The sequence below is a fragment of the Staurois parvus genome, unplaced genomic scaffold (assembly GCF_062004578.1).
Source record: "Staurois parvus isolate SC_StPar_1 unplaced genomic scaffold, SC_StPar_1.0 ptg002421l, whole genome shotgun sequence".
Lineage (NCBI taxonomy): Eukaryota > Metazoa > Chordata > Amphibia > Anura > Ranidae > Staurois > Staurois parvus.
Window position 1 is genome coordinate 240564 of NW_028320217.1, and position 72089 is coordinate 312652.

The 72089-nt window shown below is 46.2% G+C and overlaps 2 protein-coding genes across 3 annotated transcripts in view; both read left to right on the plus strand.

The window, feature by feature from the left end:
- Positions 1-1128: 1128 nt before the first annotated feature.
- Positions 1129-38326, plus strand: LOC149430902 (astacin-like metalloendopeptidase). The gene is made up of 13 exons (XM_089665943.1): positions 1129-1198; positions 4141-4152; positions 7766-7846; positions 8849-8983; positions 12399-12516; positions 15127-15305; positions 18452-18533; positions 19643-19770; positions 21158-21273; positions 30594-30819; positions 31775-31893; positions 34222-34460; positions 38251-38326. Exons 1-13 carry the CDS (start codon positions 1129-1131, stop codon positions 38324-38326), a joined length of 1581 nt encoding a protein of 526 aa, XP_089522069.1.
- A 32756-nt stretch (positions 38327-71082) lies between these two features.
- Positions 71083-72089, plus strand: part of LOC149430903 (uncharacterized) — a 15231-nt gene continuing 14224 nt past the window's right edge. The window contains exons 1-2 of one of the 2 annotated variants that reach the window (XM_089665942.1): positions 71083-71578; positions 71618-72064. In XM_089665942.1, coding sequence (XP_089522068.1) covers positions 71260-71578; positions 71618-72064 — 766 coding nt within the window. In that variant the 5' untranslated portion in view covers positions 71083-71259. Of the gene's footprint in view, positions 72065-72089 lie in introns of both variants that reach the window. The other variant, XM_089665941.1, reaches the window with a different exon arrangement.

Genomic DNA, 72089 nt, shown 5'->3' on the forward strand with positions numbered 1-72089 from the left:
TGCGACGTGTTTGCTAAAAAATAATTTCAATGTGTGAATAATTGGTTTACATGAAAGTTATAGCGTTTACAAATGGCAGTATATATATACTGGGATTTTTTTTTTACTAGTAATGGCGGTGATCAGCGACTTATAGCGGGACTGCGGCAGGCATTCTGACACTGGGGGGAACTGACTTGGTGTCATTGACATCCCCAGTGACACCAATATAGTGATTAGTGCTAAAAAAACAGCACTGACACTGTACTAATGACACTGGGCAGGAAGGGGTTAATGTGAGGGGCGATCAAAGGGTTAACTGTGTGTGGGGAGTGTTTTACTAAGGGGCAGGGGGGGGGGGGGGTGCTTCACTGTAAGCACACTCATCAGCATGGATGTGCTGTGGCAGATGTCGCTGTAGACCGGAACTTAGGCTCTGTCACCTCGTGTAGATGAAATAAGTGAAGTTCTCGCTCAACAAAAGTGTTAAGGTGGTCAAAAAACACATTATTATAATAAGTGTGGAAAGTCCGCATCTGGCTCCCCTAAGGAAGTCCTTCTGGCCATCAGCACATCACAGATGATGGCCCCGGATGGATATCTAGCAGAATGAGGCATTCCTTCCATGTCTATTACCATGAAGGTCCTTGTTCAGAGAAGAAGAAGAAGAAGAAGAAGAAGAAGAAGAAGAAGAAGAAGAAGAAGAAGAAGAAGAAGAAGAAGAAGAAGAAGAAGAAGAAGAAGAAGAAGAAGAAGAAGAAGAAGAAGAAGAAGAGAAGAAGAAGAAGAAGAAGAAGAAGAAGAAGAAGAAGAAGAAGAAGAAGAAGAAGAAGAAGAAGAAGAAGAAGAAGAAGAAGTTAAGGATACAGTTACTATTTTAGCTGAAATTTTTTATCATTTGGAAATTTGGAGACCATCACAGCCTGGACTCTTCAGGTGTCTGAAAAACTGGCCAACTGTAAGTGAGACAGAGATGTTTGTTTAAGCCAAGGTCTTCCAGGTATATCTGAAGCACAGGCTGGACATTTGGGAACGAATTGGATTAATCTTATCAATGAGGGGACCTTGGTAGTTGGCAGGATATCCAGTCCCTGCTATAAAAGAACAGACGGAGGAGGAAGTACTGACGTTCAGATCCTGTGAGCAGCAATGGAGGACAGCCTCCATATCTGGCTCCTCTGGTTGACCATTGCATCATTGACATTTTCTCTGCCGGTAAGTTCCAGGAATTGCCAATGCATTCGCTTAACAGTAAAGAATACCCAGGGGCGGACTGACCGTTTGGAAACTCAGGCACTGCCCGAGGGCCTGGAGTCAGTAGGAGGCCCCATGAAATGTCCCTGGTACCTTTTTCATAGGCTTTTTTGAGTTTGGGGAAGGACACAGGGGCCCCATGATCCCCTATTGCCCGGGGGCCCCATGAGTTGTCAGTCCGCCCCGGGAATACTATATCTAAAGCCCTGGTGCCCAATGTGCAGCCTGGGGCAGGGGTGTATTTAGGTTTCATGCTGCCCTAGGCAGCACAAAAATCGGCTACCCCACCACCCCCATGGAGAGACCCTGAGACCGACCAACACCCCCCTTCCCCACGAAGAGAGCCTGACATTGACCAACAACACCACAGCCCCCCACCCAAGAAAGCCTTCCACTACCACCACCCCCCATACAACCCCCCCCCCCCCACCCCCACCTGGCAATAGAGAAGACACTCACCTTTACAGCTCCGGAGATCCCCAGGAACAGGAATCAGCCTCTGCATACACCATCAAGCCGCCCGCAGCCTCTCTCAGATCCCAACTGGTCCCCATGCTGTGTGTGTCCCTTCTTTCCCCCTGAAAAATGCTGCTGCCCCAATGTAAAATGCTGCCCTAGGCAAATGTCTTGTTTGCCTTGTAAATATGCCCCTGGCCTGGAGGCCACATGCAGTTCCTCAGCACTCAGGACCCTTGAAGATAGTAGACTGTAGACTTCCTTTCACACCTTGTTGTGTCTACGGAAAAGGAAGTAAAGGTAAATCTCCCCAATGGGCAATATCGGGACAGGGTCATCCAGTGTCCAGGGCAAGGATCCAGAATTGCCCCCCCCCCCCCGTTAATACATTCTGTGTCTCTTCTTTGCCGCCCTCCTGATTCTCTGCACCCGGGGCAGCTGTCTCTTCTCCCCACCCCTTGTCCATGCCCTGCCAATGGGACTCAAAATCAGAAAAACTGATATGGGGTTTTAACCAATTCCTAATTTTAACCCAAAAAATTTCTTTACAATGACTTTGAGAGACAAGGTTGGGGATTGGTGACTGAAGGGAATATTGGGAGGGGTTATGCAAATGTACAAATGCCTTGGTGAGTGGATGTCAGTGTGGAGGAGGGGACGTTCTTTGGCAGACTATATTTGCATGCAGACCACCCTATTTGACGCCCATAGGTGATGCTAAACCTTCATGATTGGAAGAACTTAAATCAAATGAATGAAAGAGGGAGCAAGGACAATCAGGCTGGGAAAGAAAGAGCTAAATGATGCTGGATGTCCTGCTGACAGAAAATGAGAGGGCTGAAACTGACTCGCCGTATCTTCCAATGCACGCTGAGTGCAGTGAAATCAGAGTAAGTCATTTCAGTCCAGGAGAGGAGCCGCTACAACTGTGCAAGACTGTAGTAGATAAGACTGCATTTTCGGATTTTTAGGTAACAGGTTCTCTTTCATTTAAATATTTTACAATGTATGCAGTATGCTTTCTGTAGATATGTGTTTATGTCTTTTTTTTTTCTTTTTCCAGCTATCAGGAGACGTGGCCCATGATGGTATGTAGATTATTTTGTTTCCTGTACAAAATGTTATGTCTAACTTCAGAAAAAAAAGCCCAATCCAGAAGCTTGTGATAGGAAACCTGCGCTGAGAGAAAAGGTTCTTCTGAAAATGCCAGTTGCCTGGCTGTAATGTTGAGTTAGCAGCTTTAGTACTTTTTGGGGCCCTAACCTGAAACAAATATGTAGTTCAGGAATTCTGATTTTGCTTGCTGCATGCTTTTTCTGGGTCAGAGACCTAAAATGTACTGATAGAGAAGACAGGCAGCAGTTTCAGGAGATTTTTTTTGGGGAGGGGACAAATAACATGCTTTCATGGCCATACTGATTTTCCTTGGAGCTTGAGTGCACAATATGGGAGATACATAGAAATGGGAAGGGGGAACCAGGAGTGGGATCAGGGACAACGGGAGGAGAAAAAAATGCAGCAGGGTTCAGGATGCTGGGCAAGAGCAAGATCAGGAGCAGGATAGATGGCACTCAACGTCGGACAGCAAGCAAAGCAAAACACTGACGCGAAGCGTGCCAGCAGAAAAAAGACTAAATACTTTCCCAACAGCCAACATCAGGTGGAGAATGATTACTAGAAACTGCTTGCTTCCGGGAGACAACTGCTGGTGAACACCAGAATTGCAACCTCCTTCTCTGGGAAGCCCAGTGCTATCAGCATGTGATCCAGGTCAACTCCAAGATCTTGGAGTTTCAGTGCAATGTAGACCCCTTCGATTATCGTCCCACTGATTCTCATATTGGTTCCTGCATGTGTCTGCTATTTTCATTTTCATCAGTCATATGGTATTTAAAGCTCAACTCTAGGTCACCCTCACCCTCCAAAATTGTCCCCTCCACCCTTGTGGGCTTCCCACACCCCCCCTCCCTCCCTTTAAGAAGGTGGGCCCATAATGCCCTGCACTCACAGTATGTCCTCAATCTGTGACACTGGGCACCATTCAACTAGGAAGACTGAGGACATCTTGTGGCAGAGTAGCGGTACTACAAGGGATGAGCATTGCAGTCAAACGCTGCCTGCGGGACCTTTTGAAGAATTTGATCAGTTTTGGGCTGTATGCTCTTTCTTTATTTATTACGTTTTGGGATCATTTATTAATGTATTTCTTTTGTTAAATATGGAATATTGGGGTAGAGCAAGATCAGGAGCAGGATAAATGGCACTCAATATCTGACAGCAAGCAAAGCAAAACACTGACGCAAAGTGTGCTAGTAGAAGAGAGACCAAATACTCTCCCAACAGCAAACATCAGGTGGGGAATGATTACTAGAAACTGCTTGCTTCAGGGAGACAACTGCTGGTGAACACCAGAATCACAACCTCCTGCTCTGGGAAGCCCAGTGCTATCAGCAGGTGATCCAGGTCAACTCCAAGATCTTGGAGAAATGTAGACCCCTTCTACTATCATCCCACTGATTCTTATATTTGTTCCTGCATATCTCTGCTATTTTCATTTTTATCAGGCATGCTGTATTTAAAGCCCAACTCTAGGTCACCCTCCCCCTCCAAAATTGTCCCCTCCACCCTTGTGGCCTTCCCTCCCCAAAGGAGGGTGAGCCCATAATGCCCTGCACTCACAGTATGTCCTCAGTCTGTGACACTGGGCACCATTCAACTAGGAAGACTGAGGACATCTTGTGGCAGAGTAGAGGTACTACAAGGGACGAGCATTGCAGTCAAACACTGCCTGCGGGATCTTTTGAACAATTCGATCAATGTTGGGCTTTTAAGGAAATATATAGAGTGCTGTATGTTTTTTCTTTATTTATTACGTTTTGGGATCATTTATTAATGTATTTCTTTTGTTAAATATAGAATATTGCTTATAACTAAGCCATATTTACAATCCAAAGGATTTTCTATGCTCAGAAATGTATTCTTTTGTTATTGTAGCATATTCAAAACACAGCTGCATGAGTCAGAGAGGGGAACTTTCAATCAGACGCGGTTATAAAGTGAGAAGTCAATGCTGGGCTTTCTTATTTGAAAGCCCAGTATAGTGTCATGGAAGCACTGGTATACTTTGAAAAGGCTTTAGTCAAGTCAGAACATCTGTCAGGAATCAACAACAGAGACTGTCACGTTTCACATGCCTGTCATATGCCTTTAAGTGTTCTTTGTATTTTGTCTCTGCTCCTCCCTTTCCTCTGGTATAGTTCATGCTGTATAGATAGCCCCACCCCTTTTCCCAGTAATGCATTTCAGCTTCAAGCCTCATGTCTTATTGAAGCAGATCACATTATGATCTTTTGACCTATCCGATGTTCATTGTTGTAAGATTCTCTCAGTTTATGGAATAAACTTCACAAGATCTACAAAGTGTCATCTAGATAGAGTCACTGCCTGTGTTATTCAACTAAGATTGGAGTTATCGCTATCTCATCACAACTGTAAGTTACTGAGATCACACTATCAATGCTTAGATTGGAGAGACACAGCAGAGACGGCCAGATCTTCATGGCGACACTTAGAAACTGAAACCAGACTATATATAGTAAAGTAAATTTATTAATAGTAAAACAAAAGACATCCACACACAGTAAACAGGAAACATAAAAATACAAGTGAACCACAATGATGAAACCAACATGCCTAACCAAGTAACAGGAACTAACTACAAACAAACTATATACAATATGTACAAAAATGGGGGAAACGGATAAACAGGGTAAACTGGAGATGCAGAGAACAAATGGGAAGGGGGAACCAGGAGTGGGATCAGGGACAAGGAGAGAAGAGAAAATGCAACAGGGTTGAGGATGCTGTGCAAGAGCAAGATCAGGAGAAGGATAAATGGCACTCAGTATCTGGCAGCAAGCAAACCAAAACACTGACACGAAGCATACTAGCAGTAGGGAGACTAAATACCTTCCCAACAGCCAACATCAGGTGGAGAATGATTACTAGAAACTGCTTGCTTCATGGAGACAACTGCTGGTGAACACCAGAATTACAATCTCCTGCTCTGGGAAGCCCATTGCTATCAGCAGGTGATCCAGGTCCTGACAACACCAGCAAATGTGCATGATGTTAAGTTATTTCCACTTGGTGATCCTTCGTTTTAAATGTGAGCCTCGAAGTCTCTGTACTGAGCTTGAAATCTTTGATTACCATTACTGAAAATCAGTGCGGCTTTTGTTTTAGCTGAAATAACAAAGTCTCCAATGACAGCAGGGTTCAGGATACGGGGCAAGAGCAAGATCAGGAGCAGGATAAATGGCAGCAAGCAAAGCAAAACACTGACGCGAAGCATGCTAGCAGGAGAGAAACTAAAGCCGGCCATACACTGGTCGAATTCCGAAATACTTTTCTTTCGAAAATCTTTTCTGAGAATTTTTGTTCGAGTTTCTCACTATTAGTGGGCCACAGCAACCTCCGATTTGCAAGCGACCATCGAATTTGAGTGATCGAGCACGTTGAAAATTTTTTGAAAAGCGAATGAATTTTTAATCAACGATGGGAGAATTGTGTAAGAAATGTAACTGAAAAACAAATGAGCGTGAGCTGTGACCTGGAATGAAAAGAAAATTCTTGGCCATGAAAATTCTTTTCTGTAGCAACATGAGGTGAAATGAAAGGCTTGTTTGGTCACATTTCGAAATCAACGGTGGCACCATCGGATTACAAAACGCAGAAAATTTCCAATTTTCTAAGGGTGATTGTAACCGTATTAGTGCATTTGCGACAGAAACAACTGAGTACTGACGAGATACTTTTTTTATTTGCACTAACATACAATTTTGAGGACAAGCTTTCGGGGTATGTCCCCTTCTTCAAGGTCCAGGCAGTAGTACTTCACAAAGTTTTAGCAGAATGTTAAAAGAGATGTTGAAAGGGGGAGAAAAAAAAAACCAAAAACACACACAAACAAATGTACACAGCAATGGTTATAAAACTAGGGTTAGACTAGAGATAAGACACAGCAAAAACAGTTTTACGACCCCCTCTGTGAGTGTTGTTCCCACCCCCCCAGTCTTTGCTTTTGCTGTGTCTTATCTCTAGTCTAATCCTAGTTTTATAACCATTGCTGCTTACATTTGTTTGTGTGTGTTTCTTTCTGTTTTTTTTTTCTCCCCCTTTCAACATCTCTTTTAACATTCTGCTAAAACTTTGTGAAGTAGTACTGCCTGGACCTTGAAGAAGGGGACATACCCCGAAAGCTTGTCCTCAAAATTGTGTCACTGCAAATAAAAAAAAGTATCACGTCAGTACTCAACTGTTTCAATTTTCTAAGGAAAATTTGTTCGGAATTCGACCCATGTATAACCTGCATAAATACCTTCCCAACAGCCAACATCAGGTTGCTAGAAACTGCTTACTTCGGGGAGGCGACCGCTGGTGAACACCAGAACTGCAACCTCCTGCTCTAGAGCCCAGTTCTATCAGCAGGTGATCCAGGTCCTGACAACACCAACAAATATGCATGATGTTAGGTTATTTCCAGTTGGTAATCCTTTGTTTTAGATGTGATCCTCAAAGTCTCTGTGGTGAATTTGAAATCTTTGATTACCATTACTGAAAATCAGTGAGGCTTTTTTTGCTCCAATGACATAGACAGGCAGCTTTGCAGCTGTGCAAGACTGGATCTGCCATATAACAAAAAACAAAGTACGGGAACCACTAAGCAGTTATTTGAGTTGATACCAAGCAATCAAATGTCATCATACCTACGGTCATGTCGGTGAATGATGAAGTGGTTCCCAAGGGCGGACTGACAACTCGTGGGGCCCTCGGGGAATAGGGGATCATGGGGCCCCTGTGTTCTCACCCACACTCAAACCACACCCAAAATAGCCTATGAAAGGTACAATGGGCATCTCATGGGGCCCCTTACTGACCCCGAGCCCTCGGGCAGTGCCCGAGTTTCCGAATGGTCAGCCCACCCCTGGGTTCTACTTTGCATGCTGGTTTTTTCACTTACCGAATTTGTTCAGATCACATTGTAGGTAAAACATTCAATGTTTATGTATAACAGATAACAGGTTTTCTCCACTGACCGCTCCCGAGGAGGACGACCCGGAGGATGTCTTCTCTCGAATCTTAAGGATCAACAGAGGTAAAATATTGGATAATCAGATTTCACAAATTCATAACGTTTTTGTAAGTGTTAGGACAAGATCCTTTAGCACCCTAGTCAAAAAGTCCAAAATGCATCATCCCCACTCCTCCCCCAAAAACTACCTAAGCACATAGGTTGCAGGTCCTGCACTTTTTGCTGCCCAAGTCACCATCCTGGGTTTGGGCAGATTTAGCTGTTCATGTATTCTCTCTGTCTATCACGGGCTCTGACATTTTAGAATGTAAAATAAAAATGATGTGATGCCACTCCCCCATTTTTTTGAAACTTCATTTTTAACAACTAGAGGGGTACCTCGGTTTACGAATTTTTCTCCGGGATGTTTTGTATTGCGAAAAATTTGTAAACTGAAACTGAAAATCATGCAAGCCACTAATCATTGGGATAGAAAATCCCAGCCCTGATCTTCTGGAAAATCCTCCAGGGGTTTGCAGTTGGCCACCTCCATGCTGTTGCATGACAGGTTTGCTTTAATATGCAAGCCACGAATCATTGGGATAGAAAATCCCAGCCCTGATCTTCTGGAAGATCCTCCAGGGGTTTGCAGTTGGCCACCTCCATGCTTTCGCATGACAAGTTTGCTTTAATATGCAAGCCACTAATCATTAGGGTAGAAAGTCCCAGCCCTGATCTTCTGGAAGGTCCTCCATGGGTTTGCAGTTTTCAAGGGGTGGTGTTGCAGAGAAAAACTGGCAGGAGGGTTATGGGAAAGTCTTGCTTAATATGTCTACAAGGGATCATGGGAAACATATTAAGTTTAGTTTTAAAGTAAATCCAGTAGACTTCCTTCCCCCCATTGCAGACTTTTCTGTACGGCATTTGTAGCTCAGTTAATGATCTTTGACATTCATGGACCTTGTGGAACCCCAACCCTCTGTATTTTTGCTCTAGACAGAGGTCTACTTTACCCGTGGGCTAAATGGTTGCACTGCCTCCCATCTAATCTGCTTCTCAAAACGAATTTGAACTTGTATATTTCAGACTCTGCTGTGAAGCTGTACCACGGGGACATTGTTCTGGACTCCACCTACAGTGCCATCTCGTGTTCCAACTGCCTGTGGACCAAATCAGCAGATGGAAAGGCCAGGGTGGCCTACACCCTCTCCTCCGAATACAGTGAGTGTGAGAGTCGGGGCAGGTGTCTGATTCATCTCCCAAGGCTGATCCTCTAAACCACACGGGAACTTGGCCCAGACATGGGAGCTTTTTGGCAGATGCAATAATTTCTGGACAAAGTTTGACTAAATCCAGATTATCAACCTGAACCGCTAAATTCCCACCTGAGGTTTTTCTATGGATAAAAGTAGATCTGACACCTAAAATTTAGTTTGTATCATAAGCAATTGCCTTTTTCTTTTTTTTTTCACCTTTTTTGCAACTTGATGCTGCTGACCTCCCCCGGTCTTCGGCCATCATCCTGTATCATAAATAAGTTATATCAATTATAAAATAATTGCTAAGAGAATTCATGGGAAAAGTTGCTTACGAGTGACGGTCCATGCAATCGTCAAGGGTGGGATACGATGCTGAATGCATAAGATAGACAGATAGAGAGAGAGATACAGTTGTGTCCAAAATTATTCAACCCCCAATGCTGTAAAGGGGTTTAGGGACTATAGTGTACATTTGGAATTGTATTCAGAATCAAATCCTACAAGGACGTTGTAACTACCCAAATGCAACTAAAATGACATCAATTGTTTATGTAATACAGTAGTAAATGGTTCTTATGTGGTTTCTTCATTGCCACAATTATTCAACCCCTTAAAGACTACCACTCTGAAGAACAGAGGTTCATACAGGTGCTTTCCATCAGGTATTGAAAACACCTGTGGATGTCACCGAGCAGCAATCAAGCATAATAAGCACCAATTAGGCAGCTTTAAAATGACTGTGATACTCAGCTCCTTCTAGACATTTACTGGTGTGGTTACAAACATGGTGAAGGCAAGAGAATGGTCCAGGAAGACAAGAGAAGAGGTGATTTCTCTTCACAGGAAGGGCAATGGCTATAAGAAGATTGCAAAGATGTTAAACATACCAAGAGACACCTTAGGAAGCATCATTCGCAAATTCAAGGCAAAGGGCACTGTTGAAACGCTACCTGGTCGTGGCAGAAAGAAGATGCTGACTTCGACTGCTGTGCGCTACCTGAAGCGTAGAGTGGAGAGAAGTCCCCGTGTGACTGCTGAGGAACTGAGAAAAGATTTGTCAGATGTGGGTACAGAAGTTTCAGCCCAGACAATAAGACGCACACTGCGTAATGAAGGCCTCCGTGCCAGAACTCCCAGGCGTACCCCCTTGCTGTCTCCAAAGAATAAGAAGAGTCGACTGCAGTATGCCAAAAGCCATGTGGACAAACCACAAAAGTTGTGGGATAGTGTTCTGTGGACTGATGAAACAAAATTAGAACTGTTTGGGCCCATGGATCAACGCTATGTTTGGAGGAGGAAGAACAAGGCCTATGATGAAAAGAACACCTTGCCTACTGTGAAGCATGGTGGAGGGTCAATCATGCTTTGGGGCTGTTTTGCTTCTGCAGGTACAGGGAAGCTTCAGCGTGTGCAAGGTACCATGAATTCTCTTCAGTACCAGGAGATATTGGATGGAAACGTGATGCAGTCCGTCACACACCTGAGGCTTGGGAGACGTTGGACCTTTCAACAGGACAATGATCCCAAGCATACCTCCAAGTCCACTAGAGCATGGTTGCAGAGGAAAGGCTGGAACATTTTGGAGTGGCCATCGCAGTCACCAGACTTAAATCCGATTGAGAACCTCTGGTGGGACTTAAAGAAAGCAGTTGCAGTGCGCAAGCCTAAGAATGTGACTGAACTGGAGGCCTTTGCCCATGAAGAATGGGCGAAGATACCCGTAGATCGCTGCAAGACACTTGTGTCAAGCTATGCTTCACGTTTAAAAGCTGTTATAACTGTAAAAGGATGCTGTACTAAGTACTAAGATTGAATGTCACTTGGGGGTTGAATAAAACTGATAATGCTGTGAGCACAGAAAAGACATTTGTGGTTATTTCATTATAACTGTTATGTTATATTTGTCTGACCTACAAGTGCCTCTTTAATGTAAATGTAAGCAAGATGACTGAATGATCAAAAGCAATGTCAAACTGGCCAAAACACTCAATTTCAGTGGGGGTTGAATAATTTTGGACACAACTGTAGATAGAGAGGGATAGAGAGAGAGAGAGATAGATAGACAGACTGCATGTTGAAATGCGTTTTTATTACAAAATATATGAACAATATTTTTAAAAATACTTTCAAATATACTGTATGCCCTTGAAAATACAAATCTACATTTTTGGAATGCATTTACATGTATATGTAAAAATATATTTTAAAATTACTTTTTTATATGTTAAAAAAAATTTGAAGAATATATTTATAACATATATATTTTTAAAAATATATATTTTTTAAATATATACGTCAGATTTTTTTAACATATAAAAAAGTCATTTTAACACACACATATATATATATATATTTTTTTAACCTTTGCATTTAACATATACTTTTACATATATTTTTAAATGCATTCCAAAAATGTAGATTTGTATTTTTAAAGACAAACAGTATATTTGAAATTGATTTTTAAAAATATCTTTCATATACAGTATTTTGTAATAAAAACACATTTCAACATGCAGTATATGTGTATATGTATGTATATATATATATATATATATATTGAAATATATTGAATATGGCCAAAATTGTAGCATTTCAAATATATGTCAATATATTTGGGAAGAATATTTTAAAAATATATTTCAAATCTATTTTTCTTCCATGTGGGTATTTTAATGAAAACGTTTTAAAACTGTAAATTTCTATGCTCAAAAAAGAAAGTCTTGCCCAGGGGCGGACTGACAACTCATTGGGCCCCCGGGCAATAGAGGATCATGGGGCCCCTGTGTCCTTGCCCAAACTCAAAAAAGCCTATGAAAAAGGTACCAGCGGCATCTCATGGGGCCCCCTACTGACCCCGGGCCCACGGGCAGTGCCCGAGTTTCCAAATGGTCAGTCCGCCCCTGGTCTTGCCTTTGGATATACAACCTTACTACCTCTGTAAAAAAATGGCAGCTCGATAGAGAGACGTTTGTAAATAGCTCCAATGACCACCAATGATTGTGGTATCGTTTTTTTTTTAAGGTAAAGATATTAAAGGTAAATGTAAGGAATTTAAAATATTAATCTTTTTTACTTTATATAGTAAAGCATAAAAAAGGGGTTTTTAATTACCACCGAAAAAGGCCATTCTCAAAAAAAAAAAGTATCTAAAATGAATTTGGGTCCAGTGTTGCATGACGGAGTCATTGTCAGGCAAACGATTAAATGGGCTGGTAATGAAGGGGTATATACAGGCTGGTGTTCAAGTGATTAAGGCAACACCAAACACACAGAACTATCTTAGAAACTTAAGAAAAGCATAAAAATATATTTTTATGAGCCTTTAATGCATCAGTTTGCTTATGGGATTGTCATAGGGAATTTATTTTTGCATTTAGGCAATGCCGAGAAGAGTTTAATTACGGAAGCCTTGGAGACCTTCAGTACGCTGACCTGCATCCAGTTTGTAGAACGCTCCACAGAACAAGACTATCTGAATATATTCTCAGGAAGTGGGTACGTTGCAGTGGAAGGCTTGAAGTAGAACTCCATATATTTATTGTATGCCCTCCGTTATGTCTTTATGGTATCCAGCCATTCTTTGTGCAGTAAAGTAGTCTTTCCAAGATAACATTCATATGAGGTGGCATCAAAAGGTTACGAGAAGTTTTGTAACACACCAACAGATGGCAGCACAAGGCTGCAGGCTCAGTCACAGGGAGCACCAACCTGCATAAGTCAGTGTGCCAAAAGACCATCCTGGGGAGCTGTGCAGCTGGAGCTATTTTTACCACGTGCGTTATTATGTCTCCTATTACATCATGGGCAGCAAGTCAGAACAAAGAGCAAACCTGAAATTCTGCGTGAAACTGGGAAAATCTGCCACAGAAACGTTTGACATGATTCGGCAAGTTTACGGCGATGCTGCAAAGAGCTATGCAAGGTGTTGTGAGTGGCACGGGCGCTTCAAGAGCGGAAGAACATCACTGGAAGACAATGAAAGATCAGGAAGACCTTCAACGAGCTCAACCCCCGAAAATGCCCTCTTCCCGAAGATGAAGATCCAGCTCAGGTCGCCGTTTTGACAACATTGTGGAGATCCAGCGATTTGCCCAGTTTCACGCAGAATTTCACATTTGCTCTTTCTTCTATCTTGCTGTCCATCAGAGGCGTCCCTATGGTTGGTGTCACCCGGTGCAGTAAAACGTGGTGTCACCCCTCCGGAGAGGAGTTGAACCTATATGGGGTTAACTGATCTTGCAACCCATAGCAACCTGCGGGATCACCTTCAGCGGTTTGCAGCCTGTAAGGGGTTAACTGTGGTAGCTCTGCACTAAAGTCGGAGATCGGCGATTGGCTTCTTCGGCCTGAAAGCGGCATGTGCACAGTTGCTTCAGGGGATACATATCTTCATGGGATGCTCATTTTACCACTACACCGGGGGCAGCTGTCACTGTGAATCCGGGATCACCCCAATAACTGGCCAGGACCTTCACAGAGCCCAGAAGCTCTGCTGGCATCCTGCTCCTGCACCCCCTGTGATGGTGTCACCCAGTGCGGCCCGCACCCCCCCCCAGGGACGCCACTTCTGTCCACGACGAAATAGCAGAAGTAGTCAGAATAGCACCAGTTGCACAGCTCCTGATGTGAACAGGACGATGTCTTTTGGCACACTGACTTATGAAAGTCGGTGCCCCATGTGACTGTGTATGTGGCCATTTTTTTTATATTTGTTAAGACCATACACATCAGTCTGTTCCCCAGTGGTGCTTGGGCTGGCTATAGCTTCATGCAGATTATCCAGAGCCCAGAAGCTCCCCTGTGATGGTTTCACACAGTCACCCGGTGAGCCCAGAAGCTCCCCTGTGATGGTGTCACCCGATCACCCGGTGCAGCCTGCACCCCCCTAGGGACGCCACTGCTGTCCATGGCGCAATAGCAGACGTAGTAACGCACGTGGTCAGAATAGCACCAGTTGCACAGCCCCCAGTGTGAACAGGACGATGTCTTTTGGCACACTGACTTATTAAAGTCAGTGCCCCCTGTGACTGTGCGTGCAGCCTTGTGTGGCCATTTTTTTTATACCACCTTGTATATTTGTTAAGACCATTCAAATTAATCTGTTCCCCAGTGGAGCTTAGGCTGGCTATAGCTTCATGCAGATTATCCAGAGCCCAGAAGGTCCCCTGTGATGGTGTCACCTGGTCACCCGGTGAGCCCAGAAGCTCCCCTGTGATGGTGTCACCCGGTGCAGCCTGCACCCCCCTAGGGACGCCACTGCTGTCCATGGTGAAATAGCAGACGTAGTAACGCACGTGGTCAGAATAGCACCAGTTGCACAGCCCCCCGATGTGAACAGGACAATGTCTTTTGGCACACTGACTTATGAAGGTCTGTGCCCCCTGTGACTGTGCGTGCAGCCTTGTGTGGCCATTTTTTTTTATACCACCTTGTATATTTGTTAAGACCATTCAAATTAATCTGTTCCCCAGTGGAGCTTAGGCTGGCTATAGCTTCATGCAAATTATCCGTATATATCTTACCTGTCCATTCTTTCCAAAAGAGAAGAGGAAAAGACACGAGCCTTGTGTGTTCTGCTTTAATCGGTCAAACGAGCAGCAAGAGAAATATCAGTAGCTCCTGGCAGTGCTGGGACAAGGCCACCCATTGCCCAGGGCCAGATGCCAACCTGCCAGCCATGTAACAGAAGGAAGGCACCCCCATCCATACAGTAAACCACTGCGTCCAGGGCGGTCGCCCCTTCCGCCCACCCCTTGTCTTGGTCCTGGGTCCAAGATACTGTCGGTATAATAACAAACCATTTGCTTAGTCACAAGAAATATGTTGTATGTGTTTGAGCCTTTGTATGTGTCTGTGTTTACACTCCCTAAACGTGGCACGTGGACATTTGTATGCAGGTTTCTAAACGTGGCACGTGGACATTTGTATGCAGGTTTCTAAACGTGGCACGTGGACATTTGTATGCAGGTTTCTGCAGTTGGTGCAAAACAAAAACCACAAAAACCACAAAAACCTTAGAAGGCACTAAAATAATAACATGTCTAATCTGGTAGAAAATAAATTATGTGGTCCATTGCAGCCAATAACCAACATTTCCTTTGTCAGGTGCTGGTCATATGTTGGGAAGATGGGAGGGTCCCAGGATGTTTCTCTGATGAAAGGAGGGTGTATGGTCAGGGGAGTGGTACAGCATGAGATCCAGCACTCTTTGGGCTTCTTCCACGAGCAGAGCCGCAGCGACCGTGACACGTTTGTAGACGTCCTGTGGCAGAACATCAACAAAGGTACTCCAAAATATGTGCTGCATACAATGAAAGAAAGCATAAAACATTTGTGGCATTTCAAATGCCACTATGAGCATTGACATACCGTACTTCCATAGATCCAGTCTGTCCAGTCATGTCAGGACCTGGATCACCTGCTGGTGGAACTGTGGTTCCCTGGGCGGAGGGTTGTAGTTCCAGTGTCCACCAACAGGTGTCTTCTAACAGCCAGCAGATCCCAGTGATCCGTCTCCTCCAGGGGCGGACTGACCATTTGGAAACTCGGGCACTGCCCGAGGGCCCGGGGTCAGTAGAGGACCCCATGAGATGCCCCTGGTACCTTTTTCATAGGCTTTTTTGAGTTTGGGCAAAGACACAGGGGCCCCATGATCCCCTATTGCCTGGGGGCCCCATGAGTTGTCAGTCCGCCCCTGGTCTCCACCTGCTGCTGACTGCTGGGAGAATATTTCCTCCTCTACTAGTGCCTCTCACTTCAGTGTTTTGCCTGCCAGTGCAGAGGAAAGCCTCCCTTACAACTCTGGCTCCGGGGCCCGGGGCCCTGGTGGAGTAACAGGGAGCAATGGAGCACAGAGGTTGCCCGGTAGGACTTCTGCAGATGGATGTTGACGCGCCTCCGGGATGCAGACTGGCAGGTGGCAGAAGTGCAGGAGCTGGATACCAGCAAGGAGTTCTGCTATAAGACGCTTATCGCCACCATTACCAGTAAAAAAAAAATACCGCCATTTGTAAACGCTATAACTTTCACATAAACTAATTCATTTGCACATATTGGGATTTTTTTTTTTAGCAAAGAATACATTTTGCCCTACATTTTATGCCAAAATTTGATTTTTTTTTATTGGACATTTTTAATAGCAAAAAGTAAAAAATATTGTTTTTTTCTCAAAATTTTGCACAAAAAATAAAGCACGCAGAGGCAATTATATACCACTGAACAAAAGCTCTATTTGTGGAAAAAAAAGGACGTAAATTTCATTTGGGTGCAGCATTGCATGACCTCACAAATGGCCTGGTCAGGAAGGGGGGCAAATGGTTAAATCCTCTGGAGGGCAAGTGGTTAAAGCCATCAGTCTTTGTGGATCAGTAGCAACAGCCCCCTGTGGACGAGGGACTCGCAGCCCCTCTGAAAAAATCAGCTCAATTGTGAACTACATGCAGAAATATCCCCTCTTCCCTGTATAACTGCTCCCAGCTCCACAGCCTGCAGACACTACCAGGGGCGGACTGACAACTCATGGGGCCTCCGGGCAATAGGGGATCATGGGGCCCCTGTGTCCTTGCCCAAACTCCAAAAAGCCTATGAAAAAGGTACCAGGGGCATCTCATGGAGCCCCCTACTGACCCCAGGCCCTGGGGCAATGCCCGAGTTTCCAAATGGTCAGTCCGCCCCTGGACACTACCAACCCTCCTGGCTGCTCTGAAGACAAGGATGAAGGATTGAGCCCAGTGAGTGCTGTGATCAGTCTAGTAGTCTATGTAGGTAGTAGCTGTCACTTCGCTGAAAGGATGCCAGGAACAGAGCAACCGGTGGTAGGCGGATGTCACAGATGGGCAGGCTAGTAGCAGGTAGAGGACATAGCAGGCAGGCTGATAGCAGACGGCTGTCACAAGGCGGACGTCACAGCAGGCAGGCTGGTAGTAGACAAGATGACAGCAGATAGATGGCACAGCAGGCAGGCTGGTAGCAGAGGGCTGGCAGCAGGCGAACGTCACAGCAGGCAGGCTGGTAGTAGACAGGCTGACAGCAGATAGAGGGCACAGCAGGCGGGCTGATAGCAGATAGCTGTCACAAGGCAGACGTCACAGCAGGCAGACTGGTAGTAGACAGGCTGAGAGCAGATAGATGGCATAGCAGGCAGACTAATAGCAGATGGCTGTCACAAGGCGGACGTCACAGCAGGCTGGCTGGTAGTAGACAGGCTGACAGCAGATAGATGGCACAGCAGGCCGGCTGACAGCAGACAACTGGCAGCAGGCAGATGCCACAGCAGGCAGGCTAGAAGTGGACAAGCTGGCAGCAGGCAGACATATCAGATGAGAGCATACTGGACTACGGAGCTGGAGCAGGCTGGATGAACAGGGTCAGGCAAACTGGGTCAGCAACAGACGGGTAGATCGGGTATAAACAGCAGGCAGGAGAGGAGTCAGGTCACAGGCCAATGTTAGCAATGGTGGAGGCAGATCAGGCAGAGAGAGTAAGCAGAGACAGAATCCAGAGAACAAGTCAAGGTCAGGGCAGGTAGCGACATTTGGAGTCAGGAGCAAGCTAAGTGGAGATCAGAGGTCAGGCACTAAAATCAGGATAAACATGCACAGAAGCTACAGGCCAAACAACAGTTAGCCAGTGCAGTGTTTAAATAGACTGTTTGGCACCAGTCTTGGTAACAGGCACGCATCCGTATGTGCGAGTGCGCATGCATGTACGCAAGTGCACACGCCTATGCTCATTCTTGTGCACATCTGCCAAGCTAGTTGCTGGTATGCGCATTCTTATGCGCCAGGATTCTTTATCTGCACTGGCCCACCACTCTACCAAGGTCTCCAAACCTGGCTTTGGTCAGACTTCCATAAACATGCATATTAGGTCTCCATCTCTTCCGCCTACTGGCTTCTGGAAAGTTCCAGTGGTCCTCCAGAACCAGATGGAGGCAATAGAGTCCCAACCTGTTAAGCCATCCATCTTGACCTGCAGTAACCTGACCTTAATCACAGACTCACACAGCTACCATAAGTCATACACAATAAATTTGCCTATGCTATTCTAGTAGCACACTATAGGGTACTGCATAGGTGTGGAAAAAAATCCCCCCAGTGGAGTCACAGACAATTTCTTTAATTTTTTTAACAAAAATCATAATTCCTCACCACTTTATAAAAAAAAATAAAAATTAGGTTTTTGAATACTCCAAACATTTGTAAAACCAGGAGAGCCCCCTGCTGGCTAGAAATGTAACTATGGAATAATTATATCCACTATTTTATTTTTAACTGACTAAATAAAAGAATATTTTTTTCCATTCTTGAACACAAATATAGAAAAAAATGTATAAAGAAATGATGTATTCCTTTCAATAGAAAGGATTGTGCTCGACAACTAGATCTTTGGAACATGTCCCTGAATAATTGTGCTGTGTCTTTCCATGTAGGTGACTGGCCTGAGTTTAATTCGGTTGACACAAACAATATGGATCTCCCATATGACTACTCTTCAGTCATGCACTATGGGAGGTAAGACTAAACGCATTTTTATTTGTGTCCTTCCCCCCTTAAGAAAGCTGTCTCCCCATATGGATGAAAAATATATTTGAAATATATTTTAAAAATATTCTTCCCAAATATATTGACATACATTTGAAATACTACAATTTTGGCCATATTCAATATATTTCAATAAACATATATATATATATATATATATATATATATATATATATATATATACTGCATGTTGAAATGCGTTTTTATTACAAACTATATGAAAAATATTTTTAAAAATACATTTCAAATATACTGTATGTCTTTTAAAATACAAATCTACATTTTTGGAATGCATTTACAAATATATGTAAAAATGTATGTTAAAATGACTTTTTTATACAGTTAGGTCCATAAATATTGGGACATCGACACAATTCTAACATTTTTGGCTCTATACACCACCACAATGGATTTGAAATGAAACGAACAAGATGTGCTTTAACTGCAGACTGTCAGCTTTAATTTGAGGGTATTTACATCCAAATCAGGTGAACGGTGTAGGAATTAAGCTAGACAGCTTTTGATAAGTCAGCACCATCACAGTGTTGACCAATCAGAAGCCATCTAGCCCATACTGTCATCCCTGCACTGAGAGGAGAGAAAGCTGCTTCACAGGTCTGGGGATTTGAAATCCCTTTGGCTTTCTCCCTCTCAGTGCAGAGATGACAGTAGGGGCTAGAAGGCTTTTGATTGGTCAGCACTGTTACAGGCTCCCCAAAGAATGTCAGATTGATTCAGGGGCGGACTGACAACTCATGGGGCCCCCGGGCAATAGGGGATCGTGGGGCCCCTGTGTCCTTGCCCAAACTCAAAAAAGCCTATGAAAAAGGTACCAGGGGCATCTCATGGGGCCCCCAATGACCCCGGGCCTTCAGGCAGTGCCCGAGTTTCCAAATGGTCAGTCCGCCCCTGGATTGATCAATCCTTCACATCCTGGATATTAATAATAGGAGATCAGAGCCTCGTATGAGTGTCAGCTGAAGATGTACAATCCTGACATATTTGTCCAAAGTACATCTTAGCAGGAGTTGGACTTCCACTCTCTCTATCAGTAAAGAGTACCTGTTGAATATTTGCAGGTACTCCTATTCCAATACATCGGGGGAGCCGAGCCTCATACCCAAACCAGACCAGTCTGTGGAAATCGGGCAGAGATATGGGCTGAGTTCCCTAGACATTTCCAAGCTTAAGAAGCTGTATGATTGCAGTAAGTATACCAAAAAGATCCAATTTTTTCTGCAGCTCACTTTGAGACTGTCCATAATCAACAGATAGAGTTATGGCCAAAAATATTGGCACCCCAGTATATCTGTCAGATAATGCACCACTTTGCTATTTAGACTTCCTGTTCTACTGTTTAGACAAGGTGGGTCTGCAGATGGGGAAGGGGGAGAGGGGTGCCGCAGCTGAAGGAGAGGTGTGAGGACTAAGTGGCCTGGTGGCCTTGTGTTTGATCCACATGTCCTAGACCTAAATGAGCATTTAACCCTCGCAGTACCTATTGCTGAGATAGGGGAGGACAGAGACGATCCTCTCTATGGCTGCATGGAAAAGCTCATAATCTGGCAGATTCATGTGGCCCCCGGGCACTAGGGGATCATGGGGCCCCTGTGTCCTTGCCCAAACTCAAAAAAACCTATGAAAAAGGTACCAGGGGCATCTCATGGGGCCCCCTACTGACCCCGGGCCATCGGGCAGTGGCCGAGTTTCAAAATGGTCAGTCCGCCCCTGGTGGGGACAGAGATGATCCTCTCTATGGCTGCATGGAAAAGCTCAGGATCTGGCAGAGGAGTCTTCATCTCTGCTGATTAGACTTCTTGTTCTACTGCTTAGACAAGGTGGGTCTGGAGCAGGGGCGGACTGACAACTCATGGGGCCCCCGGGCAATAGGGGATCATGGGGCCCCTGTATCCTCGCCCACACTCAAACCACACCTAAAAAAGCCTATGAAAGGTACCAGGGGCATCTCATGGGGCCCCCTACTGACCCTGGGCCCTCGGGCAGTGCCCGAGTTCCCAAATGGTCAGTCCGCCCCTGGTCTGGAGATGTGTGAAGGAGTAGAGGGGTGCCACAGCTACAGGAGAGGTGTGAGGACTAAGTGGCCAGGTGGCGTTGTGTTTGACCCACGTGCCCTAGACCTAAAGGAGCTTTTAACCCTCGCAGTACCAATTGCTGAGATGGAGGGAGGACAGAGACAATCCTCTCTATGGCTACATGGAAAAGCTCAGGATCTGGCAGAGGAGTCTTCGTCTCTGCTGATTTGACTTCCTGTTCTACTGCTTAGACAAGGTGGGTCTGAGATGGGGGAGGGGGAGAGGGGTGCCATAGCTGCAGGAGAGGTGTGAGGACTAAGTGTTTGACCCATGTTTCCTAGACCTAAATGAGCATTTAACCCTTGCAGTGCTGGGGCAGCCCCACTGCAAGGGAACATTGTCTTTTTCCTTGGAGATAGGCTTTGAAGATTTATGTTCTTATTTGAGCCATTTGTGGCGTTAAGTAAACCCGAATGTCAGAAAAAGTGTTCTTGTAATCCTTTTCCCTGTCTTCTGTAAGTCGCTGTGATTGCATAGGTCCCAATTGTGGTCTTGTTGCAGACGAATGCAGTTTTTTACTCACGGGGACCAATGGCTCTCTGGATTTTGATGCCTCCACGTCAACGTATTCTGATGCCACAAACTGCCTATGGCTTGTGAGAGTCAACAGGAATAAGGTAACGTGTCTGAAAAATGTAAGCATAGGTCCAAACAAAAAGCTAAATGAAGAGTAGAAATACATATCTGTGAGCTGACTTACCTGACCAAAAATATGTCATCTCAGAAACATTGCAGGAACATCTGCTAGACAGCGTAGAAAGCGCTTGGTAACCTCTACCTTTCTTTACTGCAGTTTAGCAATGCCGATTGGCCGCCAACACCCCCCCTAGACAGTAAGGATGCATCAGCACATGGATGAGGTCATCACGCCTATCAGCCACCTAGTGATAAATTAACAGTACTGTGCAAAGTAGTACTGGTGCATAACTCATGGTGCCGCCTTTACCTCCCTTTCAGTGCTGTCATGTAAAAATGCTGCATTCTTTTCTATGGCCACTAGATGGCAGCATAAAGCCAAATAAAAAGTTTTATTCCTCTACTGCAGTGGTCTCCAAACTGCGGCCCATGGGCCGAATGTGGCCCTTTGCCTGACTCTATCTGTCCCTCGGGGTACTATTCCTCCCACTGACACCAACAAGGAGGCTTCATTTTTTTTCTCCACTGGCACCAACTATGGGGCATTTTTCCTTCCACTGATACCGATGATGGGGCATAATTCCTCCCACTGATATAAACAATTACTGTTCCTCCAACTAATGCCAATTGTGGGGCATTATTCCTTCCTATGATACAAATGATGGGGCACTATTCATCCCACTGACACCAATGATGGGGCACTATTCTTTCCACTGACACCAATGATGGGGCACTATTCCTCCCACTGACACCAATGATGGGGCACTATTCTTCCCACTGATAGCAATGATGGGGCACTATTCCTCCCACTGATAGCAATGATGGGGCACTATTCCTCCCACTGACACCAATGATGGGGCACTATTCATCCCACTGACACCAATGATGGGGCACTATTCATCCCACTGACACCAATGATGGGGCACTATTCTTTCCACTGACACCAATGATGGGGCACTTTTCCTCCCCCTGACACCAACGATGGGGCACTATTCCTCCCACTCATACCAACGATGGGGCACTATTCCTCCCACTGACACCAACAACGAGGCACCATTTTTTCTCCACTGGCACCAACTATGGGGCATTTTTCCTTCCACTGATACCAATGATGGGGCACAATTCCTCCCCCTGACACCAACGATGGGGCACTATTCCTCCCCCTGACACCAACGATGGGGCACTATTCCTCCCCCTGACACCAACGATGGGGCACTATTCCTCCCCCTGACACCAACGATGGGGCACTATTCCTCCCCCTGACACCAACGATGGGGCACTATTCCTCCCCCTGACACCAACGATGGGGCACTATTCCTCCCCCTGACACCAACAATGGGGCACTATTCCTCCCCCTGACACCAACGATGGGGCACTATTCCTCCCACTGACACCAACAAGGAGGCACCATTTTTTCTCCACTGGCACCAACTATGGGGCATTTTCCTTCCACTGATACCAATGATGGGGCACAATTCCTCCCACTGACATTATCAATTAGGTACTGTTCCTCCAAAAAATACCAAGGATGCGGCACTATTCCTTCCTCTGATACCAGTGATGGGGCACTATTCATCCCACTGACACCAATGATGGGGCACTATTCCTCCCACTGACACCAATGATGGGGCACTATTCCTCCCACTGACACCAACGATGGGGCACTATTCCTCCCACTGACACCAATTCCTCCCATTCTCACGGACACTATTCCTCTTACTAACACCAATGATGGGGCACTATTTCTCCCCCTGACACCAACGATGGGGCACTGTTCCTTCCCCAGACATCAATGATGAGGCACTGTTCCTCCCACTGATACCAATGATGGGGCACTTTTCCTCCCACTGATACCAATGATGGGGCACTATTCCTCCCCCTGACACCAATGATGGGGCACTATTCCTCCCACTGATACCAATGATGGGGCACTATTTCTCCCCCTGACACCAATGATGGGGCACTATTCCTCCCACTGATACCAATGATGAGGCACTATTCCTCCCACTGATACCAATGATGAGGCACTATTCCTCCCACTGATACCAATGATGGGGCGCTATTCCTCCCACTGATACCAATGATGGGGCGCTATTCCTCCCACTGATACCAATGATGGGGCGCTATTCCTCCCACTGATACCAATGATGGGGCGCTATTCCTCCCACTGATACCAATGATGGGACACTATTCCTCCCACTGACACCAATGATGGGGCACTATTCCTCCCACTGATACCAATGATGGGGCACTATTTCTCCCCCCACTGACACCAATGATGGGACACTATTCCTCCCACTGACACCAATGATGGGGCACTATTCCTCCCACTGATACCAATGATGGGACGCTATTCCTCCCACTGATACCAATGATGGGGCGCTATTCCTCCCACTGATACCAATGATGGGGCGCTATTCCTCCCACTGATACCAATGATGGGGCGCTATTCCTCCCACTGATACCAATGATGGGACACTATTCCTCCCACTGACACCAATGATGGGGCACTATTTCTCCTATTCCTCCTTCGACTGACTACAAGCACTATGTCATTTTTTTTAACTCCTACTGACGTTGGGACATTTTCTACTCCCACTGCCCACTCCGGACCCCTAAAGTCTGAAGGACAGTAAACCGGCCCTTTGTTTAGAAAGTTTGGAGACCCCTCCTGTATATTATAATATGAGGTGCTTTGCCTTGTCACAACTCAGTGATGTCTAGATGAATAGTATATATATACAGTCAGGTCCATAAATATTGGGACATGGACACAATTCTAACATTTTTGGCTCTATACACCACCACAATGGATTTGAAATGAAACGAACAAGATGTGCTTTAACTGCAGACTGTCAGCTTTAATTTGAGGGTATTTACATCCAAATATGGTGAACGGTGTAGGAATTGCAACCGTTTGCATATGTGCCTCCCACTTGTTAAGGGACCAAAAGTAATGGGACAATTGGCTTCTCAGCTGTTCCATGGCCAGTTGTGTGTTTATTCCCTCATTATCCCAATTACAATGAGCAGATAAAAGGTCCAGAGTTCATTTCAAGTGTGCGATTTGCATTTGGAATCTGTTGCTGTCAACTCTCAAGATGACATCCAAAGAGCTGTCACTATCAGTGAAGCAAGCCATCATTAGGCTGAAAAAACAAAACAAACCCATCAGAGAGATAGCAAAACCATTAGGCGTGGCCAAAACAACTGTTTGGAACATTCTTAAAAAGAAGGAACGCACCGGTGAGCTCAGCAACACCAAAAGACCCAGAAGACCGCGGAAAACAACTGTGGTGGATGAGCGAAGAATTCTTTCCCTGGTGAAGAAAACACCCTTCACAACAGTTGGCCAGATCAAGAACACTCTCCAGGAGGTAGGTGTATGTGTGTCAAAGTCAACCATCAAGAGAAGACTTCATCAGAGTGAATACAGAGGGTTCACCACAAGATGGAAACCATTGGTGAGCCTCAAAAACAGGAAGGCCAGATTAGAGTTTGCCAAACGACATGTAAAAAAGCCTTCACAGTTCTGGAACAACATCCTATGGACAGATGAGACCGAGATCAGCTTGTACCAGAGTGATGGGAATAGAAGAGTATGGAGAAGGAAAGGAACTGCTCATGATCCTAAGCATACCACCTCATCAGTGAAGCATGGTGGTGGTAGTGTCATGGCGTGGGCATGTATGGCTGCCAATGGAACTGGTTCTCTTGTATTTATTGATGATGTGACTGCTGACAAAAGCAGCCGGATGAATTGTGAAGTGTTTCGAGAATATTATCTGCTCATATTCAGCCAAATGCTTCAGAACTCATTGGACGCTTCACAGTGCAGATGGACAATGACCCAAAGCAGACTGCAAAAGCAACAAAAGCAACCAAAGAGTTTTTTAAGGGAAAGAAGTGGAATGTTCTGCAATGGCCAAGTCAATCACCTGACCTGAATCCGATTGAGCATGCATTTCACTTGCTGAAGACAAAACTGAAGGGAAAATGCCCCAAGAACAAGCAGAAACTGAAGACAGTTGCAGTAGAGGCCTGGCAGAGCATCACCAGGGATGAAACCCAGCGTCTGATGATGTCTATGCGTTCCAGACTTCAGGCTGCAATTGACAGGAAAGGATTTGTAACCAAGTATTAAAAAGTGAAAGTTTGATTTATGATTATTATTCTGTCCCATTACTTTTGGTCCCTTAAGAAGTGGGAGGCACATATGCAAACTATTGTAATTCCTACACCGTTCACCTGATTTGGATGTAAATACCCTCAAATTAAAGCTGACAGTCTGCAGTTAAAGCACATCTTGTTTGTTTCATTTCAAATCCATTGTGGTGGTGTATAGAGCCAAAAATGTTAGAATTGTGTCCATGTCCCAATATTTATGGACCTGACTGTAGATGAATGTGTGGCTCGTTTCATTCCGAATCAAAATTTTCGTTATTCAGAAATTCGGATGTATCCAAATTTCCCAATTACAATAGCAATGAATTTAAATGACTCCAAAATAATGAAACAAAATTTTGTGTGAAAAACGAAATTTTCATTTTAATTGCAATCGGACTGAAATTGAATCAAATTTGAAAAAAAAAAAAATTAAAAAAAACTAAATAGAATTCCAAAACGAAATCATACTGTAAACATGTCGCTGACTATTGCTGATTTCCTTCAAAGACAATGTGTATTAGAGTTAGAATATAGCTATCTTCCAAAATTCTAATTTCTAAAAGAATAGAATAGAACAAAACAGAATAAAATATACTTTAAAAGAATAGAAAATAAAGAAATAAAGTAGCAAAGAATAGCATGGAAAAAATAGAATAAAACAGAAGGAATATAGCCGTCTTCTGAAATCTGAATAGAATATAAAGAATAGAGTCATCTTCCAAAATTCTAATTTGTAAAAGAATAGAATAGAATAAAATATAATTTAAAAGAATAGAAAATAAAGAAATAGAATAGCAAATAATAGAACAGAAAATAAAACAGAATGGAAAAAATAGAATAGAATAAAATAGAAGGAATATAGCCGTCTTCTGAAATTTGAACAGAATAGAATAAAATAGAACCAATATATCTGTCTTCCAAAATTCGAATAAAATAGATTAGAATAAAATAGAAGAATATAGCCATCTTCCAAAATTCAAATAGAATAGAATATAGCCATCTTCCAAAATTTGAATAGAATAGAATAAAATAGAAAGAATAGCCATCTTTTGAAATTCAATTAGAATAGAGTAAATCTAGAACAGAATAGAAAACAATAGATTAAAACAGCATAGAATAGACTAAAATAGAATAGAAAAGAATAGAATTGAAATAAAAGAATAGAATAAAATAAAATAGAAAATAGAGAAATAGAATAGAAAAGGGTAGAATAGAAGATAAAAATAGAATAGAGTAGAAAAAAAAAATAGAATGGAATAGAATAAAATAAAAAGAATATAGCTGTTTTCTGAAATTCATATTTTGAAATTCGAATAGAATGGGATAAAATAGAAAGAATATAGCCATCTTTTCCAAAATGAGAATTTTGAGTAGAATAGAACCAGCTATTCTTCACGATGAATTATTAATTTGATCTTTTCCATTCAAATTCGATTTGGATTAGCTTCAAATACTTCAAATTCATTGGGAAAAATTCAAATCCAGGCGAAAAATGAAGAAACAAAATGAACTAAACAAAACAAATTTCATTATGAAGGCAACAAAATTAGTAACTTAATGAATCGAACTGAAACAAAACACATTTTTTCGTTCTGCACACGTCTAATGAACACCATTAATATTTTGACAAGGTGTAGCACTTCTCACCCCTGGGCAGCTTGGAATGAACCTGGGCAGCTTGGAATGAACCCGGGCAGCTTGGAATGAACCCGGGCAGTTTGGAATGAACACAGGCAGCTTGGAATGAACCTGGCCAGCTTGGAATGAACCTGGCCAGCTTAGAACAAACCCGGGCAGCTTGGAATGAACCCGGGCAGCTTAGAACAAACCCGGGCAGCTTGGAACGAACCCGGGCAGCTTGGAACGAACCCAGGCAGCTTGGAATGAACCCAGGCAGCTTGGAATGAACCCGGGCAGCTTGGAATGAACCCGGGCAGTTTGGAATGAACCCGGGCAGTTTGGAATGAACCCGGCCAGCTTGGAATGAACCCGGCCAGCTTAGAACAAACCCGGGCAGCTTGGAATGAACCCAGGCAGCTATGAATGAACCTGGCCAGCTTGAAATGAACCCAGGCAGCTTGCATTTTAACATCTCAGGTTGGGTTGCTGGCTTATTGTGGGGTAAAACAAACAGTTGGGTAGCAATCACTTTATTAATTTCTCAGTTTATTCACACAATAAACGTGTGGAAAGATGGTTGGGGGACACAGGATACCTAAAATAGAGCACAAATATCCCAGGCCTTCTGGTAACAGCAAAACTGATAGTTGTCCTTTAACAGCAGCCTTTGGTGGTCCTAGATTCTTCGGTAGCAGCTTTCCAAAAATAATAGATCTTTTAAAAGGATTCTTCTAGATTCTTCAATAGGAGCTGAAACAAAAGCAAAGAAAAGGGTGTACCAGCCTAATGCATTACCATAAGAGCTCTGATGAAGTGGGCACTGCCCTTGAAGCATGGAAGCAATGGCCTCAGGATGGGCACCACTCAAGCATTGGGACTTGATTGATTTTATGATTGCAGTTATTCACTTTTTTGAGTACATTGGATTTTATATTCTTTTACATTCTTATGATAATGCAGTAGGCTGGTGTGCCCTCTTTCTTTGTATAGCACTACTCCCTTTGGAGTTGCTGAGTTTTTGGTCCCCCTATTGCCCTGCACAATCAGGCATCACACATTTCCTTCACTCAGACTTGCACCAGGAGCCAGAAACCGATCCTTGAGCTTTGCTTTGAAGTTTTATTAGGGGTTTAGCACTCGGATAGGATAAGGGGTGTATAAGATGCTCAAGGGAATGGCAACTGAGGACAAACTTCCTGAAACTATATTAAGTCTTATGCACAAAAATCCTCTTCTGGAGAGCTAGCCAGCATCTCCCAATGTACCTCACCAACCCCAGATGCTCCTCCATCCGGCTGTATGGAGGAATCCCTGGACAGGGATCTAGTAGTTACTACTAGAAGGGCAATAGTCCCAGCTGCAGAGCGAGTTAGGTTTTCCACCCAAATGCTTTCTCCCCTTTCTGACCCAGGGGGTGTAGGTGTACCCACCGAGTCCTTCTCCTGTGCTGCTGTTGGGTTTGTGGCTGCTACCAGACCTTTAAGCTGGGCCTATCCTTCTCTGCTGCCATGTGGTCCTCTCTCAGGGGGGCAGGGAAGTTCACAGCTTTCCTCCTTGCCAGCATCCCTCCTGGAGGTGAGCCCCTTCCAACCTGGGCTCCCTCCCAGGCTCCTGCACCTCATCCTCTCCTCTCGCTCAACTTCTACTCCTCCCACTGAACAGGCCCCCCTACCCTTAAGGGTTGTCCTGGTCCCTTGACAAGTCTCCTGTTGGAGATTGGCCTGGATCCCTCAAAAGTACACGCCAGCCACCTTCCTCCAAAGCTCTAGAGCAGGGGGAAATTCCAGAAGGGGCTGGCTCTTCAGAGCCTCTCAGCCCTGACCCAAATTTAACCTCCTGACTATCCCACCCAGGCTGCTACTCAACCCTTCCTATCTGAAAATCAGGATTCTAGCTCCACCTAGTTAACTAGGAGGGCACTATATTTGTTTTTGTTTCAGGTCTTGCTTTAAGTGGGCAGCAAGGCCTGTATGTTGCAGACTTCCTTGCTACCATTTTCTTCCTGCATCTAGTGAGACAGAAGAAGAGCAATATCTAAGATAATCTATATAGATCAGTGGTCTCCAAACTGCAGCCCTTTGCTTGCCTTTGAGGCACTATTCCTCCCACTGATACAAGACACTGTTCTGCCAACTGACACCAACAATGGGGCACTATTCATCTAATTGATACAAATGACAAGGCACTATTCCTCCCTATAATTCCAAATGTGGTGATGTTTTCTCATACTGATGCCAGAAAAATGTCCACTCCCAATGGCCATAGTCCAGCTCCCCTAAAGTCTGAAGGACAATAAACTCGCCCTTTGTTTAGAAAGCTTGGAGACCCCTGATATAGACTCATAGACTGGAGGGTCTCTTCCACCTGTAGCACTTATAGTTGTTCTTTGTTTTTTCTATATTCTTCAGTAGCTACCTCCAAATTATAATTGATCCTTTAAGAGTAGCTATCAGTGGCCCTTGAATCTTCAGTAGCAGCCTCCCAATAATAGTAATCCTTTAGGAGCAGCTATTGGTGACCCTAGATGTAGCTTCCTGATGATAATAGATTATTAAAGTGCAGCTATTGATAGTCCTAGATTCTTCAGCAGCAACTTTCAAAAAAATATTGAGTCCTTTAAGTGCAACTATTGGAGGCCCTGGAAACTTCAGTAGCAACCTCCCGGTCATGGTAATCCTTTCAGAGCAGTTTTTGGTGGTCATAGATGTAGCCTTCTAAAAATATTAGATCTTTTAAAACCAGTTGTTGGTGGCAATAGATTCTTCAGCAGGAGCCTCCCATAGCAAGTGGCCCTCTGATCCTATGCAAGCAGTCAAAGGTACGTTCAAGTGTTAACCTTCAAGTGTCAAGCATAGCAGAATTATATAAAGATGCTCCCTCTGGGTAGCCACTGTCCTGTTCTTTTAGAGATGCTTCCACTGTGTAGCCATCTTCCTTCTCTGATTCCTTAGGCCTTAGCACGGGTCATTTTAAATTCCTTGGGCTTACTAGCACCTGCCCTTGGCTGGGACAAGGTCCAAGAAGAAGACCTCTTCATTATGGCACCTGCTTTTGGCTGGGACAAGGTCCAAGAAGAACACCTCTTCTCTGGCATTCTCCAGGCAAAACCCAAGAAGGGTTGACAAGACCTTTAAAGAGTCATCTTCCCCAGGCGGCAGCCCAGGAGAAAAAGACCCTACTAGAAGGTCGCTACAAATATTTCTCCACTTCCCTCAGCACCCATTACAGGAACAAACACCTCAGTGATTGGCTAAGGCAGATAAATATTCATGACCCAAAACATTGTTGCTTCTCACACTAACTACTGGAGAACAACTCAACAGCATCAGGCAGAAGCAATCAAGGTCCTGAGTTTAGGAGAAACCTACCAGAGAATATAAACAAAGTTCAGGGTGGTTACAGCCCAGCTTCAGACAACATCTAATTTAGCTAGGGACACTCCTACTTAAGGCAGGGTGCCTACACAGGTTGTATACTTTTATATAAAATATATTACAGAACCTATATTTTACAGGTGTACCTGCAGTTTGACACATTTAATGAGTCGCCTTCTGGTGAATGTACTTCTGGTTACATCACGGTGTACGACGGTTCGAGCAAAGACTCTCCACTGTTGGTGGAGAAGGCATGTAAGGACCAGGAGCTCCCTCTGCTTGTGGCATCTGGAAGTGCCTTACTGGTGGAACTTGTACGTGAAGTGTCTCTCACTTCTATTGATCTAAAGGCTTTCTATAGTTTAGGTATGAGCAGCACAATTAAATAATAAATCAACTGTAAAGTTATATATACATACTGTATCTATATTCTTTTCTTTGTCAACACAAAATTGTCAAATAAGTATTTAATTAACAAAGAATTCCCAGAGCACTACAGTTTAGCTAAAGAGACTGTCCAGATACTTTCTTGTTACTTCCTTATGTAGGATTGAAACCTCTTACAGGGCCCAATGAGCTTTATAAATATTGGACTTGTTTTAGGCTTTAAATCAAAGTAATCCAAAGGTAGAGTGCTGACACACACATGCATAGAAACAAAGGACCAGACTGCACTCACAGTTGAAAGCTCCCCCCAGGCGATCACCACTCCCTTACTGAAGCACCCCCTTTGCCCCTCGCTGTATGTCATGCTGTTTTTTTAAGTATGCTTGCCTTTTTTCAAAGACTTCAGGCCAGTCACGTGACGCGCTGAGTTTATATCTTTTTCGGTCTTCCCACGGTTGTTGGCATTCCTCCAGATGCAGAAAACAGAGCGGATGCTATAACATCAGTGCCGCTCTTTGTATCAAAATATGGCGAATGAAGGACACCCTGGTGATGCACGCTCAGGGGGCGGGTCCATGACATCCTGCATTCACAGTATTGTCCTTGTCCTTCAGGGTGAGGGTGGCATCCAATGTCATCCAACCTGAGACTGAGGACATCTTGTTGAATAAAAGTACTGCTGGGAACAGCTTGGGGTTAAAACTGAGTATTGCATCCCTAGCTGCCTTTTATTTTTTACATCTGAGTGACCATAAAAAGAAAATAAAAAATGAGGCTGATGTTGATCTCTACTGAAAATGTAGACCGTCACGGAGAAGGCAACTGCAGGATATTTCCATTAGAGCAAAGTTGAAGTTTAATTGTAAAAATTAACAAAATCTCTATATGTTACCTTTAAACCTCCTTGATCCTCTCTTCTAATCTCATTTTGCAGTGGACTGTGGAGGGACCTACACCAGGGACAATGGTACTGTCACCTCCCCAGGATTTCCTGACCTTTACCCAAACCTGGCTGACTGCATCACCACGATATGGGCTCCAGTAGGATTTCAGGTAAAGAAGATTAGTGGATTGGCCATTGATTGCCTCATTTAATCATTTATGATAGATTTGATGACCCTCAACTGACCACTCTTCGGGAAACGATCATTCAAAGAGTGTTTAAATCCTTGCCGTCATTCTTTACTATTGATTAGCTTGGTTTTGGTCCGAACTGCAAAATGAGCTGTCCTTGTTGGGCCAATGAGCTGCGGGCAGGAGATTCCTCACCCTGTGGTGGACGTACACAAAGGGGCAGGATCTGCTCATGACATCGATGACCTAATATGATCACATATGATTTCATTGACCTAAAAAGACCATGTGGTGATGTCAGGTCAATGAAGTCATGAGCATTCCCACCCTTTTGTATACATGCATCTCCAAGACAGGGAATCTTCTACCTGCAGCTCATTGGCCCAGAAATGACCAGTGTCTTCCTAATTTGGGCCAAACCCAAGCCCATCAATAGTAAAGAATGATGACAAGGATTTCAACACTCTTTGAATGATCTTTTTCCCGGGAGTGGTCAGTTCAGGGTCATCAAATCTATCCTTTTGTATATGTGCAGCTCAGGGGTGGGAAATCTTCTACCTGCAGCTCATTGGCTGAACCCAAGCTCATCCCTATTCGTTACCCTAGGACAAGTCATCACTGGGCGCTTTCTGTCCATGCTCCTACCTCCCCTAGTCCAAATAAACATGAATGCCTGGGAATGCACACGTGTATGCCCTTTATTTTTTGATTTGCATGCATTTTTCTATGTGGCCTTTGTGGAAGCCAGCAATATATACAAGTTGTTTAGCTCTCCTAGAGACCCTGACACCAAAGAAAAATCAAGTAGTTTAAATGCTTACTTTTTCGTTTCCATAAATTATATTTTCATTCACTTGAAATGTGCCTCAGAACTGGGTGGAAATTTTGACTGCTCCAGGAATAGCCAATTCAATAGCACAGCCACCTCCCTCCATGCAGGTCATAGCTCTCTCCTCCTCTGGGAGTTTCTAATTTCTGTCTGTACTGGCCCAGCTCCTCCACCCCACCCTTCCCCCATCACCTCCCTGCAAAACTTTTTTATGTGGTTTCCAGAGGAGAATAGGAGGGGAATACCATATAGTGTTCCTTGAGTGACAGCTCTGAGTCTGCTGGGGCTACTGACATCACACCCAACATAGCAGTGCCCAGGTCCAGCCTCAAGGCTTTTCGATGTCTACACACGGTAAATAACCGCTTAAGGACCGCCCTATAGCAGATATACTGCTACAGGGCGGCACCTGTGCGCAGAATCACGTATATACTGTACATGTGATTTTGCATTTCAGGGTAGGGGGCACGCACGAGCCGTGTGCGCGCCCTACCCGCGCCGCCATTCACCGCAGATGGCAATCACCGGGTCCCGGACGGTAATTACTGAGCATCTCCGGCGGGGAGGAAATTTGTTTTGTTTACAAGCAATCTTCCTCCCTGTCATCTCGAGCACACTGCTTGGGATGGCTGTGCACAGTACAGCCATCCAGATCAGTGTGATTACAGTGAAACACACACCCCCAGTACGCAGTTAACCCTTTGATTTCCCCTCACATTAACCCCTTCCTGCCCAGTGCCATTAGTACAGTATCAGTGCTTTTTTTTTAGCACTGATCACTTTATTGGTGTCACTGGGGTGTCAGTGACACCAAGTTAGTTCCCCCCAGTGTCAGAATGTCTGCCACAGTCCCGCTAAAAGTTGCTGATCGCTGCCATTGCTAGTAGGAAAAAAAATCCCATTATCTATACCGCCATTTGTAAACGCTATAACTTTCACGTAAACCAATTAATTTACACGTATTGGGATTTGTTTTTAGCAAAGACATGCTGCAGAATACATTTTGGCCTAAATTTATGATGAAATTAGATTTTTTAAATTTTTTTACTGGACATGTTTAATAGCAAAAAGTCCAAAATGTAGTCTTTTTCTCAAAATTGTCGGTCTTTTTTTCTTATAGAGTAAAAATTAAAAACCGCACAGGCGATCAAATACCACCGAAAGAAGGGAAAAAAGGGACCCAAATTTAATTTATGTACAGCCTTGCATGACCGCGCAATTGTCAGTTACAGTAACGCAGCGCCGTAATGCAAAAAATGGCTTGGTCAAGAAGGGGGGTAAATCCTCTGGAGGGCAAGTGGAGAAAATATATATTTGTTTTAAATCATAAAGTTTTATTGAAGAATGTGGCACTTTTACAATTAAAAAAATTGATTATTACACCTAAAATATATTTATTGCATCTAATCCTATGGGAAGATGAAGATGGGTGGTTGAAATAGACGATCTCTTTAAAATAATATTTCCTCCTTCGTCAGATTGTCCTAAACTTCACAACGTTTGATCTGGAATTTTCCACCTCCTGTCTTTACGATTACCTCATTATCATTGATGGAGGAAGGCTGGATTCTGCTCCGGTGGGACAGTTCTGCTCCAATGATCCCGTCCCCACCATCACTTCCACGGGAAATGTTTTGCTATTACAGTTCCGCAGCGACAACTGGTTCAACATGGCCGGCTACTCCGCGGACTACCATTTCGGTGAGCTGCGTTTTCTGTTTTTGAATGTACAAATAGAAAGCAAAAACACAGACAGGAAAGCTGTACTCTGGGCAAATAAAAAAAACACGCAAATGAATGCAATTCTGTAATTATTAATACATCATGACATGTATTTTATTTAATAGAGGCAGTATAAGAACAGGCAGTGCCTTAGTATCAGCCACTTGCAGTCCCTGTACAGCAGAGCTAAGACTGGGGGAGGAAGAAGCAGCACAAGGAACCAATCAGTTGTGCTGTAATGGTCATTACCTTTTGTTCCACCTGCCCCTGCCCCTCCCTATTAGATTGTAAGCTTGTAGGAGCATGGGCCCTCCTAACCCTCTTGTATTGAATTGGATTGTTACTGTATTATCTCCCTTTATATTGTAAAGCGCTGAGCAAACTGCCACCCCTCTCTGCCAATCCCTCCACTGCCCTCCATTCAGTATCCTCCATCCCTCTCTGCCAATCCCTCCACTGCCCTCCATTCAGTATCCTCCATCCCTCTCTGCCAATCCCTCCACTGCCCTCCATTCAGTATCCTCCACCCCTCTCTGCCAATCCCTCCACTGGCCTCCAATCAGTATCCTCCATCCCTCTCTGCCAATCCCTCCACTGGCCTCCAATTCAGTATCCTCCATGCCTCTCTGCCAATCCCTCCACTGGCCTCCATTCAGTATCCTCCATCCCTCTCTGCCAATCCCTCCACTGGCCTCCATTCAGTATCCTGCACCCCTCTCTGCCAATCCCTCCACTGGCCTCCATTCAGTATCCTCCATCCCTCTCTGCCAATCCCTCTACTGACCTCCATTCAGTGTCCTCCACCCCTCTCTGCCAATCCCTCCACTGGCCTCCATTCAGTATCCTCCATCCCTCTCTGCCAATCCCTCCTCTGGCCTCCTTCAGTATCCTCCACCCCTCTCTGCCAATCCCTCCACTGGCCTCAATTCAGTGTCCTCCACCCGTCTGCCAATCCCTCCACTGGCCTCCATTCAGTATCCTCCATCCCTCTCTGCCAATCCCTCCACTAGCCTCCTTCAGTATCCTCCACCCCTCTCTGCCAATCCCTCCACTAGCCTCCTTCAGTATCCTCCACCCCTCTCTGCCAATCCCTCCACTGGCCTCCATTCAGTATCCTCCACCCCTCTCTGCCAATCCCTCCACTGGCCTCCATTCAGTGTCCTCCACCCCTCTCTGCCAATCTCTCCACTGGCCTCCATTCAGTATTCTCCACCCCTCTCTGCCAATCCCTCCACTGGCCTCCATTCAGTGTCCTCCACCCCTCTCTGCCAATCCCTCCACTGGCCTCTATTCAGTGTCCTCCATCCCTCTCTGCAAATCCATGTTCCTTTGTGATGTGTGAAGGGGGGTGTGTCCCTTCTCTCCAATCAGCTCTCGGGGCTCTCCTTACTGATGATGTAACTTCAGCTCCTTGCCCCCTGCTTTTTAGAGCTAAGAGATCATGTGTATATTCTGCACTTTGAATGGATGTAGGACAAAAATGCTATAGATAAACAGGTACAACTTATGTAGGAGGATTTACTTCATCTCTGTGTGTCACCTGAGGCCACTGGGGATATGGAAAATGTACATATTCGCAAGCACACAGTGGATCTCCAATATGGTCCAAAAAAGGTTTTTATTGCAAAAAAGATCACATCACAAAAGAAAATGCAACGTTTTGGAGCCGCGCAGGACCCCTTCATCAGGCATGTGATGAAACTCCGAAACGTTTGCTTATGATGTTTCCAGTCCCAGCTGGTAGTCGCTACAGCACCCTCCATTGATGAGCCGTACTTCCAAGAATCTGCGAAAGGGGAATATAGATAAAGATGGCACCTGGGTGTAAGGAAAGGTTTCCAACCGCTTTAAGTACTGACAGTCAGGAGCCCAATAACACGCTATAACATGCATTAACGCACTGCGATGGATTGCTGTGTGAATGAGCCCTAAAAGGTGTGACGTATGGATGTCACTCCACTTCCTCAAACTCAATCTTTCCAAAACTGAGCTCCTACTATTACCTCTGGCCCATGCCCCCTCCCCCGACTTCTCCATCACAATCAATAATACAACCATCAGTCCCTCCCCTCATGCCAGGGTAATAGGTATAATCCTAGATTTCCGTCTGTCCTTTCAGCCCCAAATCTAATCGCTGTCCAAATCTTGTAGACTTCACCTCCGCAACATCTCCAAGATACGCCCGTTCCTAACCTCGGAAACTACTAAGCAACTTATTCCCTCCCTGGTTATCTCTCGCTTTGACTATTGTAACTCCCTCCTCATTGGCCGACCTCATCGCAGGCTATCCACTCTTCAGTCTATCATGAATGCTGCTGCCAGACTCATCCACCTTACTAACCGTTCTGTATATGCCACCCCTCTCTGCCAATCCCTCCACTGGCCTCCACTCAGTGTCCTCCACCCCTCTCTGCTAATCCCTCCACTGACCTCCATTCAGTGTCCTCCACCCCTCTCTGCCAATCCCTCCACTGGCCTCCACTCAGTGTCCTCCATCCCTCTCTGCCAAGCCCTCCACTGGCCTCCACTCAGTGTCCTCCACCCCTCTCTGCCAATCCCTCCACTGGCCTCCATTCAGTGTCCTCCACCCCTCTCTGCCAATCCCTCCACTGGCCTCCACTCAGTGTCCTCCACCCCTCTCTGCCAATCTCTCCACTGGCCCCCATTCAGTGTCCTCCACCCCTCTCTGCCAATCCCTCCACTGGCCTCCACTCAGTTTCCTCCACCCCTCTCTGCCAATCCCTCCACTGGATTCCACTCAGTGTCCTCCACCCCTCTCTGCCAATCCCTCCACTGGCCTCCACTCAGTGTCCTCCACCCCTCTCTGCCAATCCCTCCACTGGCTTCCACTCAGTGTCCTCCATCCCTCTCTGCTAATCCCTCCACTGGCTTTCACTCAGTGTCCTCCATCCCTCTCTGCGAATCCCTCCACTGGCTTCCACTCAGGGTCCTCCATCCCTCTCTGCCAATCAATCCACTGGCCTCCACTCAGTGTCCTCCACCCCTCTCTGCCAATCCCTCCACTGGCCTCCACTCAGTGTCCTCCACCCCTCTCTGCCAATCCCTCTACTGGCTTCCCATTGCCCAATGAATACAATTCAAAACATTAACAATAAGGTATAAAGCCATTTGTAACTCTGCCCCAAATTACATTACCAATCTTGTCTCCAAATAGCAACCAAACCGTCCTCTCCGCTCCTCCCATGACCTCCTGCTCTCTAGCTCCCTTGTCTCCTCCTCCCATGCTCATCTCCAGGACTTCTCCAGAGCCTCCCCCATCCTCTGGAACTCTGTACCCCAATCTATCCTGACTATCGCCTACTCAGGCCACTTTTAGGCGATCTCTGAAAACCTCTCTCTTGAGGGAAGCCTATCCTGCCTTCAGCTAATAATGAAATCTTCTATTCCTCCTATCAGTTCATCCCCCACAGTTATTACCTTTTGTACCACCAGCCCCTCCCTATTAGATTGTAAGCTCCGAGGATCAGGGCCCTCCTATCCCTCTTGTATTGAACTGTATTGTTGCTGTATTGTCTCCCGTTATATTGTAAAGTGCTGAGCAAACTGTTGGCGCTATATAAATCCTGTATAATAATAATAATAATAATAAAAGGTGCTATGGAACCGGTCTATGCAGCACTGCATATATGCATGTGAGATATCTCACCTATGGGGCTTGTCCAGATTTGTCAACACAAGACCAAACTGGGATGTCATTGCTGACTTTCCATCCCAGCTCTGCCTTACTCTTTTGATCTGCTGATGATATATTTTATGTCTTTCAGTGCAATCACCGTAGACTCTGAGAATAACAAGGACCTTCTAGATCTGCTGAGATTCTCCAAGGACTGCTCAGAATAATTCCATTGTGAAATCCATGCACCATCTGCTGGTCCCACTCACCAGCCAGACTCATTTCAGCCAATTTCATTTGCACATCTTGTAATCTACAATGTTACAGTGTATTTGTATCACACATGTAATTTTAGGGATGATCTTGGGTTTGTTCTGAACTGGGTTCAGGTCTCAATCTGGGGTGAGGATGCTAGTGACATCATTGGAACATGGATGCTCTTGACATCATTGACCTAATATGGCAACATTGCCATATTAGGTCAATGACACTGAATTAATATGGCCGTATGGCTGTATTAGGTCAATGATGTCATCAGCATGCTGACCCCGAAGCTGATGGGACTGATGGATGGAAGCTGAAGGGTGGGAATGCTAGTGACATCACTGGAGCAGGGATGCTTGCGGTATCATTGACCTAATGTGACTACATGACCATATTAGGTCAATGACATTGGGTTCCAAACCCAATCACATCCCTACTCATCATCTGCTTCCTGGACTGACATTGACCTAATTTGGCCACATGACCATATTAGGTCAATGATATTGGCTTCAAACCCAAACTCATCCCTACTTACCATCTAATTCTTGGACTGAAATTGACCTAATATGGCCACATGACCATATTAGGTCAATGCCATTGGGTTGCAAACCCAAACTCATCCAAACTCATCATTTACTTCCTGGACTAACATCGACCTAATATGGCCATGGCATCATATTAAGTTATTAATGTCATGAGCATCCCCACCCACAGCTGGTGTGCATGAAGGAGTGGGAATACTAGTGACATCACTTGAGCAGAGATGCTTGTGATATTATTGACCTAATGTTGTCACATGACCATATTAGGTAAATGACATTGGGTTCCAAACCCAATCTCATCCCTACTTATCACTGCTTCCTGGACTGACATTGACCTAATATGGCCACATGACCATATTAGGTCAATGATATTGGCTTCAGACCCAAACTCATCCCTACTTACCATCTAATTCTAGGACTGAAATTGACCTAATATGGCCACATGACCATATTAGGTGAATGCCATTGGGTTGCAAACCCAAACTCATCTGAACTCATCATTTACTTCCTGGACTGACATTGACCTAATATGGCCATGGTGTCATATTAAGTTATTAATGTCATGAGCATCCCCACCCACAGCTGGTGTGCATGAAGGAGTGGGAATACTAGTGACATCACTTGAGCAGGGATGCTTGTGATATCATTGACCTAATGTCGTCACATTACCATATTAGGTCAATGACATTGGGTTCCAAACCCAATCTCATCCCTACTTATCATCTGCTTCCTGGACTGACATTGACCTAATATGGCCACATGAAAATATTAGGTCAATGACATTGGGTTGCAAACACAAACTCATCCCTACTCATCTTCTACTTCCTGGATTGACATCGACCTAATATGGCCATGGAGTCATATTAAATTTATAATGTCATGAGCATACCCACCCACAGCTGGTGTACATGAAGGGACGGGAAAGCTAGTGTCATCACTGGAGCTGGGATGCTTGTGATATCATTGACCTAATATGGCCATGTGGCCATATTTGGTCAAAGATTTAATTGGCATCCTCCACCCCCTTCAGCCTATTGGCCCAGGAATGACAGCGGATTTCAGAATTTAGACACAAACACGGTTTGGAACATACACAATCTCATCCCTAATGTCATGCTCAACAAGATATTTTCATTTCAACAATAAATGGTGGAATCAACAGTTTTCTTGCTATTTACTATTTTCCCTTATAGAAGGGGAAGTTATTAAAAAAAATTAAGATATTAGGGGCCCATCTGTGTTCTTGTGATGCCTTTATGTGCATTGTGTTAAGGCAGACCATTGAAATGTATTGGCTTCCAATGCACCAAAACGTCCAGAGAATTAGATGGGTCCAAATTTTGGAACTCAATTTGTTGCCTTAGTTTAGCCATTCTCAACCAGGGCTCCGTGGAACCCTAGAGTTCCTTCAGGGGTGGCTAGGTTCCCTGATCTGTGGCTAAATGACCTCCCATCTGATGGTGATTGCAGAGTTCCAGGTCCAACATCACTTGGCAGAGCCAGTGGTGTCATTGCAAGGGTATCATTCTGGTTCTTCTAATATTCTAATTTGTGGGCTGCTCTACTCATAAAATCCACAGGGAAATAAATGCCCATCCCTTTTTTAAAATTGCGCCACACTGAACTGCATGGTGCCGCAGCTCCATGTGGTTTGGTACATGCAAAAAATGGGCCACAGGTGCCGATACATGGGGGGTGGCATTAACCGCTTCCTGTCCACCCATAGCCTATAAACGGCGGACGAAAAGCAGTGCCAATGCAGGCAAACATACCTGCTTCTGCACGGCTCACAGAGCGTGCATCCAGGAGCCTGGTGATCCATGTGTCTCCCGGACATGTAATGTGATTTATCATGTGATTGCTGTGTTCAATCACAGCAACCACATAGTAAACAATAGAAACTGAAAGTAGAGATTGGATCTCTCTGCTCTCACTGTGATCTACACTCACAGACTGCAGTGCCAGCTACCCCAGTGTCCCTGACCACTGCCCCAGTGAAATGTAAATAAATAGTAGCCAGCCCCTGTCACCAAACCAGCTCCCTGATCACCGCCATACCCCATACCAGCATCCTGATCACCGCCATACCCCATACCAGCATCCTGATAACCACCATACCTCATGCCAACATCCTGATCATTGCCATACCAGCGTCTTGATCACCACCATACTCCATACCAGCATCTTGATCACTGTCATACCCCATACCAGCGCCCTGATCACCACCATACCCCATACCAGCATCCTGATCACCACCATACCCCATACCAGCGTCCTGATCACCACCATACCCCATACCAGCATCCTGATCAGCACCATACCCAATACCAGCATCCTGATCACCATCATACCCCATACCAACATCCTGGTCACCACCATACCTTATACCAGCGTCCTGATTACCACCATACCCCATACCAGCATCCTGATTACCACCATACCCCATACCAGTGCCCTGATCACCACCATACCCCATACCAGCACCCTGATCACCACCATACCCCATACCAGCGCCCTGATCACCGCCATACCCCATACCAGTGTCCTGTTAACCACCACACTAGCGTCCTGATCACCGCTATACCCCATATCAGCGCCCTGATCATCACCATACCAGCGCCCTGATCACCACCATACCCCATACCAGCACCCTGATCACCACCATACCCCATACCAGCATCCTGAACGCCGCCATACCCCATACCAGTGTCTTGATCACCGCCATACCCCATACCATTGTCCTGATAACCACCGCACCAGTGTCCTGATAAGCGCCATACCTCATGCCAATATCCTGATCATTGCACATACCCCTTACCAGCGTCCTGATCACTGCCATACCAGCGTCGGGTATTTTAGGGTCTCAACTGATCAATTTTCAGATATACGTATATATGCCATAGTTTGTAGACTATAAGGCCTCATGTACACATGAACTCACCTAGTCATTAAACTCTTCTGGCAGAAGAAAAACGCTAAATGCGGCAAAACCATGTGTAAACTCAGTACCCGCCTTTAGTGCTTGGACGTTTGTTCATTTGATTGGCCAGAGTATTTTCCATTGACAGGGATAAACGCCCAAGCGCTAAACACGTTTGCGTTTAGCCAAATTTAGACACATTTTTGCCATATTTAGCTTTTTTTTTTGACAAAACGTTCTTCTCCTGAACGCGACTATTCTGCATTCTGAAGAGGAACATTTAACTGCCCCTAAGCTCTGCTGCTCCTAAACTCTGGTAAAATCCTATATGTACCTGGTGTCAGGAATGGATTCACCACTGGTGGTGGGACTCACCTGCCATGTGGGCTGCAGTACCAGGGCTGGCCAGCGGGTGCTTTCAGCAGCCAGAAGCTCACTCCTGCAATCAAACCATCACCTGAGGCTGATTGCAGGAGGTGTATTTAAGGAATGGCGAGACCTGCAGTCAGTGCCTTGGTGTATTGTTTCCCATGAGCCCCTGTACCTGGTATCCTGTGTTCCTATTCCTCTGCCTATCTTCTGTTGATGACCTCTGCATTGTTGCTGACCGTCTCCTGTTTAACCCCTGGCTTGCCTGACCATCCTTCTGCCTGACCCTCTGTACTGTGCTGCCCGTGAGTTACTGAACCCCGCTTGTGACCCTGACCATTCTCTGCCTGATCCTCTGTACCGCGCTGCCCGTGAGTTACTGAACCCAGGCTTGTGACCCTGACCATTCTCTGCCTGCTCCTTCGGTACCTCGCTGCCCGCATGTTGCTGACCTGGCCTGCCTGACTACGTCTTACGCTACCCAGACGATCCATCCATCCATCCTGCACAGATCCAGCCATCCCTGCTCACACCTTCTTCCTTTTTCACATCAGTATATACCTCTGGCGGATCCCTCTACCACGAGCAGGTGTACTCAGGGGCCGCGACCTGGTTCCTGTCTGCTCCAAGTCCATCCCCACCATCAGGGGCCCTGGTGAATAAGCAGACTGGGACTTAGACTCTGCTCCCTGGGGAATCCTGTCCTGAGGACTGCTAGAGGTACCACCAGACGGTCGTTAACAGAACCATATGGCCGGCCTGACCATTCCACCTCTCCAGCCCTGACTACGCCTGTGTTCCTGCACATACTAAGATTAGTGGAAGGTTGGTTTGTTTACTGGGCGTTGTATATTTGGGTAGCTAATAATAAATTGTATTGTTATTATATCATTCCTGAAGCCTGTTACTTCCCTGTGTCAGTCCACACATTTCTGGTCATACCCGGATCCCTGACACCTGGACCCATAGGCTTTTATTGAGCAAAAAAATGCCCAAAACTGCTAAACTCGCGTTTAGGAGGAGCAGTGTACATGAAGCCTTACTTTCACACAGACTAAATAATATACACTGTTTTGGGTGATTTTTACCCCCAAAATGTAGCAGAATACATTTTAGCCTAAATTTATGAAGCAAAAATATTTATTTGCAAACTTTTATAATGAAAACTAAGCAAAAAAGAATTATTTTTAAAATTATTTTACTTTTTTTTATTTATATAGCAATAAAAAAAACCCAGTGGTGATCAAATACCACCAAAAGAAAGCTCTATTTGTCTCAAAAAAAATAATAGAAATGTAATTTGGATACAGTTTTGCATAAGTAATTGTCACTCAAAATGAGACCGCGCTGAAATCCAAAAAATTGTCCTGGACTGGAAGGGGGGGAGTGTTCGGAGTTGAAGTGGTTAAGAATTAATGGCACCCTTGCGCATCTGCTAAATTGCAGCACGCTTCTCTGCGGGTCGGGACAGCGTGCACTTTTGCATGTGAATCTGGCCTAATAGGGGAAAACCTTAATTATAACGTTGTCAAGGATCCCGTTTTTACCACAATGGAATAACTCCGGCCAGGAACATATTTTTCCTCTTTGTTTAAAAAAAACAGGAAGTCCAGCCATGAAATCTTAGTAATTATCCATTGACTAACCAACATTGAGTTCCATCTACGATGGGACGCCGCTTGTTATGGCCGATTCCCCCCCTTCTCTTTACATCTACCTTGTCAAGGGCCCTCCAGCCCTAATGAGCAGATGGTGCCATATTCATGGGACTGTATACATTCCTGTAGTCTGACAGGTCAGATAAATGACTTGTACAGCACACGGCCATCTGCTGTCCTCCATAGAATTTTTCGTTTACCTCAGCTGAGGCAATCTGGGGTCTCCACGGCGACGAGGAGCAGCGTGTTTTACTAGGCCTCATCCGGCTCCCTTGTGTTTGCTGTGCGTCGGCCTATTGTTGGATTTTACTGCTTGGTTACTCAGAGACTGAGGATACATGTGTGTATGAGGTCCGCCGAGCGCGGCCCATTGTCCTCCCCCTTTATTTAATTAACTGGCTTTTTCAGCAGGCGGCGGTGTTTAACCGGCACATGTGTCAGAGACGGATAAATAATCGAAGAGTTTAGGTTTTGGTGGGCGCTGTAAGGGGATTGAGCACATAGGCCCCCCGAATACTGACCAGGCCAAATATTTACCCTACGTGCTGTGAGGAGGCCTCTGAACTCGGCATGGTCAAAAGCAAACAGCTTTTGTGCTTTCAGAGTTGAGTTATTGTGGTGTTTGACTTTAGGCCGCGTTTACACGAGTGGCGGTACGAAAAGTTGCAATTTTACTGTCCTCCATAACGCCCGTGGCCACTGGCCATGTTAATATCCGCTGCCGCAATGTGGTATCGCCAAAGTTATTGTCAGGAGCCGCCACGATACACGGCTCGGCGCAGGCGCACTGTGCCCGTTCACACTAGTGTACGGGCGCTAGGTCCTTGCCGGCCATGGCGTGGACGGAACCCGCGCATGCCTGGCACCAATGACAGCGCAGGGCGTGGTATTTAAATCGCCCTGCGCTGACATGAATTGCCGTTTGGTCTCTCTGTGTTCCTATATCCTGTATACCGTGATTCTTGATCGTTGCTGACCCGGATGGTTCCTGACTTTGCTGTACTCTCCTGCTCTGACCCCTGGCTTGCCTGACCTACCTCCCGGATGCCCCCTATTGGATCTGATCTTCTGTTGCTGACCTGGCGTGTGACCCGACCATTCTCTGGCCGCTGCTTTGTACCGCACTGCTCCCACGGCTACCGACTCGGCTTGTCTGACCACGTTCCTGCTCATCCATCCATCCACCTTGCTCTGGCATATCCGCCTCTTCACATCAGGCTCTCATCCTGCAGAAACCTCTGGCGGATCCCTCTACCGCGGATAGGTGTACTCAGGAGCCGCGACCTGGTCTCGGTTTGCTCCAAGTCCATCCCCACCATCAGGGGCCCTGGTGAACAAGCGGACCGGGACGTAGACTCCGCGCTCTGGGGCAGGGGCGGACTGACCATTTGGAAACTCAGGCACTGCCCGAGGGCCTGGGGTCAGTAGGGGGCCCCATGAGATACCCCTGGTACCTTTTTTCATAGGCTTTCTTGAGTTTGGGCAAAGACACAGGGGCCCCATGATCCCTGTTACCCGGGGGCCCCTATGAGTTGTCAGTCCGCCCCTGCTCTGGGGAAACCTAACCAGTGGGCTGCTAGAGGTATCGCCAGGTGGTTCCTTACAGTTATACCCCATGTCGCATCTGGCGGGCAGTACTGTTGCCAAATGCAACCCATTCAAATGAATGGTGTCACGCCACAACTGTCGGCCAAACGCTTGGCTCGCAGTATTTGTATTCCAAATCCCCATTTTGAGGGAAAAAAAATAACAGGCAATCAGGAAGTGGCTGTTTTGCCTCCTGAATGCCTAACAGCTGCTGCATAACCGCTCTCCTGAAAAGCGATCTGCCTTGTCGTGCATTTTCAATATGCGTGGCAAGGTATTGTGCATTGAATGGCAATGCACGTGATAACAAACAGTTGAGACATAATATGATATGTTTACGTGCGCCATGATGCACACGAGATGTGCTTTCTAATGCATTTCCATTTTACTTCAGTGGAAAATTTTTGGAGCAAAGAAGCAAAAGGTGTGAATCCAGTGTGGTCTTTCCCTCGAAGGAGCGTCTGTTTTCTCGGGTCCCCTGTTCCCAGATCTTATGACTCTGTAAGCAGCTCTACTCTCTCTGACCCAGTCGGGCTGGAGAGGGGATACTTATTGCAATAATATACACTATATTGCTAAGGTATTGAGCCGCTGGCCTTTCCACGCACATGAACTTTTATGGCCTCCCAGTCTTAGTCCGTAGGGTTCAATATTGAGTTGGCCCCACCCTTTGCAGCTATAACAGCTTCACCTCTTCTAGGAAGGCCGTCCACAAGGTTTAGGAGGGTGTCTATGGGAAGGTTTAGGAGGGTGTCTATGGGAAGGTTTAGGAGGGTGTCTATGGGAAGGTTTAGGAGGGTGTCTATGGGAAGGTTTAGGAGGGTGTCTATGGGAAGGTTTAGGAGGGTGTCTATGGGAAGGTTTAGGAGGGTGTCTATGGGAAGGTTTAGGAGGGTGTCTATGGGAAGGTTTAGGAGGGTATCTATGGGAAGGTTTGACCATTCTTCCAGAAGCACATTTGTCAGGTCATCAGTTTAGTGTCATGGAGGAGGTCTGCATTGCTCTCACCCTCGCATGCACGGCGATATGTAACATGTGTACCACAATTGACATTTTGTTTCATCACATAGGGGACACAAAGTCCCCTTTGTTAAGATTTTTAGGAGACAGGTTCTCCTCTGGGCTCCACTGCATGTATTGCAATGCAGATCACATTGCAATACATCTCTGTGACAGTGGTGACCCGGAAGTGTCATCATACGCGCCATTTTCTGGGTCACAGCAAGAAGCGGAGGAGAACAGATGTGTGTCCATTCTCCTCCTTCCCCTGCACCCGTCGGCACCCACCATGTTGGTCCCGGGCCCACAGATGGGCAAGCGGAGCCTGGAATATATGGAAGGAGCATGCACACGGGGGCACGTTACCGGGGGCTGCAGAAGCAAACAGGCGGAAGTGCAGCCACTCAACTGTTTCCCCCTGACAGGCAGGAGTCTGCTTGTCAGTTTTAGAGCTGGTGGCTGCAACCACTGCGTTGTGTGCGGAACCCAGGTGCAGACTGACCATTTGGAAACTCGGGCACTGCCCGAGGGCCCGGGGTCAGTAGGAGGCCCCATGAGATGCTCCTGGTACCTTTTTCATAGACTTTTTTGAGTTTGGGCAAGGACACAGGGTCCCCATGATCCCTTATTGCCCGGGGGGCCCCATGATTTGTCAGTCCCCCGCCCCCGCTGTCAAGTCTGTGGAAGTCTGGCAGTGAAAGGGTTAAAAGCTCCACCATCTTCCACATCTTACTTTTGTTGCTGCGTTAAGTTGAAGCACCCAGCTGGCTCCAGTACCTCCCTGCACACTGTAGCCAGCACCACCTCAATCGTGCCTGAAGCCGGGACATGCGCAGTTGTCCCGGACCCGCTCCAAGAAAATGTACGTTTTAAAGAAAGCCGACGATCCATCCTGCGGGGATCGTCGGCTTTCTTTAGAACTTACCTTACTCTTGGAGCGGGTCCGGTGTCACCCCGTATAGGTTGCATGCCGCAAGTAACCTAAACGGGGTGACACCGGACCCGCTCCAAGAAAAGGTAAGTCGTAAAGAAAGCCGACGATCCCCGCAGGATGGAGCGGATCTGCGGATTGAGCATAATGGAACGGAGTCCGATCCATTATGCTCAATCTGCAGATCCGATCCATTCTGAGGGGATCGTCGGAGGGGGTGTCACCAAGTGTTACCGCACCGGGTGACACCAACCCTAGGGAAGCCTCTGGTTCCACCATCTCTGGCTCAGGCCCTCTGCTCCCTGTTCACCACTATCACCTGTAAACACAGTAGTCCAGCTGAGCGGTGAGCAGGGAGCAGAGGGCCTGAGCCAGAGATGGTGGATCCAGGGGCGGACTGACAACTCATGGGGCCCCCGGGCAATAGGGGATCATGGGGCCCCTGTGTCCTTGCCCAAACTCAAAAAAGCCTATGAAAAAGGTACCAGGGGCATCTCATGGGGCCCCCTACTGACCCCGGGCAGTGCCCGAGCTTCCAAATGGTCAGTCCGCCCCTGATCACCCCCATACACCAGCCACTCCCCTCCCAGCGAGAGACAGAAAGACACTCACCTTCACAGCTTTGGACATCCCCGGGAACGAGTTCGAGTTCCACCAAGTTCCAGATGAAAAAAAGCCCTGGTAATACTACAATAACCAAAGAAATGAAAACAGCAATAACCCCTCAAACAGATATGTAAACAGTATCAAAATAGAGTATACAGTTTGTAATAAGCAAACAGACTGAGAATGACCCCTACACTCCATACTTTAGATGACACAGAATAAATTGATGATAAGGGTATATATACCACCAGGGGCGAACTGACAACTCATGGGGCCCCCGGGCAATAAGGGATCATGGGGCCCCTGTGTCTTCGCCCAAACCCAAAAAAGCCTATGAAAAAGCCAATGAAAGATACCAGGGGCATCTCATGGGGCCCCCTACTGACCCCGGGCCCTCGGGCAGTGCCCAAGTGCTCGAATGGTCAGTCCGCCCCTGTATACCACCATTTGTAGATGTTATAACTTTCATGTAAACCAATTAATTTTCACGTATTGGGATTTTTTTTTTTTTTTTAGCAAAGACATGGAGCAGAATACATTTTGGCCTAAATGTATGACAAAATTAGATCTTTAAAATTTTTTTACTAGACATGTTTTATAGTAAAAAGTCAAAAATATAGATTTTTTTTTTTTTCAAAATTGTCAGTCTTTTTTTGCTTATAGCGCAAAAAAAAAAAAAATGCATCGGCAATCAAATGCCACCAAAAGAAAGGTCTATTTGTGGGGAAAAAAAGGACATAAATTTTATTTGGGTGCAGCGTTGCATGACTGCACAATTGTCAGTTAAAGTAACGCAGCGTCGTATCAGAAAAAATGGCCTGGTCAGGAAGGGGGGCAAGTGGTTAAATCCTCTGGATGGCAAGAGCTTAATAGGATACAGTAGGGTTTGGCCTGTGGCCTCTCACCATCTCCTGTGGGTGACGACTTGTCTCTGTTCTCTGTTGGAAGCTCAGCAGAGTCAGCAGTGTTCTCACTAACAATGAGGCAGCGGTACCAGTCAGCGACGGTGCTATTCTCATGTACCGGGAGATGTCCACTACTCTGTCTCGTTGCATCCCTGATGCGATGGCAAAATGCTCTGTTTAGCAATCTGCTGCACAGTCTCTCTCCCTCAATGTCCTCACCACATTTTGCCTGGAGCTTGGGAACAGACCTTCCTTTTCCTCTCCACAGAGGCCTGTTCATGCTTAGATGTGTAGTTCCATTTCTATTCCCTACAAGTCTCAGTTCCCCCAAGCAGTCACTCCCAGGATGCACAGTAGTTCATATCCCCTTCCTCTGTGTTCTCCTGGTGCTGGGTGGGGCTTCCCTCTGGCTCTGTCTCTCCAAAGCTGCTTCTCTGCTTGGCAGCTTTAGAGGAGCAGAGGAAGTGCAGGGCACCAGCAGTGTATGGTAGCCCAGTGCCAGGGACAGGACAAGGGGTGGGCAGAAGGGGCGGCTGCCCTGGGCACAATGGAGTTTTTAAATGATGGGGGTATTGCTGGGCATATGATAAACCTGCACATCATGATGGGGGGGCGCAGCCTGGCATCTTTGCTCTGGGCTCTGGATGACCTGCCCAGTGCTGCTGCCAGACACGGCATGCTCTGTGGATGTTGGGGAGTCGGGGGGGCGGGGGGTCTGACTATACCAGCCTCATTCACACTGGGGTCTGACTACACCAGCCTCATTCACACTGGGGTCTGACTACCCCAGCCTCATTCACACTGGGGTCTGACTACACCAGCCTCATTCACGCTGGTGGTCTGACTACACCAGCCTCATTCACACCGGGGTCTGACTACACCAGCCTCATTCACACCGGGGTTTGACTACACCAGCCTCATTCACGCCGGAGTCTTGACTACCCCAGCCTCATTCACACTGGGGTCTGACTACACCAGCCTCATTCACGCTGAGGTCTGACTACACCAGCCTCATTCACGCTGAGGTCTGACTACACCAGCCTCATTCACACTGGGGTCTGACTACACCAGCCTCATTCACGCTGGGGTCTGACTACACCAGCCTCATTCACGCTGAGGTCTGGCTACACCAGCCTCATTCACGCTGGGGTCTGACTATACCAGCTCAGGGGCGGACTGACAACTCATGGGGCCCCCCGGCAATAAGGGATCATGGGGCCCCTGTGTCCTTGCCCAAACTCAAAAAAGCCTATGAAAAAGGTACCAGGGGCATCTCATGGGGCCCCCCTACTGACTCCAGGCCCTCGGGGAGTGCCCAAGTTTCCAAATGGTCAGTCCACCCCTGCACCAGCCTCATTCACGCTGGGGTCTGACTACACCAGCCTCATTCACACTGGGGGTCTGACTACACCAGCCTCATTCACACTGGGGGTCTGACTACACCAGCCTCATTCACACTGGGGGTCTGACTACACCAGCCTCATTCACTCTGGGGGTCTGACTACACCAGCCTCATTCACACTGGGGGTCTGACTACACCAGCCTCATTCACACTGCTTGGATAAACCTGCTATTATATACATTTATGGACCATTTATAAATGTGCGTTTTCCTGCGTTCATGCTCATTCAGTTTAGCTGTGTTTACATGTGCGTAAACGCACGTAAACACAAGTACATTTAAACACAGGGGAACTTGATTAGGGAAGCATTTTTGTATATTCCCCAGATATTTTCATATCCTTAACCTCTAGCTGCTGCCTCCCAGCAACCTTCAGTCTAGGATCACACCTAAGCGTTTTCCATTGAGTTTTGCAGAAGCGCACAGCAGTCCATTTCACACGATTTCCTATGGGACAGGTTCACATCTCCGCGTTTCCACCCAGTGCGTTTTTTTGGAAAGGGTCCGGGACTTTTTCGTTGTGTTTTTGGTTCTATAGACTTCAATGGAGACGCTGCAGAAAAGCATGTAGTGCATTTTTATGCTTTTTTGACACATTTTTTTATGCGCTTTTTGTGTTAATCTGCCCAGCAACAAGTTGAAAAAAACAAACAAAAAAACATAAAACACATAGAAAATATGGCAAAAAATCGTCAAAAACACATGTGCAAAAACGCAAAATACTCCGCAGAAACGGTTCAAACGCAGACTTCATAGGTGTGAACCTAGCCTTGAGTTGATGTTAGTGCTGGGAGGAGAAGGGGCCATCGTGATCCCAATGTAATCTTATCTTCCGACTTGAATCGCATCTTCCACAGACGCCTCTGTCTGTGACATGGATGAGTTGCCAACTCTAAATCGATTATTCCTAAAATGATTATTTACTGTGATCATAAGCACCATCTAGTGGCCATAATGCAGTATTTAAAAAAAAATCCTCAGGCAGGAAAATAACCACAAATAGCCACCAGATGGCGCTTAAGATCATAGGAAATAGCATATTACACAAATGTTTTCGTTGGGGATGTGCGAATGTTTGTCACATTCATGCAGCAACTTTTTTTATGCATAGACCCCTAAGTGTTGCAGTGAAATATAATGGCTAAGTGGTTAGCACTTCCGCCTGGTAGCTCTAGGGTCATCGGTTTGAATCCCAATCATGACGCTACCTGCCTGGAGTTTGCATGTTCTCCCTGTGCCTGCGTGGGTTTCTTCCGGGTACTTCGGTTTCCTAACACATTCCAAACGCATACTGGTAGGTTAACTGGCTGCTGTCTAAATTGGCCCTAGTATGTGAGTCAGGAACCCTAGACTGCATGCTCCTTGTGGGCAGGGAGTGATGTGAATGTACGCGCTGCATAAATTGACAGATCCATATAAGTACCAGTAATAAAGAAAACCTATTCTTAAAAATGCCCCCCCCCCCCCCATTATATAGAAAAGATCTCTATTTTAAATTTGCTACAATCCGGTCATGTGATCTTGCAGCTCAGGCGCCCCGTGTCAGTGAGCGTCTGCTGCAGGGGAGAAGAGGGAGCGGTGCCAAGGTGTGGGCCATGGGAGCCTATGGGTGATATCAGGGCTCCAGGACTTCACAACCAGGGATAGACTGACCATTTGGGAACTCAAATGGGAGTTGCTCTCTTACATTTTAATAAATGTTTTTTTATCAGTCTGCACTTAGAGGCGCTTCTATAGCCTTCTGTCTTACATGTTACCTGGAGACTACGGACTTATATATAGACCATATTTTGAGAACATTTACAGTATATACCCAAAACGTACTCTTCGCTCCTCACAAGACCTCCTACTCTCTAGCTCCCAGGTCTCCTCCTCCCACACCCGACTCCAGGACTTCTCCAGGACTTCCCCATCCTCTGGAACTCACTACCCCAATCCATCAGACTGATCCATCACCTTTAGGCTCACCCTGAAAACCTATCTTTTCAGGGAAGCCTACCCCGCCCTCACCTAACAGTCGACCTCCTCCACTCCTCCTACCACTCCATCCCCCACAGCCATTTCCTCCTGTACCACTATCCCCTCCCTCCTAGATTGTAAGCTCCAAAGAGCAGGGCCCTCTAACCCCTCGTGTATTGTTATTGTACTGTCTCGTGTATTGTCTCCCACTACAATGCACAGCGCTGAGCAAACTTTTTGGCGCTATATAAATACTATATAATAATATATATTATATGGGCGGGGTTAGTAAATGTGACAGTAATATTTTTGGTATAGATTTGTATTAGGTGCTTCATCTGTCTTTTTTTTTTTTTTTATTTTGTGTTTGTCGTTGAAAGCTGTCATTGTGTTTTTCCTTCAAGACAAAAGATGTTAATTTGTTTGTTGTTTCGAAGCTAAAACATCAGTATTCAGGTTTAACCACTTGCTGACCGCACTATAGCCGGATGGCAGTTATCGCGTGGTTGTCCAGTTCTGGGAGGGCGTCATATGACATCCTCCCAGAACGCGCCCTCCCATGTGCCCCCGGGGGCACACACCCAGAGATTTCTGTGATCACTGTGTCCTACGGACACAGCTGATCACGTGATGAGGTGAAAGGCCAATCGCAGGGGCCTTTTACCATATGATCAGCTGTGTCCAAAGGACACAGCAGATCATGGAGTGAATACAGTTGCTGGTTATCAGCAGTACTTTCCTCATGCTGTGATAGCGTAAGGAAAGTACTGCCAATAACTGGCAGCTGTTACAGAATAGATCTGCACTGATTATCAGCAGCGCCTCCCACCAGTGCCCAGCAGTGCCACCCACCAGTGCCCAGCAGTGCCTCCCAACAGTGCCTCCCACCAGTGCCCAGCAGTGCCTCCCACCAGTGCCCAGTAGTGCTTCCTGCCAGTGCCCAGCATTGCCTCCTACCAGTGCCCAGCAGTTCCACCCATCAGTGCCTCCCATCAGTGCTGCCCAGCAGTTGCGCCCATCAGTGCCCAGCAGTGCCACCAATCAGTGCTGTCATTCAGCGCCGCCTGTCAGTGTCGTCCATCAGTGCCACCTATCAGTGCCCATCAGTGCTGCCTATCAGTGACCATCATTGCTGCATATCAGTGCAGCATAATCAGTGCCTCCTCATCAATGCCCACCAGTGCAGCCTATCAGTGCCCATCAGTGCTGCCTATCTGTGCCACGTCATCAGTGCCCATCAGTGCTGCCTATCTGTGCCATGTCATCAGTGCCCATCAGTGCTGCCTATCCGTGCCACGTCATCAGTGCCCATCAGTGCTACCTATCTGTGCCATCTCATCAGTGCCCATCAGTGCTGCCTATCCGTGCCATCTCATCAGTGCCCATCAGTGCTGACTATCAGTGCAACCTCATCAACGCACATACGTGAAGGAGAAAAATTACCTGTTTGCAAAATTTTATAATAGAAACAAAGAAAAACTTTTTTTTTTTTCAAATTGTTTGCTCTTTTTTTGTTTATAGCGCAAAAAAAAACCACCCAGCTGTAATTAAATACCACCAAAAGAAAGCTCTGTTTGTGTGAAAAAAATTATAAAAATGTCATATAGGTACAGTGTCGCATGACCGCGCAATTGTCATTCAAAGTGCGACAGAGCTGAAAGCTGAACATTGGCCTAGGCCGGAAGGGGGTGAAAGTGCCCGGTAGGCAAGGGGTTAATTGCAGTGTTGGCACCTTGAGATAAAGAAGAGGGTTTTGGGTTGCAGTTTGGGCACTCGGGCTCAGAAAGGTTCACTGGTTTAGGTGATGAATCTGGGTAGGTAGGGGAGCAGTAGTAATCCGATAGGCAGTGGCGTCCTGAGGCAGGCGTGGGGGGTGCGACCCGCTCCACAAAAAGGTAAGTTGTAAAGCAAGGCGACAATCCCACTTGGTGACACCCCCTCCGACCATCCCTGCAGAATGGATCGGATCTAGCATAATGGATCGGACTCCGATCCATTATGCTCAATCCGCAGATCCGATCCATCCTGCAGGGATCGCCGGCTTTCTTTACAACTTACCTTTTCTTGGAGCGGGTCCGGTGTCACCCCATGTAGGTTGCATGCCGACAATCCTGCGGGGATCGTCGGCATGCAACCTATACGGGGTGAGACCGGATCCGCTCCAAGAAAAGGTAAGTTGTAAAGAAAGCCGGCGATCCCCGCAGGATGGATCGCATCTGCGGATTGAGCATAATGGATCGGAGTCCGATCCATTATGCTAGATCCGATCCATTCTGCAGGGATGGTCGGAGGGGGTGTCACCAAGTGTTACCGCACCTGGTGACACCAACCCTAGGGACGCCTCTGCCGATAGGAGCTCACCAGTGGCTGATTCTGTGTCAAAGGTTCACTTTAACATGATTTGTTGCCAATGAAATGCAAAGAGAACCCACGAGATGGCGACAGTCCCTCACAATGTAATCCTGTCTTCAGTGAGCTGCAGGGAGACTGTGGGATTTTTTTTTTTTACCATCGCAAAAACAAGCCTTGGCATTATTTCCTTGTAACTTATTGAGTCCCTGGGCCTTTTTCTCCCAAAATCCCCTTGGGGTTGATTTACTAAAGGTAAAACAGACTGTGCACTTTGCAAGTGCAGCTGTTCCAGAGCTTAGTAAATGAGGAAAAGCTTCCATTTGCCAAGAATACCCAATCACAGGCAAGGAAAATTGGAAAAAAAACAGCATTTCTGCTTGCACATGATTGGCTGATGGAAGCCAGCAGAGCTTCTGTTCATTTACTAAGCTCTGGAGCAACTGCACTTGCAGAGTGCACATTCTATTCGACTTTAGTAAATGAACCCCAACGGGATTTCGTTTAGCCGCATCCAGCGTTTTTTTCTGCCAAAACGCTGCTGCTCCTAGACGCGCTGGCCCTTTTTTTTTTCCTGCTGGTAAACGCTACTGCTACTAAAAACGTGTAAGGCTCCATGCTTAACCCCTTGACGCCGACGTAACACAAATATGTGGCCTCACGGACCTGGGCTTTTTTCCGTGGTGCCGCATATTTGCGTACCTGTCCTTGTGCTGGGAGCGCGCCGCTCGGCGCGCTCCCAGCACCAAGACCGCGGTGTCACTGAGAGCCCCAGGTCCCGTTCTAACGATCGGGACCCGGGACTCCCGATTCCGGGTCACGTGATCGCTGTGATAGCCTCTGATTGGCTATCACAGTGATCAATCACTGTGCAGCCCGGCCCCCTTGTGTTCTCTCTCTCTATGAATGGAGAAGAGAGATACATTGTATCTCTCGGACTCCTGACACAGAGAGAGAAAAAAAAAGTTTGTGAAAAAAAAAAGAAAAAAAAGATAAATAAATATGAAAAAATAAAGAAAAATACCTAGATCAAGGTTTGATCTAGTTCAGTACAAGGGTTAGTGTTTGGGTCAGGGTCAAGGGCAAAGGTCAGGGTCAAAGGTCAGGATTTAAAAAAAATTGGTATCAGTGTCAGTTAGTGTTAATGTCAGTGACAGTGTGTTTTATGTAAAAAAAAAAAAGACAAAAACAAAATGCGCACTGTTGTTTCTGGACTGTACTCCGGGTACAAACAACAAATAACATACACATATATGGTATCGCTGCGATCGTCAAGAACTGGAGAATGTATTTTGGGTTGTTCTTTGGTGGTAGGTTATGGTCGTAACAAGAAACACACAGTTAAATTTAAAAAAATGATTTTTTTTTTACTATTTTGGCCCAGTTTTCCTTTAATAATAAAAAAACAATTAGGAGCTATCCATGACCATTTACCACCAAATGAAAGCCCAATTTGTCCTGAAAAAAACAAGGTATAATCCACCTGGATGTACAAAGTAGTTGTGATGATATGTACGGTTTTACTAACACGTCAACGTTGCAGAATTGTGCTTAGGCATTTAGATTTGTTTTACCCTCAGGCATGAAGGGGTTAATAACGCTGGTAATGTTAGCTCTGAGTTTTTTAGCGTTTAGAGACTTTTTGAAGCGTTTCTTCCTGTTTGCGGTTTTTAGTGTTTTTTTTACCCCCCAAATTTTTTTTTCACTCTGCAATACTGACCACTGACACATGCACTCTGCAATACTGACCACTGACACATGCACTCTGCATTACTGACCACTGACACATGCACTCTGCATTACTTACCACTGACACATGCACTCTGCATTACTTACCACTGACACATGCACTCTGCATTACTTACCACTGACACATGCACTCTGCATTACTTACCACTGACACATGCACTCTGCATTACTTACCACCGACACATACACTCTGCATTACTGACCACCGACACATGCACTCTGCATTACTGACCACTGACACATGCACTCTGCATCACTTGTTACTGACCCCTGCAATCTGCATCACTTATTACTGACCTCTGCGCTCTGCATTGCTTACTGCTGAACCCTGCAGTCTGTGTCATTTACTATTGACCGTTCGCGCGGTTGCAGAGCCGCGCAGCGGCGCGATCTGTCACCGGCCGTGTACCTCGGACACGGCCGATGACAGATCTGAGTAACGGCCCCCGTTGCCGGTACCATGTGACCTGCTGTGACCAATCACAGCAGGTCACATGACAGTTGTATAAAATGGATGGTTTCATTCATGCCATCCATTGTATACTAGTGCCTAGCTGTGAATGGTCACAGCAGGTCACATGCACATGTCATGTGATTAGCTGTGACCAAATCACAGCTAAGCACAAAAAAAAAAACAAAAAAAAAAAACCTGAATGAATCGATTTCATTTAGGTAAATGCTTGCTTATAGCAAAGTAATTCTTTGCTATAAGCAAATTGTGTAAATAAAAAAAAAAAAAAAATACTGATCACTTCCCCAAAGTAACATTGTACTACTTTGGTCATAGTAAAATATGAAAAAAATCTTTAAAAAAATAAAAATAATGTAATAAAAAATTAAAAATAATAAAAAAATTAAAAAAATATATATATATTTTTTTTCATACTGTCACCAGTCAGTGTCCCTGTTCACCGCCATGCCAGTTATATGATGACGCTGTACTGCACTGGTGACAGTATGTAAAAAAAAATAGTGAAAATAATTTTTTTAATTTTTTAATTTTCCGAAAAATTATGACAAAAAAAATACAACTTCAAAAACTCGCCATTCCTCTTATTAAGTACGTCAGACTGTCTACTCTGCAAAAAGTGGTCATTTGGGGATATCTGTACTGTCCTGACATTTGGGGGATATCTGTACTGTTCTGACATTCTTGGACCTCAAGAAATTAGATTGGCTGTCAGTACTTCAGGTTTGATCAATATTCAGATCTATACCATAGTTTGTGAACTCTATAACTTTCCTACAAACTAAATAATACATCCTAATTTGGGTTATTTTCACCAAAGACATGTAGCAGAATACATCTCGGCCTAAATTTATGAAGAACAATTATTTATTTGTAAACTTTTATAACAGAAACAAAGAAAAACGTGTTTTTTTTTCAAAATGTTTGGTCTTTTTTTGTTAATTTAGCAAAAAATAAAAACCCCAGCGGTGATTAAATACCACCAAAAGAAAGCTCTAGTTGTGTGAAGAAAATGATAAAATTTTAGTTCGGGTACAATGTTGTATGACCGCGCAATTGTCATTCAAAGTGTGAAAGCGCTAAAACGTGAAAAATGGCCTGGGCAGGAAGGTGTAAAATTGCCCGGTATTGAAATGGTTAAAACAGCCCTGGGACAAGTTCACTAACCCGCATATTTGAGCACATGATCACAATGTCGCAATCAAAGTGTAGAAAAAAAATTCCTGATCACCCCCTCAGAGTAGTACATTGTTACTAAGGTGACACTGAACTACTCTGATGAAAGTCTGTTAAAAAAAATAGGAAAAAAAGGGGCTGGAAACGTTAAATAGAAAAAAAGTTTACAGAATTGAATAAAAAATTATCTAAATTATTTTTTACACACTGTCGTCAGGTAATGTCCCAGATCAAGCCCACACCAGTCATATGATGACGTCGTACTGCACTGGTAATAGTATGCAAAAAAAAATTAAAAATTGTACAATATAATTTTGGCGGTTGCCAGAACGGTACTTGCCTGACTGCATTGTGCCAAGTGTAAAGTTTGGTGGAGGGAGGATTATGGTGTGGGGTTGTTCTTCAGGGGTTGGGCTTGGCCCCCTAGTACCAGTGAAGGGAACTCTTAAGGTGTCATTATACCAAGACATTTTGGACAATTTCATGCTCCCAACTTTGTGGGAAGAGTTTGGGGATGGCCCCTTCCTGTTCCAACATGACTGCGCACCAGTGCACAAAGCAAGGTCCATAAAGACATGGAGGAGCCAGTTTGGGGTGGAGGAACTTGACTGTCCTGCACAGTCCTGGCCTCAACCCCATAGAACACCTTTGGGATGAATTAGAGCGGAGACTGTGAGCCAGACCTCCTCCCCCGACATCAGTGCCTGACCTCACAAATGTGCTTCTGGAAGAATGGTCCAACCTTCCCATAGACACCCTCCTAAACCTTGTGGACGGCCTTCCCAGAAGAGTTGAAGCTGTTATAGCTGCAAAGGGCGGGGCCAACTCAATATTGAACCCTACGGACTAAGACTGGGGGGCCATTAAAGTTCATGTGCATGGAAAGGCCGGCCGACCAATACTTTTGGCAATATAGTGTGTATATATATATATATATATATATATAATAGATTTTATTTTTATTCTTTCATACAATTGCATTTTTTTTCAATATTATTTTTTTTTTTTTTGAGCCTTGGTGAAATAACAGGGGTTTAAGCAGACCCCTGTGATGTCTCACTTTTGAGACAGAATAAGGAACTAAGGATAGAGATTCCCAGTCCCTTTCTCTCCTTTCTCCGCAGCCTTAGCTGCACTGGGCATTGAATGAGTGGGAAGTGCTCTGTGCTGAGAGGCTTCCTGTTCATTCATAAGTTGAAGCATAGTAAACACAGTTACTATGCTTCAGATACAAATGAATACAGTGAATGATCAGTACTGAGTAGGGTCCAGGCAGCAGGGGAAATCTGCTCCGCACTGAGTGATTAGGGTGTGCCCAGGCACATCCGGCACACCCCCTGCGCACGCCTGTGTCTTTACTACAGTAAGCTGAAGTTGGATTCAATTTCTTTGTCTTATTGAAGAGTTAAGCTGCCTGTGGATGGTGGCAAGTCAGCAGGTGACCATACTGTCTGGACATGGAGGTATGTCAATGTATAAAGCGGTATTTGAAACAGAACAGGTCTGCAATGAGTGGTGCCAGCAGATGCTGGTATGCATGGTGCTTAGTACACGTTGATGGAGTTAGTATTGTTTGTTTTTAAGTATTTGTTTTTAACAAAATTGAATTACGCTCAGGGCGGGCTTTCTCTTGCTTTTCCATGAATGGGACATCAGGGAGTATTCTGCTGATGGGAGATGGTGGGAGATGCGAGTTTTATATTGCGGTCCTATGGAACAGTGGAAAACTAACAATGCACATTTGACTATTTTTTGTGATAAGAGGTGCGGCATTTCCGGTGTGTCTGCTTACTAGAAGTCGGTGGAGTGTGACTCACTGGGTGCAGCACTGGAGAAGAACCATTTATATCACATAAAAGGGAATTTCTTATCACGCAGAGTACAGAGGTAGTGAACGCAGACAGGGGAATTCAAGAAAGTTTTAGTAACACTTTTCTTGGAGTAGTCCCCTTCAGAACCACTTTCGCCCAATTTAGGCAAGCATTCTGTAATGTTACCCCATTTTGGGTAACATTACAGAAATGTGCGTAGTATTTAGGTGATAACTGGTGATTTCACTACCCAAATATGGCAAGGCCCATATTTAGAAAAAGACTAGTGTCACTGGGTGGGTGGAGCCTGATCAGGTACTTAGAGGTTGGTTCCTTTTCAGGCCCGGCTACTTTTCATGGACAGTGCATGACATTTTAAAACTGCTATCGGACTGAATTTATTTATTTATTTCAGGTACTTTTAAAGCGCCATCAATTTACGCAGCGCTTTACATATATATTGTACATTCACATCAGTCCCTAACCCTCAAGGGGTGTATACAGTGGTGTCCCTGGGGGGTGCAGGCCGCACCGGGTGACACTATCACAGGGGTGCAGGAGCAGGATGCCCGCACAGTGACATCTGCCCCTGCACAGCGGTAATTATTTATTTATTTCAGGTACTTATATAGCGCCATCAATTTACGCAGCGCTTTACATATATATTGTACATTCACATCAGTCCCTAACCCTCAAGGGGTGTACAATCTAAGGTCTCACATTCATACATACACATACTAGGGACAATTTAGACACAATCCAATTAACCTACCAGCATGTCTTTGGCGTGTGGAAAGAATCCTGAGTACCCGGAGGAAACCCACGCAGGCACAGGGAGAACATGCAAACTCAAGGCAGGTGGTGCCGTGGTTGGGATTCGAACCAACGACCCGAGAACTGCCAGGTGGAAGTGCTAACCACTTAGCCACTGTGCTGCCCATGTATAGTGGCTATGGATCATGTCATAGGCTGTCAATCATCAGCGAGGAAAACCTGATGGGCAGCCAGTCTCTCAGTTCCCAATCAGGCTCCGCCCACTGCTCTACAAATCTCCTCGGCCATTCGCCTTTTATTGTGATGGGTGCAATTGCTTGGTAGGGAGCACTGACAAAGGAGTATCCAGTGTAGACCCTGCAACCTTCCAGGCCCCAAAAGATTCATGTACCTGTTCCTGACAAGTAGTGTTATTAAACGTTCCCTCGAGATGAAATGTAGCGGCATAACGTATGGGGTTGCTTGTTTCAAATCCCTGTTTGGGTTCAACCTACACTATATTGCCAAAAGTATTGGGACTCCGGCCTTTCCACGCACATGAACTTTAATGGCCCCCCAGTCTTAGTCCGTAGGGTTCAATATTGGGTTGGCCCTGCCCTTTGCAGCTATAACAGCTTCAACTCTTCTGGGAAGGCCGTCCACAAGGTTTAGGAGGGTGTCTATGGGAAGGTTGGACCATTCTTCCAGAAGCACATTTGTCAGGTCAGGCACTGATGTCGGGGGTTGAGGCCTGGCTCACAGTCTCCACTCTAATTCATCCCAAAGGAGTTCTATTGGGTTGAGGTCAGGACTCTGTGCAGGACAGTCAAGTTCCTCCACCCCAAACTCACTCATCCATATCTTTATGGACCTTGCTTTGTGCACTGGTGCGCAGTCATGTTGGGACAGGAAGGGGCCATCCCCAAACTCTTCCCACAAAGTTGGGAGCATGAAATTGTCCAAAATGTCTTGGTATGCTGATGCCTTAACCACTTCCTGTCCGGACACTTTTACCCCCTTCCTGTCCAGGGCAATTTTCAGCTTTCAGCGCTATCACACTTTGAATGACAATTGCGCGGTCATGCAATACTGTACCCATATGAATTTTTTACCATTTTTTTGAGACAGATAAAGCTTTATTTTGGTGGTATTTATTCACCGCTGGGATTTTTTTTTTTTTTACAATGTAAATGAAACAGTCTAAAAATTTTGAAAAAAAGTGTTTTTTTTAATAAAATTTTGCAAATAAATAATATTTCATCATAAATCTTGGCCAAAATGTATTCCGTTATTTTTTTAGTAAAAAAAAAAATCCAAATTAGTTTATAACCAAAAAATATAATTTTTAAACATTTTTTTTTACATTTTTATTTTATTTTTTTTATATTATTATTTTTTATTTATTTATTTTTTTTACATACTGTCACCCTAGCAGTACAGTGTCACCATGGTGACACTGTCCTACTTGTGGGGGGTGATGAAGATTTTTTTTTTTTTTTTTTTTACACTGATTGCTTTTACACCCATATAGGATGTAAAAGCAATCATTTCTCTTTCTTTCTGTCTGCATTCTTGCAGTCATTGAGAAATACTGAGTGAGCTGTGATTGGTCACAGCTTGTCACATGGTACAAGGCTGTTGTGAATAGCCTTGTACCATGTGACCTCTGTGATCATTCACAGATTTCACACATAGTAAGCAATGATGTCACAAGTGACATCTTGCTTACTACTTTGCATGTGATCACTGATTCGCCAATCAGTGATCACATGATCGGGACCTCGTACAGAGGTCCCGTCCGACGATCGGTGTTTCACTGTGTCCGGAGGACACAGCGGGCACCGCATCGCGGTGGTGCGCGCTCCCAGGGAGCGCGCACAGCTAGAAAAGGCGGGTGCCGTTTAGGAACGGCAACCCGCCCCTGGACTGCCACCGCCCTGCCGTTTATAAACAGCAGGCGGACGGCAAGAGGTTAAGAGTTCCCTTCACTGGAATTAAAGGCCAAGTCCAACCCAGGGGCAGACTGACCATTTGGAAACTCGGGCACTGCCCAAGGGCCCTGGGTCAGTAGGGGACCCCATGAGATGCCCCTGGTACCTTTTTCATAGGCTTTTTTGAGTTTGGGCAAGGACACAGGGGCCCCATGATCCCTTATTGCCCGGGGGCCCCATGAGTTGCTAGTCTGCCCCTGGTCCAACCCCTGAAAAACAACCCCACCAAACCTTGGGACCAAACCCAGACATGTCCATCGGATTGCCAGACACAGATGCATTATTCATCACTCCAGAGAACACGTCTCCACTGCTCTAGAGTCCAGTGGCGGTGTGCTTTACACCATTGCATCCAACGCTTTGCATTGCACTTGGTGATGTAAGGCTTGGATGCAGCTGCTCGGCCATGGAAACCCATTCCATGAAGCTCTCTACGCACTGTTGTTGGGCTCATCTGAAGGCCACACCACGTTTGGAGATCTTCAGCTATTGACTCTGCAGACAGTTGGCGACTTCTGCGCACTGTGCACTTCAGCATGCGCTGACCCCGCTCTATGTAAAAGCATAGTTTGCACACTGTAATCAGTGCTGCTAGTCAGTTCTGCTAAATGTGTTCAGCTGCTACCAGCTTGATAGCTCCCTCTGCATCCAGAAAGCTTTAGAAGCTTCTAGATGATAGGTGTGGAGCTATGCAGATGGCAGCATGAATATTGATAGAACCCTGGCCTCAGTGGCATATTTAATGTGAGGGAAACAAGGTGTTTGCCTGAGGCGGCAATTTTCTGGGGGGCAGAGCTGCCCCCTGCTGGTATAAGACAGTGGCTTCCCTAACATGCTCCCCTGAGCTCCCTGCTTCCCCCACTGGCTCTCCTGCAGGTTCCTGCTTCTGCCCCTGCACACTAGGCCATTTCACCTGTCCCCAGCAGGAGCATACCATCCCCTCAGTTGGAGTTGAGGTGGACCTGACTGCCCCGTCCTTGACATTCCTCATGCCATAGTAGCGCTCTCTGCCCTGCCCTCTTCCTTTGGAGCCACTCTTCATCCAGAGCCACCCTCATCACCACCGCTATGGTTACAGGGCATAACATCCCCAGCACAGCAGGCAGAGCCGGGGCATGCACAGGGCAGTGCCTTAGGTGGATGGTGCTGTTGTCCCGCAGGGGTGCTGGTGGAGTCTGGAGGGCACCTGATTTTAGTGTTGCCTAGTGTAGCAGAAGGGATAAATACACCACCGTCTGGCCTATCCCAAAGAGGCATGCTGTATATAATCAGTGAGCAAACTGGGCTCTAGGGAATTTTCCTGGATAGGATGAGTCCAGCCTGGAAGACGCATGCTGCCCTCCCAGGCAATGCAGCTGCATCTTCTGTTGTAGGCCTCGGGTGGGCGACCTGAGGGCCTGATTACTGGGACCTGGGTTTTGCTAAGAGCCGGCTGAGGGGCTGGCCTGGTATCACGGAAGAAGGCAACCAGCTGTCCTTGGACCTTGGGAGTACAGATACCTCTCTAAGGGACTTTGTGCTGCTTAAACCCCTCTGCTGCTGGGGAGTCAGCTGTGGGTCTAGTTAAAACGGGACACCAGCTGGTGTCCTGAAGAGCTTAGTCCATCCAATCTTTTACTAAAAAGGGTCATTGTTCTAGCTTACTACTACTACTTTAAAAGCTAAAGTCTACTGTTTGCTACAAGCATGGACTTGTATGTTCCGAAGAATACCCAAGTTCTCATGCTAAGGACTGTGTGACTGGGGTCTTTAGCTTTGTCCCTGCTTGGAAGACATGCTAAAACCCACAAATACATAATGTGGCCAGGGTCCTTAACATGGTACCTGAGTAGGCACACTGCTAAGGGCCTCACATGTGCAGTGTGACTGGAATCCATCTCATTGTGCCCACTTAGGTGCCATGGTAATGACAGCATAGCCAGGGTCCTTAACATTGGGCCCGCTTGGCTGTACATGGCTGGGGTCCTTAACTTTGTGTCTACTTGTGCCTACCCAAGCAACCACAAAGCTAAGGAACCCAGCTATGCATGATTCTTATTATAGCAGCCAAGTGGGCACAATGCCAAGGATTCTGGCCACACTGTGCATCTGTGGCTCTGGAACCAAGTGGGCACATCACACTTGAGCATTGTGCCCACTCAGGTGCCATGATAAGGACTGTGCATGGCTGGGGTCCCTAACTTTGCATATTTGCGTTCCTTAGAGTGCCATCCAGTGTGGTCAAGATCCTTAGCTTTGTGGCTGCTCGGGTGCGGTTGTAATAGCCACACTATATATATATATAGTGTGGCTGGGATCCTTAGCATTGCACCTGCTAGGGTGCCATGCTAAGGGTTGCACATGTGCAGTTTGCTATACTAAAGACCATGCATGCTCAGTATGGCTGGGATTCTTAATGTTCAGGTGCCATGCTAAGGACCACGCATGCACAGTGTGGCTGGGGTCCCTAGCATTGTGCCTGTTCAGCTGCCATGGTAAAGACCACACATGCACAGTCCTTAGCATTGTACCCGCTTCAATGGCACACTAAGTACCACATAGCTGCAGTATGGCCAAGATCCTTAGCATTGTGGCTGCTCAGGGGATTTTGTAAGAGCCACACATGCGCAGTATGGCTGGGATTCTTAGCATTGTGCTTGCTCAGGTGCCATGCTAAGGACCATGCATGTGCAGTGTGCCCGGTGTCCATCGCATTGTGTGTGCTCGGCTGCCATACTAAGAACCATGCATGCACAGTGTGGCCTGGGTCCTTAGCACTGTGCCTGCTAGAGTGCCATGCTAAGGACTGTGCATGTGCAAAGTGCCATGCTAAGGACCATGCATGTACAATGTGGACAGAATATTCAACATTGTGCCTGCTCAGGTGTCATGCTAAGGACCATGCCTGTGCAGTGTGGCTGGGGTCCTTAGCATTGTGCTTTCTTGGATGCAGTATTAAAGACCACACATGTGCAGTGTGGCCAAGATCCTTAGCATTGTGGCTGCTCGGGTGCTGTTGTAAGTGCCACACATGTGCAGCGTGGATAGGATCCTTAGCATTGTGCCTGTTTAGGTGCCATGCTAAGGACCATGCATGTGCAGTGTGTCTGGGGTTCCTAACGATATGCCCGCTTGGCTTTCATGCTAAGGACCACGCATGTTCAGTGTGACCAGGTTGCTTAGCATTGTGGCTGCTCAGGTGCCATGCTATAGACCATGCATGTGCAGTGTGGCAGGGGTCCTTATCTTTGTGTTTGCTTGGATGCAGCACTATGGACCACACATGTGCAGTGTGGCAAAGCTCCTTAGCATTTTGGCTGCTTGGGTGCTATTGTAAGAGCCACACATGCGCAGTATGGCTGGGATCCTTAGCATTGTGCTTGCTCAGGTGCCATGCTAAGGACCATGCATGTGCAGTGTGTCTGGGTTTCCCAGTGATGTGCCCGCTTGGCCACCATGCTAAGGACCGTGCATGTGCAGTGTGGCCAAGGTGCTTAGCATTGTGCCTGCTCAGGTACCATGCTGAGGACCATGCATGCGCAGTGTGTCTGGGGTTCCCAGCGATGTGCCCGTTTAGCTGCTGTGCTAAGGATCAAGCATGCGCAGTGTGTCTGGGGTTCCTAGCGATGTGCCCGCTTGGCCGCCTTGCTAAGAATCACGCATGCGCAGTGTGGCCAGGGTGCTTAGCATTGTACCTGCTAGGGTGCCATGCTAAGAGCTGCGCATGTGCAGTGTGGTTGGATGGGCAGGTAATTAAGGACCATGTAATTCCAAAGCAACACACCATAACATTTGAGACGCAGAGATTTCATGTATATGACTAGCCTAACAAACAACAGAAAGGGGAATTTTTTGGGTTGGGTACTGAAAAAAAAACAAAACACTGCCAGTGCTAAATTGGTCAACTAAATTCAACTCAGATAGTGGATGATCATCTTCACGTGTGTAGCGGTTGTTTTGGTGAAAAGTGACAGGGTCATTTCAGGGTTACATGGGTGACTCCGCTGGCAGCAGGTCAGGCGGTGTCACTTTCAGCTGTAGTTTAAAGACCAGGCTCCACCCCCTCACTGCACACAGAACTGACAGCAACATACTACACAGCAAACAAAGGACAAGTGTCTGCAGGGTGCTGGGGACCTGTCACGTCACTACTACACAGAAACGCACAGACTCCGCCTCTGATTGGACATCACTGGGTGGGGACAATGCTCTGCAGAGAGCGAGACGGTCTGCTGGGTCCTAGAGAAGCCCTGGCAGCAGCAGAATCCGATCAGGATGTATCTGATATAAGGAGGCACATGATGCAGCTCAGTCCACCATGATCAGATGTTCATTTTTGGAATTTGATGACCAATGAGCTCTCCAGCCACTGAAAGCGCATATTACCCTGACTGGTTTATTGCGCATAACTGTTCAGATAGCACTTGCTTTGCGGAAAGGGATCCTATCAGCAGGTAAAGAACAGAGCTTGCAACATTGTTCCTTTCCACAAGTTATTTAATCACTAGCAATGTGCCTCTGAACTTACTAGGGAACTAACTACTCCAGAAAAAGTCAACTTCCTAGCATATCCCCCTCCCTACTTGCACATCATAGCCCTCTTCTCTTCTGGGAGGGTCCAATTGCTGTCTGTGCAGGCCCAGCTCCTCTGCTCATTACCTTCTTAGCTGACAGAGAAAGGAGCAACCACTCCCAACCCAGGTTCTGTGAGACACTTGGGTTCCTCCAGAAGTTGCTAGGGGTTTCTTCGAGAAGAGAGGCAGCTGGTCTTCTCATAAACCCATAAACATTTATTGCTGATACAATTGAGACAATAAAAGGTAGCCAATGCCCATCTCCCTTCATCAGGGATTGAATAACATATGGAGAAGCTTCTTAAAGGACTCTGACTATAAAAACGCCTGGAAAAGAGTCTATGTAAAAAAGTATTAATAGTTGCAATGGACGCATACTTGGGAGACTCATGCTACGTATCACTTGAGTTGTGGCTGATTGACCTCCTGGTTGATGGTTCCTGCATCATTCCAGAATCAACATTACTTGAATCTGTGAGACCCCTGGGTTCCTCCAGAAGTTGCTAGGGGTTTCTTGCAAGATCAAAAAGTGTGTCCACTGGTCATCTCATAAACCCATAAACATTCTGGGAGGGTCCAATTGCTGTCTGTGCAGGCCCAGCTCCTCTGCTCATTACCTTCTTACCTGCTGGAGAAAGGAGCAACCACTCCCAACCCAGGTTCTGTGAGACACTTGGGTTCCTCCAGACGTTGCTAGGGGTTTCTTCGAGAAGAGAGGCAGCTGGTCTTCCCATATACCCATAAACATTTATTGCTGATAAAATTGAGACAATAAAAGGTAGCCAATGCCTATCTCCCTACATCAGGGATTGAATAACATATGGAGAAGCTTCTTAAAGGACTCTGACCATAAAAACGCCTGGAAAGGAGTCTATGTAAAAAAGTATTAATAGTTGCAATGGACGCATACTTGGGAGACTCATGCTACGTATCACTTGAGTTGTGGCTGATTGACCTCCTGGTTGATGGTTCCTGCATCATTCCAGAATCAACATTACTTGAATCCGTGAGACTCCTGGGTTCCTAAAGAAGTTGCTAGGGGTTTCAAGCAAGATCGAAAAGTGTGTCCACTGGTCATCTCATAAACCCATAAACATCACTGCTGATAAAATTGAGACAATAAAAGGAAGCCAATAAGTTTCAGGGGCCAATCCGCCTCCATCAGGGCTTGAATAAGGTATGGAGAACCTTCATAAAGGACTCTGACAGTAGAAACTCCGGGAAAATATTTTATGTAGAAAAGCATTATTAGTTGCAATGGACGCATGCTTAGGAGACCCATTCTAAGGGTCCCTTGAGTTGTGGCTGATTAACCTCCTGGTTGATAGTTCCTGCATCATTCCAGAATCAACACCACTTGAATCTGTGAGACCCTTGGGTTCCTCCAGATGTTGTTGGGGGCTTTCTTGCAAGATCGACAAGAGTGTCCGCTGGTCATCTCATACATCCATAAACATTTATTGCTGATAAAATGGAGACAATAAAAAGAAGCCAATGAGTTTCAGGGGCCAATCCACCTTCAGCGGGGCTTGAATACGATATGGAAAAGCTTCATAAAGGACTCTGACTATATAAAAACTCCTGGAAAATATTTTATGTAAAAAAGTATTAATAGTTGTAGTGGACGTGTACTTGGGAGACTCATGCCAAGCTTCCCTGAGTTGTGGCTGATTGACATCCTAGTTGATGGTTCCTGCATCATTCCAGAATCAACACCACTTGAATCCATGAGACACTTGGAATCCTCCAGAAGTTGCTAGGGGTTTCTTACAAGATCGACAAGAGTGGCCTCTGGTCATCTCATAGACCCATAAACATTAATTGCTGATAAAACTGAGACAATAAAAGGAAGCCAAAGGGTTTTGGGGGTCAATCCATCTTCATCCGGGCATGAATACGATATAGACTATAAAAACTCCCGGAAAATATTTTATGTAAAAAAGCATTAATAGTTGTAATGGATATGTTCTTGGGAGACTCATGCTAAGGGTCCCTTGAGTTGTGGCTGATTGACCTCCTGGTTGACGGTTTCTGGATCATTCCAGGATCAACATTACTTGGTAAAACCAGCTGTATAACCCAATAATCTTTTTATCTGTCTGTAAGGGTGGAATTCTAACCACTCTGGTAAAGGTTGCATTCTTCCTACAAACCACCAATGGCCATTGACCCCCAACAAATTGGTTTCAGTAGGAGTTCCCAAGACTTCAGGGTTCCTCAGTGGTAAGAGGTTGTGAAAGGCTGATAAAGAGGCTCTGGGGAATAAGGAATAAAAGAGGATTTAGGCGACTTTGAATGTGGCATGGTTGTTTTTGCCAGGCGGGATGGTCTAAGTATTCCAAAAACTGCTAATCTACAGGGATTTTCACGCACAACCATCTCTAGGGTTTACAGAGAATGGTTCGAAAAAGAGAAAATATCCAGTGAGTGTCAGTTGTGTGGATGAAAATGCCTTGTTGATGTCAGGCAGAGTGCGGGCAGACTGGTTCAAGATGATAGAAAGGCAACAGTAACTCAAAGAACAACATGAAAGCATGGATCCATCCTGCCCTGTAGCAACGATTCAGGCTGGTGGTGTCGTGGTGTGGTGGATCCATCCTGCCTTGTGTCACCACTTCAGGCTGGTGGTGTTGTGGATCCATCCTGCCTTGTATCAACGGTTCAGGCTGGTGGTGGTGGTGTGGTGGATCCATCCTGCCTTGTATCAACGGTTCAGGCTGGTGGTGCTGGTGTGGTGGATCCATCCTGCCTTGTAGCAACGATTCAGGCTGGTGGTGGTGGTGTCATGGTGTGGTAGATCCATCCTGCCCTGTATCAACGGTTCAGGCTGTTGGTGTCATGGTGTGGTGAATCCATTCCGCCTTGTATCAACGGTTCAGGCTGGTGGTGTCATGGTGTGGTGGATCCATCCTGCCTTGTATCAATGGTTCAGGCTGGTGGTGTCATGGTGTGGTGGATCCATTCTGCCTTGTATCAACGGTTCAGGCTGGTGGTGTGGTGGATCCATCCTGCCTAGTATCAACAGTTCAGGCTGGTGGCTGTGGTGTCATGGTGTGGTGGATCCATCCTGCCTTGTATCAACGGTTCAGGCTGGTGGTGTCATGGTGTGGTGGATCCATCCTGCCTTGTATCAATGGTTCAGGCTGGTGGTGTCATGGTGTGGTGGATCCATTCTGCCTTGTATCAACGGTTCAGGCTGGTAGTGTGGTGGATCCATCCTGCCTTGTATCAATGGTTCAGGCTGCTGGTGGTGTCATGGTGTGGTGGATCCATCCTGCCTTGTATCAATGGTTCATTCTGGGGGTGTCATGGTGTGGGGGAGATTTTCTTGGCACTAGTATGGTGGACCTAATATAGTGGCCGGTGAGCAGGGGCGGACTGACAACTCATGGGGCCCCCGGGCAATAGGGGATCATGGGGCCCCTGTGTCCTTTCCCACACTCAAAGCACACCCAAAAAATCCTATAAAAGGTACCAAAGGCATTTCATGGGGCCCCCTACTGACCCCGGGCCCTGGGGCAGTGCCTGAGTGTTCGAATGGTCAGTCCGCCTCTGCCGGTGAGTGTATATCACTGCCTTTGGAACTTTAGGAGCCTGTGCCAAAGGTATCTTCAAAACACACCCCTCCCCCATTCTGCTTCATGGGTATCACAAGGAATAATTGCCCAACTGTTCGGGATAGCCCGGCTGGCAGTGCCGCCTGGATGGTGCCAGCATGTATCCAGCTTTTTCCATACCCGTTGCTTCTGATTAGTGAATTGTTTACAAGCCCCAAGCTCCCTTAAAGGAATTTCCCTCTGAAAATGAAAATAAATGCCCCAGCTACACCCAGGCTTTGTTATAGCCCCGATCAGCTCTTCTCTTCAAGGGATTTCCCTCTAGGACCCGGCAGGCAGCTGTCAGAGTTGTAGTAGAGTAACCTGACCCTCCCGACCCGATGAGTGCAGAGTGGGCGTGGCCTGACTCCACCCTCACCGCTAGGCCAGAATCAGCTGTGTAGCGTACAACTCCGGGCGTCCAATCCGAGCGCTCCGGGGGCGGTGCCTTCCCCGTGTTTTGGGCGGGGCCCCTGAGTGTGTGTAGAAAACAGCGATTGTCCCCTCGGAGCCGTAGCCGGTGGGACAGGGTGGAGGTGCCGGGAGGTGATCGCTGGCCCCGGGGGGAAAAGATGTGCAATGTACAGCAGGCAGAAGTGGCCCCCAGGCCGGGCCCCTCGGTGTGCAGGAGCCTGTTTGGACCGGTGGATCATGCCGAGCTGAGCCGGGAGTTGTACAGCAGGCTGCGGGAGATGGAGGAGGAGAGCAGCCGCAGGTGGGACTTTGACTTCCAGAGGGGGGTGCCCCTACCCAGCAGCCGCTATGTCTGGGAGGAGAGTGGGGAGGACTCGGTGCCAGCCTTCTACAGGGCACCCCACAGGGTGAGGAGCACCAGCAGCACCCTACATGGCCCTGGTGTCACCCACACTGCACCCAGTTCCAGCACCCAGCCTGACCCTAATGCCAGCCGATTGTGCCAAGCTGGCCAGCCTGACCCTAATGACAGCCGATGGTGCCAAGCTGCCCCTACTGCCCAGCCTGAGCCTAATGCCAGCCGATTGTGCCAAGCTGGCCAGCCTGACCCTAATGCCAGCCAATGGTGCCAAGCTGCCCCTGCTGCCCAGCCTCACCCTAATGCCAGCCAATGGTGCCAGGTGACCCCCAGTACCAACATCAACAGCACCCAGCCGACCCCCAGTACCAACATCAACAGCACCCAGCCGACCCCCAGTACCAACATCAACAGCACCCAGCCGACCCCCAGTACCAACATCAACAGCACCCAGCCGGCCCCCAGTGCCAGCATTGAACTTGCCAACAGTACCCAACCTGCAACCATTGCCCCAAGTGCCAGCATTGAACCCAACAGGACCCAGCCTGCACTCAGTCCCAGCAGTGGACCCTGCAAGAGGAGCCACCCTGTGTCTCATATTACAGGTAATGTTACATTGTTGGCAGCGAG

Coding starts and splice junctions, on each gene's coding strand:
- LOC149430902 (XM_089665943.1), top strand. CDS start 1,129: ATGGAGGACAGCCTCCATATCTGGCTCCTCTGGTTGACCATTGCATCA. Junction 8,984..12,398: donor CACCCTCTCCTCCGAATACA/GTGAGTGTGAGA, acceptor TTTTGCATTTAG/GCAATGCCGAGAAGAGTTTA. Junction 12,517..15,126: donor AATATATTCTCAGGAAGTGG/GTACGTTGCAGT, acceptor TTCCTTTGTCAG/GTGCTGGTCATATGTTGGGA.